Raw genomic sequence first — 72089 nt, forward strand, 5'->3', positions numbered from 1 at the left:
AAGTATATTCCTAGCTTGAAAACCTACCTATATGACAAGAGCAGGCTCATAAACATTTTAACTGATAAATTATAACAAACAGTTAAAGCAGGAAAAAGAAGGAACACTTCTCCCATCATTTTAGGAACTCAACACTGTGCTAATCCTAAAACTGGATAAAGATAATAGAAGAAAAAAGTATGAACATAGATAGAAATTTCTTTAACAAAACAAACTATTGGAAGTCATATGTGAAAGTATGTAGAAAGTGATTTTGTTATAGGGATGGCAGTGTTGGTTCAGCATTGGGAGATCCACTCCCAAAAGTCATCATTTTAACAGAGGAAAGGAAAAAGCCATATGATCCTGTCACTAGTTGGAGAAAAAGTATTGAACAAAATTCTACAGCTGTTCATGGTAAAAGCTATCAGGAGACTAGAAGTAGAACAGAAACTTCTCAACAGATTAAAGACATGTACTCCATACTTCCAGCAAGAACACCTTATATGAATGGAGAAGATACAATGCTTTCTCCTTAAGGTGGGAAACAAGGGCAGATATGCTTACTCTTTAGCTGTCCATTAAACTTTGAAACCTAGTCCCCACCAAAATAGTCTGGGAATAAAATGATACAACTAGGATAGGATTGGCATGGCAGAAACAAAATCTTTATATGTAGATGAAATGATCATCTACAGAGAAAATTCTAAGAAATCTCTAGGAGCCCCTAGAACTTGTACTTGAATTTAGCAGGATTAGAAAACACAAGGTATATATAAAAGTTCAGGTCTATGTATATTTGCTATAAATGAAGAATTAGATATTGAAATTTAAAAGTTATGTAGGAGTACAAAGGACCTAAAAAAGTTTTAAAAAAAGAAAAAACAGTGTTGGAAGATGTTTAGTACCTAATTTTAAGACTTCTTCTAAAGCTACAGTAATCAAGGCAGTGTTGGTGTAAGGAAAGACATATAGATCATTGGAATAAAACAGAGAATCTAGAAATAGAACCACACATATATGGTCCACTGAGTTTTGAAAGATTATTTAACATTAGCATTTTATAGAATAGAAACTCAATTCAAGAGCCAAGGAAGAGATAGTGTTTTCAGCAAACAGCACTAGAACGCCTGGTATCCATATATAAAAAATTAACTTCAACCCTTTTTTTCCATACATGAAAATAACTTGAAGGGATCTATGAACCTAAATAAGAAAGCCTAAAAGTATAAAACTTTAAGAAGAAATTATAAGGGAAAATATTTATGAATTCAGTGTAGGCAAGAACTACCTAGGATACAAAAAACATGATGTATAAAAAAAAAAATTGATAAATGAGATTCTGTCAAAATTTAGAACTTTAAATGACATCATTAACATGAAAAGTAGTCCTTAAACAGACCATATTTATAATGCATATAACCTATGAGCAGAATATATAAAGAATTCTTAGAGCTCATTAATAGACATTAATTGGACATTTATGTCCAATTAAATGTAGACATAAGAAGATGATAAATAGCCAGTATAGCACAAGGAATGGTGTGCAACTTTAGGATCAGAAAAATACTAATCAGTACAAAAATAAGATTGAATTATGCACTCATTAGGAAGATGAAGTTAAAAGTTTTAAAAGCCTTGTCATGACTTTTTCTTTTTGTTGCATTCTCCCCCTTTGCATTTAATTTGTCACGCCCAATGGATTCATTCTGCTGGGTTTCCTGGGGTTGTGATCCTCATTGTCTTTTACTAAGGTATTGTCTAAAGTTTTTTGGAGTGCCGGTTTGGTATTCATGAAATTCCTGAGGTGCTCTTTACCATGAAACTATCTTATTTCTCCATCCATTTTGAAAGATAGTTTTGCAGGGTACATCAATCTGGGTTGGAGGTTGTTTTCCTTTAGGGCTTGAAATACATCACTCCAAGCTCTTCTCGCCTTGAGGGTTTGCATTGAGAAGTCTGCTGTGATTCTGATGGGCTTTCCTTTGTATGTGATTTGTTTCTTTTCTCTCACTGCTTGTAGAATTTTGTTCTTCTGTTGGATTTCTGGAATCCTGACTATTATATGCCTATGTGTAGATATTTTTTTTTATTAAGACTAGCTGGAATCCTATATGCCTCACTTATCTGTATGTTGAGTTCTTTTCCCCTCCTTGGGAAGCTTTCTGCCATCACTTCTGTGAAGAGTTTTTTTTATGTCATCTGCACTGTCCTCTTTCTTCATTGACTCCCATCAGTCTTATGTTATTCTTCTTTGCATCGTCTAGCAGCTGCTGGATTGATTTCTCATGCTCCCTTACAATTTTAAAGTAATTTTTCTTTTCCTCCTCACTAATTGCAATCTTATCTTCTGTATGTGAAATTCTATTCTCACATTGGTTCATTCTGCTGTGCAGACTTTCGATGGAATTTTTAATCTCTTGGAAATCTGTTTTTATCTGTTTTATGGATTCCATTTGTTTCTTATGTTGGGATTCCATCATGTTCCTCAGATCCTCTATTTTTTTAATCTGTGTCCTCTCTAGACTTATTAATTATGTCTTACACCATGAGCAAAATCTTTGCTGTTATCTGAGTAATTATTTCTGATTTCATTTTTCCCAGATCCTCTTTTGTTGCCAGTTCAGAGAGTCCAGGTGGTTGAGTATCAGATTGTTCCATCTCGTTTCCCTTAGGGGTTGCTGTAGGTGATCTGGAAGTCTGTTTTTGAGGCTTGCTTATGTGTTTTCTCATGTCCACGGGGGGGGGGGTGCTTCTGGCACCCACGCAGCTCACATTCCTAGGGAGCTTCCTTCTGGGCGCTGGGATCACCTCACCTTCTCTGCCCTAGGAGCCTGGGATGGAGGCGGGGAGCTTCGTTCTGGGGTCTGGGACCGGCTGAGCTTCTCTGCCCTCTGAGCCTTGAGTGGCAGGACTCAGGATCTTAGTCTGTTGGTCTGCTGTCCTTTGCACCTTTGTAATGTGGAACCAGGTGGCTGTACAGCGCGGGGGGGGCAGTGTCCAGAGGGTTGGCTTGTTGCTGGGGTGCAGGCCTGTGTGGCATAGATTTTGAAACAGGCACATGTAATATCAGGTACAAATGAAGGGAGGTTAAAAAAAAATAAGGGAACTGGCCAGGGATTTAGCTCAGTGGTTTTGCCTCACCCTGCACAAGTGCAAATACCCAAGTTCAATCCCCAGTACCAAAAAAAAAGAACTAGGAATAGAGTTACATGCACAGTGGTGGACACTGTGTGTGTTCTGTTTGGATTACACTGGGAATTTGAACTGTAAAGGAACTGTGAAAAATAAACTGAAATTTTATGTGATAAGTGTGATAAGTGTGATAAGGAGTAAGCAAAATCATTGCCCTTAGGTAAATATTTACATTTGTTTCCTTTATATAGTTCAGTACTTATCTGTATGCTAGGAGCACATTTCTGTAGGCAGGAAACTGCACATTCTTGTCAAAAGATGAAGAAGACTTTTATAGGTTATTTCTGGCATCTCCCTTGACCTACTGCTTCTTCACAACCATGCCATGACCAGCTCCCATTCACCATGTCCTTCTGCTATTTTTTTTTTCTTTGGAGCTCTCTAATCCTGGACTGAAATGTGAGCCAAAATGAATTTCTCCTTCCTTAAGTTGTGGGTATTGGATGTTTTGTTGAAGCAAGGAGAAAATTACTAATACAGTTGTGATGTTCTCCACTTCCTTTATCCTTCCAAGTACCATGGGAAGATGAAATTGACATGGAGTAGATACCTGGGAAAAAATGAGAAAAACATCTGATTTTTGACAAATGGTAGAGCCCTTCCCACAACTACTACAAGACTTATTTTGTAGCAAGCAAAGACTGGGAAGTCTCCTGGCAGAAATACTCACTATGCTGCCCCTTAATAACCTGAGCTTGCTAAAGTAAATACTTAATGAATCATGATGCAAGGTTAAATATTCACATAGACCAACCTTATAAATGACTATCAAGTTTTTCTTAATTTTCCATTGTCTTCTTAGTCCTTTTGCCCTATGGTGTGAAGTGAAGGGCACTGGGCATAGTGAGGAACTGAGTCTATAATAAATCTGATTTCAATGGAATTGCAACTCCATTTAAGGAAATTTCAACTATGGTGATGAGAGAAGGTTGGCAAAATCTCTGGAAAACTATTAAATCATCCTAAGCTGTGATTTCAGGTTTCTAGAAATAGAACAAAAGCAGACAGCAATTTCATAAGCTTTTATTTCAGAAAATTCAAAATACATTCAAGAAAGAACAGCATTGTTCCATAGCCTTCTTAACTAAAGCTGCCCTTAGGCATTCAGAACTGATACAAGGGTGTGTTTAACCCTCAAACACCTTTATCACCAGAACAGGAGGAATGGATCAGGATTAAAGTGCAGCATGTCACAGTTTTGACTGAAAATAGTAAATCACTCAGGCATAATCAAATGGGTAAAAATATTATTCTAGCCTGAAGATGTGATTCTGATTAGGATGAGTTCAAACAAGGCAGCAATTTGATGAGTATATCCTAAACTGAAATAGTCATAGATAGTTGCACAGGCTTTCCACATGCAACAAGTTACTGGGAAATAGCACACATGCCCCAGTTGCGTCTGCTGGGTAGTGAAGGATGTGGAAAGTTTGATAAGCGGTCAAGTCTTTTTTATGTATTCTCAATTGTAGCTCAGTAGAGAGAAAGCCTTGAGGTGCTGGAGAACTTTCTCTGCTGAAATCAGAGCCTGACTATTAGACTATATGCATCCATATGCACATGCATGACTGATTCTTTACAAATAACTGTAAAAATTATTTAAAAAGAAGATAATCACCATGCAGAAAGAATAATGGACATATGTAATGAGAGAAAGAGTATAATGGAATCCTGAGTTTAACTTCAATTAAGTCACTTAAAAATTATTTATGATCTATTCTTAAAGTATAATTTATACCAAATATATATTTTTCTCTAAACTGCTATTAAAACAATACTTATACCTTAATAACTTGAAACTGGTAAATTGGAATTAATTATCAGAATTAAAGTAACTTCAAATATGAATATATTTTAACACACTTGAGTGATCATGGTAAGAAAAATACAGTAAACATCATATCTTGAGTGAATTAATTACATTTTTAAGTTGTTTCCAATGATATCGTAAACTGGTTACTGGAGAAATTTTTATGATTTTTAAACTCTTAAAGTTTTTAATTATATGAAAATTGTCTTTATTAAAATTAGGTCACTGTATTTATAATGACCACATTTTTATTATTTCAGAACTATTATGTTTTATTTAAACAAATTTCTTTTTGTCTAAATATAATTTCACCAAAAATTACATTCAGCCACGTTATTTGATAAGAAACACTATATAGATTAGAATAGGCACATGTCATTAAATGAAAGACTTTAAAAGTGGAACAACCTCAGCGGAATTAAAATTTGAATGAATAATTCACCAGATGTTATTAGTACAGATAAAATATGTGTATTCCAGTGGGAACACTTGGGATTCCTAATTGTTCACAGTAAAATTCCATTTGATTTTCTTTAACTATTTTTCTTCTTTGATCTCCCATCATATGCAGTACAGTATTAGTGATTTTTATTAATGGTAATTTTTTTGTACCTCAGGGATTAAAATCTAAATATCTGAGCTTTGCATGTAGCTACATAAAAGCATTGTGGTTCTTAGTTGAACCTGTTTTCTTTGCATAAGTGCTATTCTTAAAAACAAGGTTAAAGTAGTTAAGGATATACAATTTTTTAAGAGAAAATTTCATATCTTGAAAGAACAAATATGCTTTATATTTCTTTAATCAAATGCATCAGCTGTATATCTTTCTATCTATCTATCTATTTATCTATCATCTATCTATTGGTCACTTTGTCTATCCTGTAATATGTTTGTGATAGAGTTCAATATTTCTAAAATCAGATTTTGATATGGTTTTTTAGGAGTCAATGAACTCACATTCTGTCCAGTCAAGGTTATGACACAGTAAAAATTACTTCACTTTTAAAACAAGTTCTGGTTTTAAAGAATCAGATCTTCAATTTAAGTTATAAGAGAGGGTCTCTCCTAGTTCATTTATAATCCTTGAGTGTAATATCTCAGAGAAGTTTCCTTCATTGCACTAAAGCCTATGCTAGGGTGCTTGTCCTAGATAGATAGTAACTACAGAAAATCTATCTAATAAGAAGAAATATTTCCCCAAGAAGAGTTTTATATACCTGAGTCTACATATGCTGATATTAATTTTCCTGAAGGTACAGATTTTATTTTTTAAAAATTATAATTTTCATAATTTTGTTTATTTAATAATTTTTGTTGTTGTTGTTTATTGGTACATTTTAGGTATACAATACAGTTATAGTAATCATTGGGAAGTTGTACCTTTACATGATGTATCTTGGTTTTTATTCTTCCCAATTCCTCTGGCCTCTCTTCAACCACTTCACCCCTCACATTTTACAAAGACTGTTTCCATTTTTGTCCTTTTTTCTTATTTTTTCCTTTCCCTTTTTTCCTTTCCTCTACCCCTCTGACTTACCCTACCCCTTTAGAACTTTTCTTCCTATTTCACATTATCAGTTATTCATTTTGATCCTTAATTGTGCTTTCAGTTTTTTACAGTAGAGAAACTACTTGGCATTTACACATGTGTGTCCTATTTATTTCACTTAAGAGTATGGCCTCAATGTGCATACATTTAGGTATGAATGTTTCTAGATTCTAGTTCTTTATGGCAGAGTAGTACTCCATTTATAAAAAAACATGTCTTCTTTATCTAGTCTCCAATTGATGGCACTTGGGGTTTTTCCAAGCTAACAATTACAAACTGTGCCACTATAAACATGGGTCAGGATATATCACTGTAGTACGATTCTTTCAATTCTTTTGGGAAGATACCCAACAGAGGAATAGCTGGCTCAAATGGGATGTCTAATCCTAGTTTTTTGAAGTAGCTTCATATTAATTTCCACAGGGGTTGCAGCAATCTGCACTCTCATCAACAATGGAGAAAGGTTCCTTTCTCCCCACAACCCCTCCAGCATTCGTTATTGGTTGATTTCTTGATAGAAGCCATTTTTCTTGGGTGAGATGAAATCTTTGGATTGTTTACTCTAGTTCTGTGAAATATATTGGAATTTCAATCAGCATTGCATTAAATCTATATAGCAGTTTGGAAGTATTTCCATTTTCACTATATTGGTTCTTCCTACCCAGGAAAAAGGGATGTCTTTCTATTTTCTTATATCCTCTTTGATATCTTTTTTCAGAGTGCTGTAGTTTTTTGTGTAGAGGTCTTTTGCCTCCTTTGTTAGATTGATTCCTACATATTTCATTGTTTGGGATGCTATTGTAAAAGGAATTGTTTCCCTTATTTCTCTCTCAGTTAGTCTGTTATTTATGTACAAGAAGGCTATTGATTTTTCATTTTGGACTTTGTATTCGGCTTCTCTACTGAATCTGTCAATTAAGTCTAGAAGTCTTTTGGTGGAGTTTTTTGTGTTTTCTGTGTAGAGTATCACATCTTCACCAAATAATGACACTTTAACTTTTTCCTTACCTATCTTTATTCCTTTTATTTCTTTCTCTTGCCTAATTGCTGTGGCTAATGTTTTCAAAACTATATTGATCAGGAGTGGTGATAGTGGACATCCTTGTCTTGTTCCTGATTTTAGGGTGAAAGTTTTCAGTTTTTGACCACTTAGTATGATGTTGCCTGTTGGTTTTTCATAGATACCCTATGTCAGGTTGATATAAAGACCATCTATTCCAAATTTCTGTAGGGTTTTTATCATGAATGGATGTTGGATTTTGTAGAATGCTTTTTCTGCATATATTTAGATGGTCATGTGGTTTTTGTCCTTGACTCTGTTAATATAGTGTATTACATTTTTTGATTCACATATGTTGAACCACCCTTGCATCCCTGGGGTAAATCTGACTTGGTCAGGGTATATGATCTCATTGATGACCCTCTGTATTCTGTTTGCCAGTATCTTATTGAAGATTTTTGCATCTATGTTCATTAGGGAGATGGGACTATAGTTCTCTTTTTGGGTTGGATCTTTCTCTGTTTTTGGAATCAAAGTAACACTTGCTTCCCAGAATGAATTTGAAAGTATTGCTTCCCTTTCAATTTCACTGGAGAGTTTAAAGAGTAATGACAATAGTTCTTCTCTAAATGTCTTGTAGATTTCAGCAGTGAAGCCATCGGGACCTGGGCTTTTCTTTGTTGATAAGATTTAAATTACATTTTCAATATCACTGATTGCAATTGAGGTGTTTATAATTTTTATATCTTCTTCATTCAAGTTCGGTGATTCATATGTATCTAGAAATTTGTCCATTTCCTCTGTATTTTCCATTTTATTAGAGTACAGGTTCCTGAAGTGTGTATTGATGATCCTCTGAATTTCTGCTGGATGTGTTGTGACTTCACCTTTTTCATTCCCAGTTGCATGCATTTTATCCTTTTTTTTTCTTTGTCTGATAAGGTTGGCTAAGGGTTTATTTATTTTATTTATTCTTCTAAAATACCAACTCTTTGATTCATTGATTTTTTGTATCTTTCTCTTAGTCTCCATTGCATTGATTTCTGCTTTGATGTTTATAATTTCCTGCCCTGTATGAGCTTTGGGTTGGTCTTGCTCTTCTTTTTCTAAGAGCTTGAGGTTCAGCATTATGTTGTTTATTTAAACTTTCTCTGTTTTCCTAGTATGGGCATACACTGCTATGAATTTCCCTCATAGAAATGCTTTCATTGTGTCCCACAGATTCCTGTATGTTGTATTGGCATTATAATTTAATTTTAGAAGCTGTCTAATTTCTTCTTTAATTTCCTCTGTGATCTATTGGTTGTTCAGGAGAGTATTATTCAATTTCCATGTGTTTGTGGAGTTCTTGTGGTTTCTTATGCTATTGATCCCCAATTTATTGTACTATGTTCTGATAATAAACAGGGGATAACTTCAATTCCTTTGCATTTACTTAAAAATGTGCTGTGAGCTAACATGTGGCCTATTTTGGAGAATGATCCATGTACAGATGAAAAGAATGTATATTCTGATTTTGTGGGATGGAATATCCTCTGTAGACATATATTAAGTCCATTTGTTTAAAAGCTTGGTTCAGTTCTAGTATTTCATTAATGATTTTTTTGTATAGATGATCTATTTGTGATAGTGGGGTATTGCGGTCTCCCACTACAACTGTATTAGTGCTTATATGGTTTTTCATGTCCAACAATATTTGTTTTGTATAGTTGGGGGCATTAGCATTTCATGCTATGATTCATGCTTGTCATTGGTTCCTCTTGGATTGTTTCCTTTAGAAGGATGTAGTGACCTTCTTTGTCTCTCTTAATTAGTTTTGGTTTGAAATGTACTTTGTCTGCAAATAAAATACCTACTCCTGCTTTTTTCCAGGTTCCTATTACATGGAGAACTGTTTTCCATCTTTTTACTTTTGGTCTGTGAATCTCTTTCTGAATTAGGTGTGTTTCTTGTATACAGCATATTGTTGGATTTTTGCTCCTTAATCGATTCTGGCAGTCTATTTCTTTTGATTGGTGAATTGAGGCCATTAATATTGATTGTTATACTTGATACATATTGACTCATCCTTGTCATGATATTTCACTGTTGTTGGGTCTTTTATTTTTTTATTTTTCCACTTTTCCCTTCAATTTCCTGCCTTGCCTGATGGCTTGGCTCTGTTGGGCCTCATGGAGTTGTGACCTTCTTTGTCTTTTCTAGGATATTGTTTAGAGTTGTTTGGAGTGCTGGTTTGCTGTTCATGAAGTTTCTCAAGTGTTCCTTTTTGTGGAAGTATCTAATTCCCCCATTGATTTTGAAAGATAATTTTACAGGATACAACATCCTAGGTTGGAGGTTATTTTCTTTTAGGTCTTGAAATACTTCACTCCAGGCTCTCCTTGACTTGAGGGTTTGTATTGAAGAGTCTGCGGTGATTCTGATGGGCTTTCCTTTGTATGTGATTCATTTCTTTTCTCTAACTGCCTGTAGGATTTTATTTTTCTGTAGGGTTTCTGGGATCTTGACTATTATATGTCTAGATGTAGATTCTTTTTTTAATCATGGCTAGTTTCTAAGTCCCATATGCCTCATTTATCTGTATGTCTAATTCTTTTCCTCTGTTTGGGAAGTTTTCTACCATTACAGTGTTTTTTTTTTATGTCATTTGTACTTTCTCCTGTTTTTTTGTGGACTCCTATCAGTCTTATGTTTTTTATCTTTGCAACATCTAGCAAGCTGCTAGATTGATTTCTCATGGTCCCTTACTATTTTTAAGACATCTCTCTTTTCATGGTCCCTAACCACAATCTTGTCTTATATATCTGATATTCTACCTTCAGTTTGGCTCAATCTGCTGTGAATACTTTCAATGGATTTTTAATCTCCTAGATATCTGTTTGAAACTGTTTTATGGATTCCATTTCTTTCCTATGTTGAATGTTCATGATTTCCATTTCTTTCCTATCCTGGGTATTCATGGCTTTCATCATGATCCTGAGGTCATCTTTTCTTGAATCTGTTTCTTTTCTAGAGTCTCTAATCACGTCTTTCATTCTGCTCACCATTTCTGTAGTTATCTGGGAAATTATTTCTCTTTTGAATTTTTGTAGGGCCTTGTTCATCTGTTTTGTTACTTCCTGTGCTATCAGTTCAGGGTTTCCAGGTGGTTGATTATCAGATCTTTCCACTTGGTTGCCCCCAGAATTTGCCTGTGTTGAGCTGGAAGTCTGGGTTGTTTAAGTGTCTTCTCATTTCTATTTTTGATGTTGGTGCTCTGTTTTGGTTTATTTCCTGGGCTAATACTTCAATATTGCTTATTGTGAGTATCTATTTGGTTTTATTTAGAACACTTATGGAATGATTGCTTCTCAGAGGTGTCTTCTAGGTATAGCTGGTCTTTAGGCTTTGAGTCTCTAATGACTCTTAGACAATCTTATTTTCAGTATACCAGGGAGGAATATTGATTAGATCAATCAGGACACCTTAGCCCAATTGACACAATCAGCATCAACAATAGCATCAAACATGGCTTAGAAAATGACAATTTGTGGTAGCAGTTAATTTGTCATCTTTAATCTTGTGAGTTAGATCAAAATTGAGGACCAGCTAAAACTATTTTTTTAGTAAATAAACCCTTCAATATAGCAAATTTACCTTTTGGGATAAGGATTTAGGAGTTAGGGAGGGAGGGATAGAGAGATAGAAGGAGAAGAAAAGTTTAGAAGTGAAGCTAGAAATCACGAAAATTTTGGGAAACTGTTGAAGACAAGAGGAAAAGACAGAGAGAAGGAAAAAAATGAGAACAGAAGAAACTAACAGCAATAGGGAAGCTAGAAACTGTATTCACCTCCCTATAAGAATAATAAGAGTCAAGAGAGGGAAAGAGAGAGAAAAAACAATCCAAAATAGGACAGGAACAAGAACAAAGGGGATTGTAGAACTAGAAGGGAGAGAGTGAGAAAAAGAAAAGAAAAAAAAAAAGACATATATGTATTAAAAAAGGGCCTCTCTCAGGTATGTCTCTGGTCTCCTGGTAGACAATGTCATCAGCAGTGTGAAGATCTAAGTTGATTAGTCTCAGAAAGCCAGCTGTATTGCACTGATATTCAGGCTGATTTCTGGCTGCAAGGCCCAATTTGAGGTCCCTGACATCCTGCAGAATTGAACTCTTCAAGGTTCTACTGCAGGTTCTAGCTGTCCTTCCCCCAAAGCAAGTCTGGGTTTCTATGGGATGTACTGATCCCACCAACTTACCAACCATGGTGGTCCAGTGTGCCTTTATTCCAGAGATTTTCTTCCCAATGGGCTTCAACTTTCATTGAGGAGCCTCAGAGAGGCCCTCTCTCTGTTTTTCACTTCTGCTCTATCTTCTGCAGCCCATCACCATGGCCATTATGCCTTAGTTTCTCATTGACCTAAGATCCTCACCAGCATAACATCCTCAGCATCATAGGATTACCACCACTCTTAAATTTATCTGGTACTTCCTCCAATTATCAGATCCTTGTTAATTTAGGATTATTGCTACACTCTGAGTCATCTGATATTCCTTATGAAACCAATAAATAGTGGAAAGCTCTAGGTGCCTTTGTCTTTGCTTCCCAGAGCACCATCAATTAGGCCAGAACCCAGCTTCTTCTCTAAGTCTCATTTCCTAATTTGCCTTGTGCTGTCATGGCTCACAGGAGACCAAGACCTACTGCAGGGGTTCTGGTAATGGCCCCTTTCCCTGTTTCCTACATAAGTCTATGTCTTCAAAGCTTTTAACCATTTTATCTTTCAGCAAACTGTGTTGGTTTTATATTTCAATGTTTGATCCATTTTTATTTTTGTTTAATACACAGTGAGACATATGGCTCCTAGTTCAAACCTCTGCATTTTTATAGCCAGTTTTCCAAACTCCATTTGGTAAAGAAGCTATCTTGCCTACAGCATATTTATTTTGGCCTCTTTGTCAAAAATCAGTTAGCTGCATGTGCCTAGGCTTGGTCCACATGCCTGTTTTTCTGCCATTACCGTACTATTCTTAGTCACTGTAACTTGGTAATGCAACTTGAAATCTGGGATTGTTATGCCTCCTACTTTACTCTTGTTGCTCAGAATTGCTTTTGCTCTCCTGTATCTCCTCTAGTTCCCTAGGAAATTGAGGACTATTTTTTCTAGTTCTATGAGAAATGCTGTTGGTATTTTGACTGGGTTTATATTAAATCTATATATCAATTTAAAGAATAAAATATTTACCATATGTATACATATATAAATAAAATATGGCAAATAAAATATATATAGTAAATAAAACATGGTAAATAAATTATATATATGGTAAATAAGATATTTGAAATTTTTTTTGCACTTTATTAAATTATTTTATTGGTACATTGTAGGTATACAACACAATTACATTTCTTATGGGAATTGTACCTTTACATAATGCATCTTGGTTCTTATTTTTTCCCCATTCCTAGCCCTCCCTTCACCCCCTCCACCCTTCCCTATTTACAAAGACTTTATTTCTATTTTTTTCCATTTCTCATCATTTTTCCTTTCCCTTCTTTCCTTTCCCCTGCCCCTCCCACTACCCCTACCCCTTTGGACCTTTTCTTCCTATTTTGCACTATTGATTATTCATTCTAATTATTGGTACATTTTAGGTATACAATATAATGACATTTATCATTGGAAATTTGCACCTTTACATGGTCTCTCTTGGTTCTTATTTTTCACCTTTGCCCAGCCCTCCCGTCAACCCCTCCATTGCTCCCTATTTACAAAGATTTAGTTCCTATTTTTTCCATTTTCTCATATTAATCCCATTCCCTTCTATCCTTTCCCCTAGCCCTCCCACTTCCTTCCCCTTAAGACCTCTTCTCTGAAAACTATGGCACTCTGAAAAGAGAGATTGAAGATGACATCAGAAAATGGACAGACATACCCTGCTCCTGGGTAGGAAGGATTAGTATAGTGAAAATGGCCATACTTCAAAAACTGCTATATAGATTTAATGCAATTCCAATTGAGATCCCAGCAGCATACTTCATGGACCTTGAGAAAACAATCCAAAAATTCATTTGGAACAAGAAGAGACCCAGAATAGCAAAAGCAATTCTAGGTATCAGAGACATGACAGGGGGTATCACAATCCCCAACCTAAAACTCTACTGCAAAGCTACTGTTATAAAAACAGCATGGTACTGGCAAAGAAACAGACCTGAGGACCAGTGGAACAGATTAGAAAAGCTGAAACAATGCCAGACACACTCAGCCATCTCATCTTCAATAAAGGAGCCAAACACCTTCACTGGAGGAAAGATAGCCTCTTTAATAAATGGTGCTGGAAAAATTGGGATTCAACTTGCCAAAGATTAAAACTAGACCTGTAATTGAATTATTATAAAAAATAACCTCAAATGTATATGAAATTGCAAAAAGTATTTGTCTCTTCCCTCCTCCTTTATTTGATAAATAGCAAGTACCTTTTTAGAAATACTCAGGACACCATCTTTGAATAGTATAATAATCTTATCATAGGAGAATGATTAGATAGTGTTTTATTTTTCTTATTACTATTTGATAAATAATTTTACCTCTATATTCATAAAAATATTAGCTTGTAGTTTTCTCCTCTTGTAATAACTTTATCTAATTTGGTATTAATATAACACAGATTCCTTAATGTAGTTAAGAAATATTCCCCTTCATTTTATTTTCTGGCAGAGGCTATGGAGAGTTAGCACATTATTTGTCAGAATTCACTAGGGAAAAACTCCTGACTCAATTATTGATTTAGTTTATTTAGTAGATTGGCAAATTCAGACTATTTCTTTAGTGAAAATTTTATGGTTTACTTCTTGAAAGAATATGCCCATTTCATTTCTGTTATCAAATTTATGGGTATAATGTAGTTGACTAGTGTCTGTAATTATGTTTTTAATGCAACAGTGGTAATGATTCTTCTGTTATTTCTCTTATTCTTAATTTGTGTCTTCTCCTTGTCTTTTTTCAGGCAATTTGGCTAGAGCTCAACAGTTTTATTTCCTTCCAAATAAAGAACTTTTATTTTCCTTGATTTTCTTGATGTTTTGTTATTAACAGAATTGTTTTTGTTCTGCTTAATTTTTTTTCTGTGCTGTTGTAGGCTTAAAGTACTCTTCTTTCTCTTGTTTCCCAAATCTGAACATGTTTATTAATTTTATAACATTATGTTTTTAATGTAGGTAGTTAATAGTTTCCATTTCCCTCTGAACACTGATTTTCCTACATTCCATAATATTTATTAATTTATTTTCACATTCACTTAATTCACACTTAGAAATTTCTGCAACTCACATTTTATTCTGTATCCTCCTGATATTTGATATTTTCCATTGAAGATTTCTACTTTAATTGCATTGTCTTAAAATAGACTATGTTTAATATCTACTATAGAAAGCTTGTGACAATGTTTTTCATGGCTCAGAATATATTAAGATTACATGTAATTATATGAGGACTATGTATTCTGTTGTTGGTTAAAGTATTTGTGAAATATTAGTTAGATCAAATTGACAAATAATTATCTTCTATTTACTGTATTCACCTGTATTGCTATTGCCAGTATATTAGAAACATTGAATGTAATGGTTTATCTTGATTTTCAATTTAATTGGGTTGAGAAACACCAGACAATTAACAAAGCACAATTTTGGTTGCATCTGTGAGACTATTCCCAGAGATGATCAACATGTGGCAGAGCAAACTGAGGAGAGAGACCTACCCTTAATGTGGGTAGCACCATCTTATAGGCTGTGAAACAGGGAGACAAAAGAGGAAGAAGGATGAATCCCTGCAAGACAGGTTCTCTCTCTCCCCCCACCTTCTCTCTCCTTCATGGATACCATGAGGTGGGCAACTATGCTTCAACACACCATTCCACCATGATGTTTTTGCCTAACCATAGGCTTAAAAGCAATGGAGCCAGTTGACCATGGATTGAGACTCTGAAACCTTAACACAAATTAAACATTTCTCCTTTATGATGTCTATGTGAGTTATGTTGTCTCAGTAACAGAAAGCTCACTAACACAAAAATATGGAGAAAAAAACCTAGAGTATGGAAAAATTAGAACAAAAGTGAACATCTTTACTGTTCATGCAGTGTATGTGATATTTTATTCTTCTAGATATTAAAACAAAGTTTTTTTTAAAGGTAGAATTATTTTCTAAATACTATATTACTATATAATTATATAAAATATATGGCAGTTTAAGTGGACTAAAATAGCTTTCTCAAATTTTTCACAGAAATATCCTTGAATCAACTGAATACTCAATAAAACTTTCAGTATATGATAAGAAACAATCATTCTATCAAATATTAGTTTTCTATGAGAGGAAATTCTTCAAAAGATCACTTCAAATCTTCGCAAGTTTATTTTTTGAAACACTTGAGTCTGCAGGAATCAAAGCAACACTGTGAATATTTAGGGTGTTTTGAGTTTTTATATTCTCAAAGCAAACATCGTAAAGGAGTAAAATGGCTCTTTGGTTGCACATTATTCCCCTAACCCAATGATGTTGACTCTGTGGATAAATGGGTAGTGGGATGAATGCTGTAAAATGCCCTGAAAACCAAGAGGTCAAAGTGGGCCACTGTCATACACTCGTACATTGCTTGCCACAGAACTAATGTTGAGGTATTTTTCTCATCCCTTTAGAATTCACTCTTGAATCTTGGTAGAGAATATTGAAAAAAGTTGTATTTTCTGCAATGTTTGTTAGATTTTATTTGTATTACAGTTCTTATGTGTTCTTATTTATCTATACTTTATACAATGATAGAGGACAAAGCATTCCAGAGACTACAGTGCTAAAAATAAAATTCAGAAATGACCAATATGTGCCTTTGAGTCAAATAGGAAAATTTAACACAAAAAAACATGTTCATGTTAGTAAGAAAGATAGCTTTTTTACATTCAGACTGTTTTTCCTTAGACCAACAATTTAATGTTGCTATGCAGGATTGTTTTCTTCTAAGTAGTGTTATTTTAAATTTAAGGTTTACCAAATCCTTATCGCCTTTATATAAAATATGTGTTATCAAAATAGTGGGAAACAAAGATATAAATTTTGCAGGCCAAATTACCCTTTGATTTCTGATAAAGGCCATATTGGAAGGCATTTCATATATCTGATCAAACATTCTCCCATTTTTGAAAACAATTAAATGTTACTGGTATCTAGTAAAAGAGAAAAATATGTACTCTAGGAACAACATTGTTCCTAAAAGAAGTAGAAAGGGAAGAATCAGTGTACATATGCCTAATGCAGTCTCAAAACACAAATTTTCAAGTCAGTCATTTTATTTTGAAGACGAGTTCAGTAAGAGGGCAAAAAAATATAGAAATAGATAGATACATAGATAGATACATAGATAGATACATAGATAGATACATAGAATGAGACATGGGTACATAGTGATGGAGTAAATGTAAAATGATATCTCTATGGCACAGTATTTTAGTCTGAGGATGGGTGAGGGAAATATGGATACATGTAAGTAGACATTAACAGTAAGGAGAAAAGGGAAATTTGTGTAAATAAAGGATGAAAAAGAAGAAGTGAGTAAAGGGAGAGAAACTTTTGAGTCAAATATAAAATTTTTTTATTTCATTCTTTTATATTTTCTTTTTGTTCACATGTGGCTTTTTTGGTAGATGGAATGATGCATTCTACTAATTAAATCACTGTTGATTATATAAGAGAATTCACTTTTAATCACTTTGAAATTTTTCCTGAAGGTTTTCCCCTGGTTATTCAGATGACAAGAAGTTACTCCTTAATTACTATTCCATAGATTTGACTCTCAATATCTTACAGGCTGGTTTTCTTGATCCTAGATTTTTCTCCATCAAATATTTATTAGAGTTCACGCTCTGTACAGAGAAATGTACTATGAAGTGAAGAAGTTAAGGAGTCAGTAACAGATGTGTCTCTGTATCCCATCAAGTTAGTGGTTTGAAATAGTCATGGGGTGTATTGGAAAGGGGAAAAGGAAAACACAATATTAATATACAATGGGAAATTTACCTGGTTCCAAAGGCAAGTTTAAGCATCTTTTACTTCTTCCTGAAGCTTTAATATGGTGATTTCTTTCCTTTCTTTTCTCAATTCTTAGTATTTGCAGTAAATCCAGAATTGTAGTGTTTTAATTCTTTTCTAATTCTGTCTGTTTTCAGACCAAATCTCTTTGTCTGTATTTAATGAAATTAGAGTCTTGATAGTGAAATAAATTGGGCTCACACAATGTACGGGTCTTTCTTATTCTTTGGAAACAAACTCATAGAGCCTCATATGCATTTAAACACTATACTTTACTTGAATTAAGGAGAAGCAGAAAATATACTGAAAGAATGGGCTATGAGGTTCTATATAGTCTTTTTGCAAAACTTTTTTTTATATTTGAAGTTATTTGAATATGATATTCTTTTTTTGTAATTATTGTTTAATAAATTTTAAATTCTCAAATTACACCATGGATTGAATGAGAAAAAATGTATACCCAAAAACAATTTGAGGCAAAAGTTTTAAAATCACTATGCTTAAAACGAGCTTTTGTGTGGATATTTTCCTCATTAAAATGAATATTAGCAAAGTATTTTAACAATGTATCTTAGTACAGGAAATATGAAAGACAAAAAATAACTGGATTCAATGAAGGCAAATAAGGAAAGAAAAGTAATCTGTGATATCCTTCACATCAACATTAAAACATATTGTACTGTCTTATATGGATGTCTTATAAGTGGAAGAGACCTTTTCTCATCCCTCTAATCTGTTTCTTTGGTAGTTATGTGTTTGATCAAAGGCTTACTTATGAAATAAAATATAGTGAGAAGCAATACAGAGCAAATAGTGTCCTATCTAATAGGAGGGTATGAATTGACCTGATAAAATATTTATCAAATGCTTACAAAGCACTCAGGACAGTAAGATGAGAGTAGGGACTTTGAGAATGGTCAAAATATGAAATTCAAAATTAAAACTTTATCCTTTACATATTATGGATGAACTGACTTCACTCGCTCTTCAATAACACTGGAAAAATCGATTCTCGGCCTTTTGGCTAAGATCAAGTGCAGTAACACTAGGAAAGAAGGGAGAGGGAGTCCTGTAATGAGAGGGACACTAGGAGGATAAAAGCTCAAAGAAAAATTTTATAGTGAAAAGAATAACAAAGTAGCTCATGCCTTCATTACTCATTCTCATTTTGGATGCATTTAACAAAAAATGTAAATATGGATCTGATGGTTAGAAAATTAAGCAGTAGACAAAAATCAAGAAATTCTGTCACTTACATTCTTAAAAACTCAACAGTTTGAAACAGGAAACTTTATAAATCTCTATATTTATAAACTTTGATATCAAATATGAGGTCATTATATAAGGTGCAATAGATTGAATACTATTAAATCTCTCCTTTGGAAATACTAAAAATGATTAAAGATAATGGTTATTTTAAAGATTTTATTGTAAAATCTAGTATGTATTGTCACTTATTGTTCTGTCCTAACTTTGTTTTTTCCTTCTTGTTTGATTGATTATATTTTATGAAAAACTATACAGTATATGAAGTAAAGGACCACTGAATTACTGTGTGGACTTACTGTGTGAAATAAGAATTTGAATAAAGTTTATTGGAGAAGTCCAAAAAATGCCAGTTCTATAATGAGGAAATTAAAGAAGCAAACACCAAGAAGCAAATAAAACAATATATTCTCAAAGGAAGTTTTTGGAATATGTTATAGTCTCTACTCTAGAGCTATCTCACAGGAGAGCAAAGGAGCTGAAATCTTTGTCCCTAGGTCAGTTCTGCTTAAGGGATTTGGAAACTGATTGACTTCCCACCATTGCTGGCCTGCAGTGGTAATGATGGACCAGTGGACTCTAGACTGAGCAAGCCCTCAGGCAAAGAGATGTAGGTTTTGGCTTTTTGAAATGGGATTAGTGTAAAGAAAGGGGAATAAGTGGAGACAGAGCATTTGCCATTGTTTTGTTATTTCCTTCCTGAGAAGTCCACATTAAACTTGGTGAGATTTAGGAATGGAGTAAATTACTCTAATTCTGGCACCAATCAGCCTGAGGCTTGTTTGTACTCCTTGCAAACCTAAATCTGTTTTGCAAACACAGCCACGTAACCCTGAAGCTATCCCAAATGAGTCCAGGAGTCATTATTTCCTAGGTCCTTCATTTTTTCTTCCTGAAATCCAACTTCAGGATCCTTGGTACTATGAGATTTTTGAAACCTGCTCTATTTTTCACTTACTTTCAACTTGGCACTTCACTTCTAGGTCTGTAGAAAATAATGTACAATCGTCTCCAGGGGAAAACTGGTGCAGAGTTTCAAGTGCACTTTTCTGTTCTTTCCTTTAATTAGAGATGTTGAATCCTCTTTCTCAACATCCTCAAACTTCACCCCTTCCCTTCCCTTATTTTCCCTTCCCTTCCCCTCCTTTCTTTTTCCTTCCCTTTCCTTCCCCCCTTCTTTCTTCCAGAGATCTCCAAAAGGATGTTGAAAGGTCTTACAGTTTTTTTTATTCTGCTCAAATAGGATTCTGAGCACCATCCTACTGTCTGTTTTTTTAAGCAAATGTTTTAAGAAGAAAAGCAGAACAGATAATTGCAAAAAAGAGTATTAATTCACAATTATAAGATCCTTCTTTCTCTACAGCCTTGCTATTTATAATGGCTGATGGTTAACAGATTTTTTTCCCTCATTTTTATAGACTAAAACTTTTAGGAGCAACTGTATCATATCTGTAGTAAAAGTCAAAAACAGTAGGGGTAAATTGAAGAAGAATTTTAAATCTTGAAATTTGTAGACTAAATATAGAAAGAATAATAACAGGGGATTCACTCTTCTGCCTAACACTTTGATCATATACTAAGATATCAAAATGTACATTCGAATCTATATACACTTGCCATGTTCTTATATGCAGATTTGAAATGAATTTATCAAAATACAACATAAAACTATTGCTTTGAAATTATATGCACATAAATATAGTCTTTTAACTAAGTAGCATTTCTCAAAATATGTTGCAGTATGTGTTATCTTTTTCAAAATTTGAAAATCAATAGAAAAAGCATATGTTGTTTTGGGATGTTTTGCTGACATATTAGCTTACATGCCTTTTCTGTCAAGCGACTCCGATCATTATCATATAGCTTTCATGGCAAATAGACAATACATCACTAAAAATTTTTGAAGGTAAATAATTAGAATTTTCACATTGAAAGTTGAAGTGTAAGACAAACAAACAAGAGTTAATTCTGATAAAATTAAAGCTGCATATATAGTTCCGATGTGACATTGAATTGTTAAGCTTGCTTCAGTACCTGTGTTTGTTTAATTTCCATTATCATGACTCCCAAGGGTACATAGCTATTTACAGACCTCATACACACACAATAACTAAAATCAGCCTTTGTGAATAAGGTTAAGGGAAGGGCAATTGGATTTCTGCAATACTGATTCAAGGACATATGGTAGGGCAATGTCTGTACAATTCAGTCTAAAAAGGATCAATATTGAGTGTCCACATATTTTACTATTCTGAATTGATAGAATGCAAAATATATGCGAACTTAGACAATATTCTTCATAAAAATACTAGCATGCTAAAAAGTTCCAAGTTTTCTGTTTGATTAGTGATATTTTGAAAACTGTCTCCTTGTTATAGGAAGAAGAATAGTTTCAGAGTAGGAATTTTCTTGTGTTGGTATACAGGCTTAGAAAGGATGTTTGTGGTTCTATTATTTGTAGCCAGTTCTATGACCTCTAGCTAGTCACTTAGCACTTCCCTTGGCTTAATTTCCTTTCTGTTTATAAAAAAAGGAACAACAACACTTGTAGATACTGCTATATCCATGGATGAAAACTGCCCATAAGGGCAAAGAAATATAATTAAACCTTGGCATTGTTCCTTTACAAATTAAAATCCCATTAAAAATTAAGAAAGTCTTAAACAATCTCATTATTGCTGGGCTGGAAAGCCATTAAGTATATTGTTTTGCCCCTAATATCATTCCCAGAAGGTTAGCTGTGTCCCACATTGCCAATGATATTTACTCATGTAATTGATTGTGGATGCTTGCTGTTCATTCTGTTTCAGTATGTATTCTTCATTTTAAATATCATTCCTGAAATGGCCCTGGATTATTTTGGTTAAGTAAGAGGTTTAAACATGGAACTTAGTTCAAAATCCCAGCATCTATACTAAAATAATTAAGTAGCATATAGACTAAAACAGAAGACATATCCCCATTCATTTAAAGCTAACAATTATGCTAAAATTTATTATTTTTTATCTTTTCTGTTATATTATCTGTAAGATATATACTTTGTCATTTTTGAAACACTAAATTTCTTTGAAAGGAATGCACAAAATTTGTATCCTTCATTCTTGAAATTTGACTTAAAGAAATATATTTTTTGAATGCAAAACATTTACAATATTAGTTTTCATATATGACACTAAATCTTCAATCATTGTTAGAATTGAAATAGATTTCCTCAGTCCTTACTTTTTAGACTTTCTAGTAAGTGCAATATCCATTTATTTCTATAAAATCTAGTAACTTAGGTTTCCTTAAATTTAAGTGAATCAAAATTAAAAATTACATTTTAAGATTATATAAATATTAAATGAAATGAAGGGTTTTTTTTTGACAAATTGACTAAAAAAATCTTCACTGTGCATAATCCAAGGGGGGAAAATCAAGGATATGCCCAGATTAAGTACATCTATCTAATGATTATCACTTCAATCTAATGGATATCTCTTAAACATTTACCATACTTCATTGAATCTAAACCATCATTGAATTTAAAATAAAATATTGTATATTCTATCATTTTTATCATATATGATTGCTCCAGCATTTCTTTGATGCATATATAAAATAATAAGAAAAATAAAAGTCATTCACTGTTAGATTTCCTTGTTCTGCATCACTTTTTAACTTAGTTAATTTCTGTGATTTGGTATACAATATGCTTCATACTCAAGACAATTAAGAAATATTACTTGGGATTTTTCTTTTGAGGCGGGAATATTTCATTTGATATCTCCTATGTTCATTGTAATAGAAAACAACATCTATATTAAAGGAAATACTTTATAAAATTTTCAGCCTCTTTATTGTTATGGTATACACATGCACACATACACACACACACATTTTCCCCAACAGTCTAACAAACTGGATAGAGATACTCAAAAAATAAGCAAATGAATCTTATTAATTCAATTTAGAAGATAAAATATTATCTAAGTTTACACAAAGAAGTTTTCTTTCAAGAAAATATTAAAGGACAAACAATAGCCTATATGTTGACCTCACTGTCTTTTAGTAGGCATAGTTTTTGAAATCCAGTTGTGTTTAATAAATGATAATCTATATTGGCACTTCTCTTCAAAATTTCTAAAAGATTTTAATCAGTTAGAGATAGCATATCTCTCTAAATCTAAAAGGTGATTAACTTGCATTAAATCACTTTTGACATCTGATATTTCCCAATACACGTTTGTTATTCTCATCAGAAGCTATTTCTTGCCCATTTCGAATTCATCAAAACATATAGTTTATAAGTAATGATAACTTTTATTGTCTGAGTTTCATACTGTAATTGTCCTTTTTTATTTAGCCATAGCTTTTCACTTGTAGCTACATTCTACTTGACTTAGAAACATAATATTCTATATGAAGCACATGTTTTTCTCACTTTTAATACTTTCCTCCCTATACCATGAACACTCAGTTTTGTGTGTCTGAAGCCCTTCTTTCTTGAAAAGAAATTTATTTTGTTTACCATGTCTTCATATTTTGTGTCAACTCTACATTCTTAGCATTTGATAACTCTATCTGCTGTTTAATCTTCACTTTAATGTAAGTTCACTTAAGAAGCTCCATCTTAAATATTTCCTAGACCACTTGACCTTGGTTAAGAAGAATATGTTGATTAAGGAGAGAGGGAATGTTGTTGTTCAAAAGCAAAATTATCTCAGGCAATTAGTTTCTTTAACAGTCATTTGGTTTCAATTTCTATGTCAGACCTAAAATCCTCTTGCCACGTAGGTAAAAAATCTTGGAATATACATATTGCTAAGCTTGGGCTCCTTCAAATCTATGGCAGAGCATGCTCTAAGATAACATCTGAAACCTATAGAAAGCATTACTGTCTAGCTGTAGCCCACCTACCTAATTCCCCTCCAATGTATTTGCTAAGTCCACTCATTTACGACCTTGGTACATGAAGCCTCTTCCATAGATGAATATATTATTCAGTATATATTGAGTTTCTCTGTCTGTTTCTGTGCCATGATCACTCATATGTGGCTCAGAATAAATTATTTACTTATTTCTTTATAGGAGAGTCATTAGTTGATGTTGACAATAGCCTACCCCAACAACAGGTGAAACCTTAGTTTTCACAAATTGTTAGAACATGATGAATTACATCTACTTAAATGAGAGTTGCTAAATCCATATTTCCCAAGCATAGTAGCAGCCTATCAATTCTGTTGGATGCTAGCAGCCAGAAATATAGGAATAAATAAATAAATCTGTTGAAAGGTTTTGTTAAATAAATTTGAAGAAATATCTATTCTAAAGGACTTAGTTGAATTTATAACTGCAGTGTATATTTTTAAGAGACTACAGCCAGTATTTTTCCTTCATCATGTTTTAAAGAGAATACACTTATTTCTTTTAATCAAGTATCAGTACTTAGCACTGCAGTGAACTCATAGCATAGTCAAGGAGAGAGGTTTCTCTAAAATACTCTTCAAAATAACTTTACCTATATTATAGAAATTCCAAGCACCAATTGAGACATGAACTGCAATTCTCTCAAGCAGCAAAGAATTAAAAATTGAAGGAATAAGAATAATTGAAAAAATCACTGATTTGGAACAGAGTGTTGTCAAAAGTAAAGAGCTAGTTTGTAGCACTAACATATTCAAGGAAATGGTGTTCAATTGTTTTCAGTGACAATCAGCAGGAGAGCATCAAGCACCTCATTGCAATTACTGAATTTCTTCCAGAATCTGTTATAACATTGCCTTAGGGGAGGTGAGATAAGGAAGATTCTCACTAAGAAGCCACACCAGTGAAAGCAGAGAAATGAGAGTTTTGCTGCTTTAATTCATGAAGCTTACCTGATAATTAAAGGTGTTGTACTTTCAGAGGGAGGAAGGATTTATTTAATACTTACTACTTGTTAAATAGAACAATGATTTTTCTCAAGGAAACTACCATAAAATGTAAATTTTAACTTTAAGATAAGGGTTTATATTGTTTGATATCATTTTATAATATAGAGGTAAATTTAAAAATAAACATTTTACATAACATGATGAGAATTTGCATACAAATGATTTTAAAAAGGAAAATTTAAAAATATTCCCGTTATGAAGAATATTATTAAAGTATTTAAGGGAGGAAGTGAGATTCAATATGTTAAAAATCAACTTAATTTTGTAGTAAACTATAATAAATATGAGGAGCAGCCAACTTTTTCAGATACACAATTAGATTAGAAAAATATTTTAGATTTTAAATTTGAGAATCTATAATTAAAATATACAAGGAAAATATTTCTCTGTAAAAATTTAGAATATGTAGGTAGATTACACTTAATTTAAAACAATTTGACTCAGAATTCATTCTAATTTTAAAGTGATTATTAATCATAATTTGGAAATAAATATTCTGAAAATGAATAGTGTCAGTCAAGAGAAATATGTTTAACTATTCATCTACTAAAGAATATTGAATGTATTACTTTTTGCTAAGAAAGATGATTTGGAGGAGATATTGCACATACATTTAAAAAAAGAAGCTTAATAAAGCATAACTACAATATATAGTATATATGGAAGTGAGAGAAGGAAATGGAGCATTATAACATTAACAGAAATAACCACACTGAGAATGAACTAAAGATCTTGATGGGGAAATTAAGCTTGACAGATTTTGTCATTCAAATAATTATATACAATTGTGAACAAAGTATCTTTCTTATTTTCCTATCAAACAGAACTCATTGTAGTCTCTTGAAAATATGTGCATCTTAAACATTGTATAAGTGTGAATAAAATGTTTCTTAAAATTGCCTCTCAATTTTCTAAATGTACTGATTGTTTCCTTGCACACTACATTAGAAAATCTTGCCAATTATTGTTCCTGGAATACTATACCCACCTACCCTTTTCCATCCAAGCATTGAATATCCATATAAGATTAGTGGATTGTAGAATGGTATGAGTGGATAGAGCATAGGGATGCTTTGGCACAATATACAGTCTGAATTCTGAAAAATGAAGTCTAGAAAAATAAAATTATTTAGTTAAATCATATTACTTTTTTTGTCTACATTGCATGTATTACACAGATCTACCTACTTTTTAACTTCTTTGAAACCTTATAGTGGAAACAAAGTCTCCTCTTTCAACCCACATCTCTTTGGAAATGTTTCTCAAACATGTATGTTTTTATTACAGCTAATTTAAGGTATTGAACCTTCTTCATAGTCTGTGCTTTACTTAAATTGCATATATTTTTATTTTCTCCATTCCTTCTATAATAGTGAAAACCTGCACTACATTTTCCTTTTTTAAGCATTTATAGATTTCCTCAATTTTCATGGAAGCCCAAATAATTTATGTCCAATTTAAATTTTTGAATAATGTAGATATGCATATTGTATGGTACTGACATACATTTATTGTAAATTCAGTTGCGATTTTTTCTCTGGTAGATAATATACCTTATATCACTCACCACATATACATTTCCATTCCTTACTGATAACATATAGAATATCTCCATTTAGAAACATTATAAACACTATTTCTATGAAAAATTTTATAAAGTCTTTACATTTTACATGTGGAAGACTTTCCCAAGGATGTATGTTTTGGCATGGAAACATTCCATCATTAGCACAGACGTCTAAAATATTAAATGTGTAACTGCAATATATTTTGCAGAAAGATTTTATCAATTTGTATTCTCACCAAAACATTGTAAGTATTACCTTAGCAATGTTGCGTGTGGGTAAGGGTAATGATTTGAATGTGATATTTTTATCTGTAAACTTGACTGGGGAAAGAGATACCTGAATACCTGGTAAAATGTTTTTCTAGGTGAATCCATGAGAGTGTTTCTGGAAAAGATAAACATTTAAAAGTAGTGCACAGGAAAAGAAATTCCAAAATAATTGTTTTTTGGGGGGTACAAGTTGGAAGTTGACCTGGTACTTCCCACTGAGCTACATCCCACGTCCTTTTTAAATTATTACTTATTTATTTTGAGGCAGGGTCTTGCTGTTGTTGAGTATCCCAGGATAGAATTGAACTTTGAATCCTCCTCCCTCAGCCTCCCACAGTGCTGAGATTATAGGTGCACACCAACATATCTGGCAACAAGGTGATTTTTATCTAAAGTATGCACAACTCGCCCCAGTTATTTTAATTGAGATAAAACACAATCCTCACAAGATTTACCATTTTAATCATTTTAAAATTTACAGTTCATTAGTGTTAAATATATTTATATACTCTTCTAAAACATTATTTAGGATTCAAATATATCAGTTTGTAGCTGGAGTTGCAAATTTTCTAGATTTGCTCTAGCTATTCCCCTTCTTGGTATCATTCCAAAAGAATTAAAAGCATCATACCACAGCCATATATACACACCTATGTTTATAGCGGCCCAGTTTGTAATAGCTGAATCTTGGAAACAATCCAAATATGCATCCACTGATCCATGGATAAAGCAGATTTTTTTATACAATGCCGTACTATTTTGCTATAAAGAAAGACAAGCTTGAGACATTTCTAGCTAAATGGATGCACATTGATACCATAATCTTAAGTGAGATAAGTCAGACACGCATGTTAAATACTACATTGTATCTCTGGTGTGAGAAACCAAAAGTATAAAAAAGGACCAAAATGTATTACTAGGTGTTGGAAAATGGAAAGAACATGTTCTAATGAGAAAGGGAACAAGAGAGAGGAGAAGGAAACCAAAGAAAGGACAAGAAAAAAAGAATAGAAGAAAAAATGGAAATGAAGCTTTTGTAAATGAGAAGAAGAAGAGGGGTTGAAGGGAGTGGAGGGGAATGGGAAAAAAAGAAGCCAGATATATCATGTACAGGCAAATTCCCTATGATGAATGTTATCATTATATATATCTAAAATATACCAATAAATGTTTTGTCTTAAAAAAAGATAAAAATAATTAAATAAATAAATATCTGTCCAACCAACAACCAAAAAAATCGGTATTTTTTCTCTGTGTTAGTGAGTACAAAATCTCTCTATTTCAAAGTAGTAAGGTGGTTTTTGTTTTTGTTTTTGTTTTTTTGGTACCAGGGATCCAACTCTGGTCATTGTGCTTGCACAGCAGGGGATGAAACCACTGAGCTAAATCCCAGCCCTCAAAGTAGTAAGGTTTATTAGAACTGTTTTGAAGTTTTTTCATACCATTGATGAACTTGTACAGTCAAACTTTGTAAAAATATTTATTTTATTGCTATTTAAATATTGTTCTTTTCATAAATATTTTTTAATCAGTCTAAAAGTTAATTTTGTATTTAGTGAATTAGGTCATCTTTTTTTTTTTTCCTTAAATTCTTTTATTGGTACATTTTAGATATACAACACATTTACATTTATCCCTGGGAACTTGTACCTTTTACACGATGCATCTTGGTTCTTATTTTTCCCCATTCCTAGCCCTCCCTTCATCCCCTCCACCCTTCCCTATTTACAAAGACTTTATTTCCATTTTTTCCATATCTCATAATTTTTTCTTTCCCTTCTTCCTTTCCCCTGCCCCTCCCACCTCCCCTACCCCTTTGGACCTTTTCTTCTACTTTGCATTATCAATTATTCATTTTAATCATTGATAAATTTTGGGTATACAATATAATGACATTCATCATTGGAAATTTGCACCTTTCCATAATCTCTCTTGGTTCTTATTTTCCCCCTTCCCCTACCCTCCCTTCAACCCCCCCATCCCTCCCTATTTACAAAGAATTGTTTTCCATTTTTCCCTTTTCTCATATTAATTCCATTCCCTTCTTTCCTTTCCCCTACCCCTCCCACTTCCCCTTCTCCTTTGCCCCTTTTCTTCCTATTTCACATTATCTATTATATCTTTTAGTCCTTGTTTACATTTTCAGTTTCTCACACTAGAGAAACTATTCGGTATCTACACATGTGTGTCCTATTTATTTTACTTAAGAGTATTGCCTCAATGTGCTTAGGTCATCTTTTTTTCCCAAATGAATGATCCATTATATGAGTACCACGTTATTTGATTGTCTCTGTCTTTCCTTTATCGTCTATATGCAAACTCATTCATTCATTTAAAATTTCTTTATGTGGTGGTCTGTTTCTAACCCTTACTTTGTGTTCCACTGATCTATTTTTCTACCAGTGTTCAACTCCAAAAATCGTGATAGCTGAATGCTTGAGAAGCATTATAGTTACTATAACTAAAGTTTCTTATATTAATTTCTGAAAAAATATTATTCACTATGTACTTTCTATGATTTTTCACATTTTATTATATGCATTTAATTCAAATTAGACTATACATAACTGCATTACTATTAACTGCATTTGTCATGTCTATCATCATGTTATTTAATGTTTGTTGTTGCTATATTCTCTTGGTTGACTAATATTTTTTCATTTTACTAATTTAACCCTCTTCTAGGCCTAATTTATTATATTTAATTAGTCCATTCATTTGAGTATATAATTTCAGTTATGGTATTTCTGTTTATTTTCTATATTTCATAATCTCGATACTAATAATCATTTTTGTCACAGACAGTTCTGGGGATAGACTTTCTTGGGGGAGGATATTAATTCTTCTTTTTCTCTTTTCTTTAAAGCAGTTTTGGGGATTGAATTCAGGACCTTCATACTGAATTACATTCCCAACCCTTTTTATTTATTTATGTTTTAAATTTTCAGATAGGATTTTTTCCTAAACCATTCACATATGACTCAAATTTGTGATCCTCCTACCTCAGTCTCCCAAATGCTGGGATTATGGGTGTATTCCTTGATAGATATTATTTCCTTAAAGTTAATTTAATTTGGTTAAAATTCAGGGTTTCTGTTTAACAAAGTCCAATCAACCTTTAATTTTAGGGTTTGAACTCTGCATTTTGCTACTTCAAACACAAATCCATATGACTGAAAATGTATATTAACAATTTTTCTTAATAAAAAGTGTATTAATATTTTCCACTTAATGTGATGATAGGCAACACATTTTCTAGTTTCAGAATGGTTTTTTGGAGATTTTGTTTAAGCAGAGCTCTTGGGTTAATTTTTATTGGTCCCAGAATAGAAATCGGTAAAATCAACTTTCACAGCATGAGGCTGTTGTGCAGCATGAAATTCCTGATATCAGTTCTTCTGTTCTTTTTCTATTATGGATTCAGCATCATTTAATTACTTTTATTCCTTCTTCTATTCATATATGAATATAGCATATTTAAATATATGTTTATAAGTTTTTAAAATTCCAAGTCTTGTGCTGAGATATTATACGAGCCAAAGTTGACTACAATAATCTGAGATAACAGAATATTCCAGTGTGATCTTTATAAAAAAAGTTAATTTTTGCATATAATCAACTATGGTGTGATAATGCAATGGAAGAAAGTGACTGAGGGTCTTCCTCAGCAATTAAATGCTACAAATTACACTACTTCTACAAATAACTCGTATATAGTAAGATATAGTCACTTGGATTTTTCATTTGTCTGACAACTTTAATCTTTTCAACTACCTAAAAAAGAATTTGAACCAGATACAGATGAGCATTAAAAAACTCTCCTACAACCAAACATGTCCAGGTTTACTTTCTTCCCATGCAAAACTATACTCTCCTTTTTGCCAAAGGAGATAGTATAAGACCCAAGGCAACCCAACTGATTTCCTTCACTTGTGGCTGGAGGAAGGACCACATGCACCATATCACAGAGCTCTACAACAGGCATATTGTATCAAATTAGCTTCCATGTTTGTGGGATCTGACATTGGTAATGCAGGCTGGCAAACTTGAAACTAATGCAGGTGATGTTGTAATCTTATGCAAACTCTATCATGGAAACCTGCTTTTGCTTTTATGGCCTTCAAAGGTTTGGATAGGATCAAATTTAATGAGGACAGTATCCTTTACTTCATTCCCATTACTCATGATATTAATAGCATCTAAATAGTTCCCCACAGCAACACCTAGAGTGCTGTTTAGTTGAATGTGTACATAATGGGACTTTGCATTATTGACAAACTCAACAATCACAACATCTTTGTGATGTTTTCTGTGTCTCTTTATTGTTACAATATACTCTGGCTTATTTAATATTTGAAAATTACAATTCAAATAATGTGTGGTGATAATGCAACATATAATTCAGTTATTTAAATGATGCATTAAATGCATTATTTAATTAAATAAGCCAATAAAACTTAATCGATATTTTTTCTGTTCAAGAAACTGAAGGGGGTCTTCAAAATTCAGACACTAATAAATTTAATTAGATACTAGGGTGAAGAGAAAGCATCATATTTATTTTTTGTCTGACAGATGTCAGTGGGTTGAACTAGATTTTGTTTTTACTACCGCTTCAAGCAATTTATTAATGCCATGTTTTTATCTTCTCTGATTTTAATGTGATAAATTCTGAAATTAATTGCAGGTGAATCTATTGTGTTTGTCTTATTATTGTTTTAATAAAGTCATAGAGGCATGTTTTTGATTGTCTAATGACTTTAGGATACAGTAAATAATGATTTGGTCTAAAAAACAATTCAGATCATTAAATGAACTATTTAGCACTTTTGACACTTCTAAATTAGAAAATCTGTTAATTTGATTTTGTTGTCTATATATAAATAGAAAGCATGAATCATTTCTAAGAAAATTATCTTCATTATAATTATTTTGTCTTCAGAAAAACGATGATGCAAAGTTTTTTCTGACTCTTCTGAAAACTACAGAACTTCATATGAAAAAACAAGTAAGGCTGTGTTTCTCTTATATGCATTTAAAATTTTGAAGATATTCAAGGACTAGAGAATATTGACTTGAAGTTTTACAAGCAACTTTGGAAAAGTTCTGCTAGTATCATGCCAAAACTTTCTTCCATTTTATCGATAGTCATAGGGTTACAGCCTGTCCTGATTCGCAGCCTATCTTGCAGTTAGTTGGGGAATAGTTTATAAGGTTTCAAACTACAATAAAATCTGGGCAGAAGAGATATGTGATCATATTCTCAAAGTATATTTGATTGTTTAACACTCTCCTTTTCTTTTCTCCACAAACAATGTATGATATATCAAGGCCCAAGAACAAAGGAGATAAAAGACAGATGACCCTGAGTCTGTGTGAAGACTTCCTCCCCGTGCTTATTCCTCTTCTCTGGACTGTGGTTAATGATAAATGAAAGTTAGCTCCGCCTGGGCCATACATGGAATATATTTTAGAAAAGCTTTATCTAGCATAACGAATTTCCTATGAAACTACCTGTACCAGACTGCTAAGGCTGGAGCAACAAACTGTCACAGACTGTGTGTCTTAACAGAAATTTATTATTGTCTCAACAACTCTCCAGACTATATCCAAACATCCCACTGATATAGATTACATTTATCTTCCCCCCAAATTTCTATTTTTAAACTTATTTGCTAGTGTAATAGTATTAAGAAGTGCAACCTTTAAGTGATACCATTATAAGACCAGAGGCCCTATGACTGGGATTAGTGAATTTATAAAAAAGCTGCAAGAGGAGCTGTTCACCTCTGGAACCTCATGAAGACACAACAACAAAGCCCCATCTATATAGCAGAAAACAAGCCAGACTTGGAACAGAATTGCTGGTAATTTTATCTTAGACATTCTAGTATTCAGAACTGTGAAAAATACATACTAGTATTTATAAATGCACCAGTCTAAAAAGTTTTGTTACAGCAGCACAAATAATCTAAGACACAGATGTTACCATGGCAAGAGTCACTCTGCAGGCTCAAGGAGAGAATGCTTTCTTGGCTCTTCCAGTTTCTTGAGGTTGCTAACATGCCTCACTGGCTGCATCTCTCTAGTTCTGCCTCTATTCTTAACATGAAACTTTTCTTTTCACCTCATCTCTCGCCTCTGCATCTCTTATAAGAAACTTGCCTTAACATTGAGTTTAGGACCTGCTAATACAGTTCATGATGATCTTATCTTAAAATCACTACTATAATTATATTTGCTAAGACCATATTTTAAAGTAAGATCATATTCAGAAGTAGTATGACTAGGAAAATGGATATATCTTTTGGGGACCAATATTCAACTTATTATAGTCCATTTAGAAATTTTAGAAGATTTTCTACTTTGTTTATTCTGAAGCTGCATTATCTCTCATGTACCACCTTGGACATATAGACATTAAATAGAAAATACTTACATCTTACTTAAGTATAACATTTATTGCTTTTGCAAATCATTTATAAAGGAAATTTCACATTTATATGGATTATATATGGGATTTCATAGACATTACAAACAAAATTCATCTGTAAAATTTGAAGTGAAGAATATATCAAATGATCAAGTGACAGCAAATGCTTTTATTTTTGAGAGTGTAGAGTTCAACGAAAAAGAAATCTTGGTGTCAAACATTTAAGCTGCAGAAGCAGGACATTGAAACCTGATGTTGAAGTAGAACTCTGCTTCAGTATCATTTCAAGAATGAACATAATGAAAACCAAAAGCTATTGAGACAAAAGTGGGACAAAAGGAGGGAGGGGTATTTCTAAGGAAGATTTCATTTGAAGAGAGTCAATGACTGTTCCTAGACCGAAAGTAAGGAGATAGTGATAAGAGTATGATGAGAAGCATTTAAGCAGAACCATTCAAATGTGTTCTATATAAACTGATAATTGCAGGGCACCAGGGACTCTTTTGACCCATGATTAGGAAAGATATAACAACCTATAAAGCAACAGAGAAAGGACTGTATCTGCAGAAAAAAAATATGCTTTCTTCTGAGAGCAGTTAGTAAATGCCTGATTCCCAGTGATCACATATAGATTCTGTAATGGTGTCAACCTAGCCTCATTTTAGAGATCAGTTTACCCAAGAGGAAAGTTTAATACAGGAAAGAACCTCAGCAGTCAGAGGATTCCAGAGATAAAGTGGAGCAGAAATAGAGGCACACATAACTCTAAAGGGGTTCATTCTTCAGAGAATGAACCTACAACAGTAAAGTCTTTTTAAAATCTGCCATGCATAGAGAATGCATAATGGCTTCTAAAATGGAAAGTAATATAAAAATTGCTTCACTTTCAATGTTATTCATCCTCCTTCTCCTGTGGAAAAGGAGATGTGCAAAGGAGAAACAATGAAGATGTTGCATGGAACTTTACCAGAAATCAGATGGCAACGCTGTTACAACCCTGCTTGGGAAACAAGTGGATTTACAAGTGAACACATTATTCTGTTACAATATTTTTACATAAAATAACTAATATGTGAAATCATGTTAGATCTTACCCAATTAGTTTTTCTGAGCCAAGCAACAGAGATGCAGGAGAAATATGCTTTTCAATTGATTACACATGATTTTCACCTTATTGCCTTTCCTCCGTTTTTCCATGTGCCGCTTTGACCCAGAGGCCGTCTCCTTCTTCTTCTGTACTTTTGCCTATAGAGCAAGTAACATAACATCTTCACATCAGAAGAGGCCAAAAAGTGAAAAACAACAAGAAAAAAGAAAAAGATAGAAAGTTGTAAAAAATATAGTTGAAGCTTGAAATAACATGTTTTTCTTTAATAGTTGAAAATATGTGAGATCCAGAAAATGAGTTATAAAATAGGAAACAATATTTTATTGTACCTTTCAACTACTTTTCTAGTTTTTATGTAAATAATTTTCTTTTAAGATTTTTCCAGTCTTTGCCAGCTATTCATCTGAAAGAATATTAATACTGAGCATATGCCAAGAACTAAAAACAAAAACAACAGACTAAATTACCCAATCACTAAAAAGGTAAATAATCTGAATAGACACTTCACAAAAGAGAAATTTCAAGTAACCTAAATATATTTTTTTAAATGCTCAATATCTTTACCCATCATCAGGGTAATGAAAATCATAACTCACTGAGCTTTCATTTCACCTCAGTCAGAATGGCTATTATTAAAACAATAAAATAAAAATGCTGGTACAAATGTGTAAAAAGGGAATGCTTATGCACTGTTAATGGGAACACAAGTCAGTACAGCCACTGTGAAGAACAATGTAGAGGTTCCTCAAAAAATAACAATAGATTTTCATAGGAAAGCTATACCTCTTTTGGAAATATATTCAAAGAAAATATATATACCCAAAGAAATTGAAGTCATACAAAAGGGCCTCCTGCACACCCACGTTTATTAAGGGTTATGCTGTTTATTCATAACAGCCAAAGTGACTCAGCCTAGGTGTCGTGTCCATCAACAGATGAATAGATAAAGAAAATAAGGCATATATACAATAAAGTATAGTTCAGCCATAGAAAAGAATGAAATCATGTCCTTTGAAGGAAAATAAATTAGACTCTAAAAATATTTAGGAGAAATAAGTCAGACAAGACGGTCAGACAAGTATCACATGCTTTTTCTCACATGAGCAAAGAAAGAAAAACAAAACAAAGGACAAGAAGAAAAAAGAGAGGACTTGAAAGTAGTAGAGTGACTCTTATTGACTAAGGAAGAGGGTAGGGGAGAAAAAAGAGAGAGGGAAAGCTTTTTTTTTTTTTGGTACCGGGGATCAAACTCGGGTCCTTGCGCCCGTGCGCTTGTGCAGCAGGTGGCGAAACCACTGAGCTAAATCCCTGGCCCGAAAGAGGGAAAACTGAGAGGCAATAGAAAGGAATATAGCCATAGTCAACGCAGGATATATGCAAGTATGAAAATATCACAAAAAAACCCATTAATTTGTATAACAATACATAATAATATATAAATGGTATTCTCAAATGTTGTAACTCTTCAATCCTAATTTGAAACAACTATCATAAAGAAACAACTATGCTCTTGCAAATTATCTATATCTACAAAATATTGCTGGTATGTACTTTAAAATATATTATATTTGATAATTATTCATATGACATTTTGGCTACAGAAAAGAGTAAAGAGTTTATAGATCTATGAATATAATCAGCTAAATATAAATGTTCATTATTCATTGAGGTTATTAATAAATTGGAATTGGGTTGATAGAAACAGAACATGGATAAGATAATAATTTTATATTGTTAACAGCTTTATACTGTTAATAATTTTTTAAATCATCAGTAAAATATAATATAATCCACTTAAAGTATTATGGAGTACAAACAATATCCTCAGAATATATAAAAATAAATCTGTATTTGTCTAATATGTATTTTCTAGGCTTGGAGTAAATTATTTTGTGCAAAATATTTTAGTAATTTTATTTAACTACTTTATACTCATTATTGAATAGCAAAACAAAACAAAAAGGACAGATTCCTGCAATCTATGGCAGGAACCAAGAGCATCATAAATTTAGTACAATGTCATTGTTACTATCAAATATTTTCCTTTACTTGATTTCATACACTGTACTATAAACCAATCAAGGACTTCAGAATTAGATGTACTTCACTTATTCACCATGACATCAGGAAAGTTATTTTTTTCTGAAAAACTCCCTTCTCTCACCTTTAATTTTATCCCCTCTGGGCCACATATTTTAGTTATATCATCTTTTGCTTCTACAATAGAAAATAAAAAGTACCCTAGCTTACAAATATTTATACAAGATAAACTAAACAGCATGTTCTGTTTTTTACAGAGAGATACATAAAATTACAGTATTCCCCCCAAAACAAGACAAATTGATATATGATTAAAATTTATTTATAATAATTCTTGAACAAGAATAAATATGAACTTGCTTAATTTACATCTGTGATTTGTAAATAAACATTTTTTTTCTTTTGAGACACATTTAATGAATGTTTTTCTGTAAAATCGATGCAGCCATCAGTATGGATAGGAATTTTTCATGCATGTCACTCAACACTGGAATGATGTACTCCATGATTTCTCTCTCATGCATTCTAAGTTCAATAAACAACTGCCTTGAATTCTCACACCTAAGAGGAATCATAGTGTTAAAACTTCCTTGTTTTTTTTAAATGTAATAGTTTAAATGTTTATCTTTCTAAAATTCTCATTTTTGAAAATTAAATTTGTACCTTTTTAAAAGAACTAATTCTTTTAATTTGTTAGATATATATTATTGCCAAAGTAAATGCTTAAATTGCACTCAGATACTTATTCAAAAAGCTTTTTCTAGTATATTAGTTAACTCTATGTTTCATTAAGTATTCACTCTGAGGAGTTGAATCCATTAATATATTAATAGCTTTACTTCATTAGTAAATTTGTATTCATACTACAAAATTTCATAAAATTGCAGTTTTAATACAAAGAACAAGGACAACTGCTAACAAGCGCATTAAGCTGTCTAGTGAGCCAGAATCTTGGGGTTAAATTAATAGAACAACATGTTTATATCAGGACAAGTGGAAATCAGGTTTAAATAAGTGTAAGCATTGCAACTGGAACAACAAGCTATCAGGATATTTATGTTTAGATGTTGTATTATGGAAAACTTGTACTTAGTGATACATTTAAATATTGCACAACATATGGATAAGTATACAGTATGTATATTCTGTCTTTAGAGCTGCAAGCATTTTGTAGTACTTTTGTACAGAATAAAAAATTATGTGCATTTTAGAAAGTGAAATACCTAACCAAAAATGAAATATCCCCCGCCCCCACAGGGAGATTATTTAGCTAGCAACTTTCCCTAAAACAATGAAGACTCTGTATTAAAACACAATTTCTTTTTCAAAGGAGATTATAACTTAGTTATTCTAGTCAATGTAAGTAGAGTATTTGTCTGGCATTTATAATTTGCAGTTAAGATCCAAAAGTTGATAAATTATATAATTGGGATTAGTGGCTGGAAATATACATTCTTAATGAAATCCAAACATCCTTTTAGAGGAGAAAAGACTGCCATTTATATTTAATCTTGGGAAGTTTGGAAATTAGCCAAGAATTTGCATCCTGGAATGAACAATTTATCACTATATAAAAGATAAATTTGCAAGATCAATATATTATTTCAACACCAAAACAAGAAAAATATGTATTGGAAAGGACCTGAAATTCCCATTAGATGAAATGAATTTTGACAGAAGTTTTATTATTGTTATGGTGTAGAGTATAATTCACTGACAAGGAAATAGCAATCTAGGTAAATATTTTTCAATTTTACCAAACAGTACAATTATCTGGACATTTTGAAAAGTCATGTGAAATAATTCAGAATTTAGTGAGACACCACAATATTTGTGTTTGAGAGGAAAGAATACTGTGTAGTTTTATCTCATCTTCCTCTTTTGCCAACTTAATAACACTTTTCTGATATTAGGAATTTTATTGAAAATTTGAATAAATTAATTGAATTCTCTGTGATTGAGCAGACCTAGAAATCAGAAAGTAAAGACTGTTTAGAACATATTATGATTTCGGATAACAATACTATTGTTTTCATTGAAGTGAGAAGCTTACTTTGTTAACATTGGGAAATGTATAATAATACATAAGCCAAAATTTTTGCTATATCAGCTCACAATTTAAACAATTGTGAAAATATTTTTCAAGATAAACTGGTGCTTAGGTATGCAGCTTTTGTGCTCTTCTTATTTTTTGACACAGATATTGAAAATATGTTAACTGAAGGGTAGAGTTTTAATATATTTTTAAACCATATTACTATATCATAGAGATTCATAAGTGAAAGTGGACCTTTTCCTCTGTCAGATTGTATTGTGCTAACATCAAAGCAATGAAGAAGAAACATAATATCTTTGTATAAATTTAATTTTATCAATCCCTGAACTTATCCCAGGACTGTCTAAAGATGTGAGTTACAGTTTCATAATTACTGATGTAAAGAAAATAAATGATCTTTTCAGGAAAATTAAATTGTATTCTGCCATCTAATGTGGCTTACTATTTCTGGTTTTAGCTCTTCCACACTCTCCACTTCAACTAAGGTGCTATATTTCTGGTTCCCATTGACAACTTTTCAATGACCCTTGTTCTTCAGATAAAGTCCATATCTTTTCACAGGGCACATGTGTCCTTCCTTTCCAGGGTTATATGTATCACTTCCTAGTTGCTTCTTGTAGGCTAATGGTATTGCACTCCCTTCAAGAATAAAGTTTCTTTTTATTTATACATGGTTTTTCAGAGTTGTGTCTTTTACTTGAGCAAACTTAGTGCTCCATTTCTTTTTGAGTCAAGAAAGTTTCCAGCATTTCAAGGTATGAGTCGATTTTTTGTATTAAGTACTTTCAAAGTCTTTTGTACTTTTCCCAAGAAAAGAACCAATCTCATTGTATTTAATTTTATTCATGGTGGTGTCACTTCTCTGCAAGCTTCAACAGATTAGAATTTCCTAGAAGAACATCTGAGGAAATAAGTTTATCCTGCTAATATTAATCATTTTCATAGTTTAATTGGACTATATTTTCATGTATAAAAATACCTTTTTAAAAAAATGAGTTATATTGTAACATATACAAGTTGCAGAGTATATTATGCTAAATGTTTATAAAGTTTATAATTTGTTCAGAATTCCAAGGCCTGAGTTTCTCAGATATGTCACACTAACAAAACTATAATATTGAGTGAAACCAAGTGATTGTTTCACTTTCAATTCAGCTTGTTATCTAATAGTAAAAGTTTCAAATTTAAACATAAAGACTCGGGAAAACAAGAGTTTACCATTTAAAATGGTAATTATCTCTTTAAAAACTGCTTAATTAGTAATGATTTAACAATATGTTTTGTTTTTTGAATACTTGTAGTGGAGAACATTATAGCATTAGTCAATAAGATTAGTTCTAAATTACATAATATTATTTAAGTTTGCATTTCTCTGGTTACTATCAAATGTGATCTTTGTAAGAATGTGACTTAGGTTCAATGTAATATTTCTTCTCTTATTTGGAAATAGAACAAAAACAAGGATTCAATTTCATGTTCATGAGAATGAATTAACTCTATTTTGGCTGTCATATTTTGAGAATCGAACTGTCATAGGATGGAACACAGGCATTTCATCTATTTTAAAATAATACACTGTCTCTTTGCAGACATTTGTTTTCATTTTTCTCAGGTGTCTGTCTTTAGATTGAAATATTTATTAAGGGGAAAAATTCAACTCCCTGAGACATATGACCAAAGGATAGGATTTTTTAATTCACATTTTATCTAAAACATATTCTTGTACACTTTTCAATATAGTAGGTGATATTATGAAACACAGCTTAGCTTGTTGATCAAATTATTGGCCTAAAAGAGAAATATGTTCTTGCTTAAGTTAAAAATTTATTATTCATTGTTCTTCTTCCCATATATTATGTATTTCTATTCATTGTTCATACTCAATGTGCTTCTTTAAAAAATAAGTCACAACAAAGAATACCAGGCTAAGAGTGTGCAATTTGTTTCTGCCTCTTTGGGTCAGAGCTGATCCTGTATTCCCATTGGCAACTAACTTTGAAGTTATTAAAAATATATCATCTAATTTATGCTTTAATTTTCATATTTCTGACCTCCAGTAGATAATTAGACTTAATACCCATTGGAACACTTTCCCTTACTTTAAATTTCCTGTTTTAGTTTTATTTTCTGAAAGTTATCATCATAATTTCTATGTCTTTTTCATAATAAAATGCTTTATAGATTGGTTAAAATGAATTTATAAACATATTGTTCTTCCTAAGTCTGATGTTTTTCATTGTTTTTATTTTTTCTCTCTTCATTTGTTTTTTCTTTCTTTTTAACCAGGGTCTTTGTACTGAGATAGATACCTCCCCTTTCTTTGACATAGACTCAAACTACATTGTTCAATTACCCAGCTTGCACTCAATCTTACTATCCTTGTGCCTCAGCCATCCAGAGTGATGGGATTACAGGCATGTAATGCCACGGCAGGCAAATTTATCTAATGTCAACTGTAAAAATTCACATTAATTATACTCTCCATTTTTTATTATAATACATTATAAAATATGATGCTGAAATAATTAATAAACTAAATGAGTAATCATCTCTTTTTGAGAATTATTGATGAGTGATTATAACAGCATTTACTATTCAGAAGAAAAGTATTAATTGGAGCCATGAAATATATATAATATATATAAAATATCTATATGTATCATTATGACTTGTGTCAAGATGTCCCTCCAAAGGCTTATGTGCTCATAAGTGTGTTTTTATTCAGAGGTGGCTGAATCTAGAGTGTGTGATTAATTCATGGTGCAATGTTAGGATCAAGGGTGGTAGAGTTAAGGGTGAGTGATTACTAAATCAGTCCACTAATTTGTTTAGCACTGGACTAATCCTGTAGCCTGTCTTCTCCTTTGCTTGCTTGACTTGCTACCTTCTGCCAATCATGAACTGATTCTCCTCTGTGATGTCTATCTGCCATGTCACCCTATCTTGAAGCCAGCCAATGATGGATGGAAACCTTTAGAAACTGTGAGCTAAATAAACCTTTTCCCCTTTAACTTTGGGTGACAGGTGTTTTATTTGCAGCAATGAAAAAAGTAATTAAGACAGAATTTGGTACCAGGAGTTGTGCCATTGCTGTGACTGTACCAGAGCACATGGTTTAATAGCCTTGGAACTGGCTTGTGGGAAGGGGAAGAGTTAGGAAAGGTAGGGAGATGTCAGCTGAAAAAGTAGAGCTGGAATGCCTTCAGCTGTATTTGATGGGAGATTTTGGTCAGAATTCAGAAGGCTGATAAATATGCTGTTGTTAAAGACCGGCCTTGGGAGGATTCTGGTGGGAAGGACTGCATTAATTGTTGGACTCCAGATAATGTGTATTATGGCTTGGAAGAAAATTTGTATTCATTTTGCTTGTTTCCAAACATTTTTCCTGAGGCTAAGATTTAGGGTGGAGGACTAATGAATCTGGCAGAAGAAATTTCAAGGCATTCTAATGTTGAGGTGGTGGCATGGCTACTGTTGGGGGCTTTTAGCTAGTTATATGTTGAGGCTTAAGAAAAAAAAACTCAGGAGAATGATTTAAAACATTTTGAGTTTGACTAGAAAGGAAGCTCCAGTAAAGTTGTGGCCTGAAAAGTCAGAATAGAGGAGAAATTCACTGGTAAAAAGACTAGCGAGATAAAACAAAGTAATTCAGAAGAAAACAGAAAAGATGGCTTGAGGACATCACAAGAACCAACAAGACTGGAGCCTCTGCAGCCTCTGAGTTGAAAAAGTAAAAGACTTTACTATGAAAAGAAAGGCTCAGAGCATCATGTTCCAGAATGATGTCAGCCTAGGGAAGTTGTTCCTCTGGATTTGGTTCATGGGCACTCAACTCCTGCAGCTAAAAGTGAGGGAAGCCTGACTACTGCTCCAGCTGACAGCAGACCCTGGCATCATCCATATGATGTTGCTTTTAGATGCATGCAGAATGCAAGTGTTGTGGGGTCAGGAAGGCTTCTACTCGGATTTCAAAAGAAGGCCTAGGAAGCCAGGCAGTGTGCCTCTGAGAGGGCAATAAGTGAAGCTGTGAGTGTGAAGCCAAAGGTGCAGTGGAGACACTGGCAGTTTGGAGAAGCCAAGAACATGGATCAACTAAGGAAAACTATAAGGAGGGAGCAGAGCCAGACCAAGAGAGAAACCATGGGAGCTATAACCACTGGCAGTCCCATATAGGCAGAGCCCCAGGCCCTTTACAGGTTCACATCTTACTACAGATTTCTTGGGATGTTGGACATGTAAATGCAGGACTTAATGTTTGCCCTGCTGGAATTTGATCTTGCTTTGATCCCATTCCTTTGTATCCCCCTCTTTGTACCTTTTGGAATGTAAATATCTATATTCTACCATTGTACGTTGAAAGTGTTTAACTTTCTTTTCATTTGTACAGCAACTTGCAGCTAAAAATTTGTCTTAAATCTCAAAGGAGTCTTTGGACTTGGGTTTTTCAACAGTGCTTAAACTGTTAGGACTTTGGCAGATGGACTAAATGTCTTTTGCATAAAGGGTTGTGCATGATACTTTGGGGGGCAGGGGGTGGACTGTTATGGGTTATGTCTATATATTTCCCCCAAAGCCTCATGTGATCATACATGGGAAATCATATGGGAAGATTGAGCCCTAATTAGCTTCTTCAGTGAGCACTAAGAAGAAAGAGGGCATACAAGTGTGCTGACATGCTTGGAGAAAAAAGTAAATAGACCTGATATTCTATGTTTACCTGGACAAATACCATGAAGGGAGGGAAACAGATGAATCTTGTGTAACTCTAATTGTTTGTGCCCTCTTTATGTCTTTGTGAATAAAGCCAAGGTGTGCAATTTACTTGGGGCTCTATGTCAAGGGAGATATGAGCCCCCTGGGGCTCCAAGATTCTTTGTCTCTATTTTTTATCCTCATCACACCTTGGTCAGTTTCAAGCTCTTAGGCTGGTTCCTACAGTCATCAATGTGGCTTTTTGAGAGATAACTGGATCTAGAGTGGGTTGATTCATGTTGCAATGCTAAGATCAAGGGCACTGGAATTAAAGGTTTGAGTGCTACCCACCCTAAGTCCAGGTAGCTTGGATAAGATATGAGTCAAAAAGAGCTGTGGTCATTTCTTGTTGCTTTCCTACCTTCTGCTCTCCATAAAGTATTTCTCCTCTGCAATGCCACCCTGCCTTGGTGTTAGCTGATTTTGGACTAAAAACTTTACAAGCTGTGAGCTACATAAAGCTTTCTTCCCTTAACTTTGAGCATTGGGTATTTTATCTCAGCAATGAGAAAAGTCATATATATATATATATATATATATATATATATATGTGAATTGTAGATATATGTATGCATATATATTTTATATATCATATATGTGTATTGTACATATATGTATGCATATATATAGTATTATTAATGTCAACTTTTTACACTTATTTTAAAATTTAAATGAATATTTTTATTCATTCTAATAATTTTCTTGGTGTGTTACTCAGCTTTTCCTTTGCTGGGATGAAATATGTGACATCTATAAAGAAGGACATTGAAATTATGGTTTGAGAAGTTTCAGTCCACAATTGGCAAGAATATCATGGTGAAAGGGACTGGTGGAGCAAATCTTCTCACTTCATGGCAGCCAGGAAGCAGAGCACATTATTATATAATTTAAACTATCTTGCACTGTTATAAGCATTGGTACAATAATAAAATAATAAAAAATAGATTCACTAGAAATATAATCCATTCAGAAAATTAAGTCTGAGCAGAAAAACCAGTCTACTATTTTTATTGGTGACACTTTTAATCAATTAATATTGATTTCTATCCAGTACATATGACTTAAGACTACAATCAATAGGATTAAGAGATAATCACAACAATGAAACAGTAATAATAACATATATTCACTAGTTTTTCTAAGCAATGATTATTTAAAGGACAAGTGTAAATAGGCATGACAGTCAAGGAGTTAGAGCGAAATTTTCAAAAATTTTAGTGCATCAAGACTGTAGGAATTGTCTTAAAAACCTGGGTATGATCTTCAGAAATGGATATCAAAAAGAAAAATATACTTTTTTGTTTAATGAAACATCTGCAAATATATATAAAATGTTTTTTAGAAGCACAAAGACTAAAGTGGAAAGAGACACTGCAAAAATCATAGTAACATTGTAAAATATTAAATAAATCTTAAAACACTGTGTTTCACAGTGAGGCTAACACATGGGAATAAGCTCCAGAATTTGGGCATAATTTATGTTCATAACTTCAATAAAATCAGCTTTAATGTATATTATTTGTTATCCACAAAGTATAGTGAGTCACAATTACAAATGTATGGGTAATGTTATTTTACTAATAAATCCAATATATGTGGGGAAATCAAGAAAAAACCCACAGAATTATATCCTAAGAAATCCATTTTCATTAAGTCCATTTATTTAAGGTATAATTATACATTCATTGTTAAATCCCTCTGGTTTATGCATAACTACTCCACTTGTCTGTAATCAGGGATATTATATCAAATTTCCACTGTTACTTTCCCAGTGTATTTTTGCTTAACTAATTACTAACTGGAACACATTTTTTGAGAAAATATAAAGTTTTTCACTTTCAAAATTCCATTAACAAAATACTGAAGTATTAACAATACCTACTTAGTGATGTTCTTCCAAAGACCAATAACATAATACATGAATCATGTTTACCATAACTTATAGATGATAGTATACAGTAAATACATGTTAACTCTATTGAATACTTATGTCTGATTTACTCAACAGTGAGTGATTTTGTATTATGAAAAACTTTATTTCCTTCTTGAAATACCTCATATTCTATATTGCCATACATTGAGAGAGACCTACAAATAAACAATATTGAAATATGCAGTTTGGTTAATGCTATTATTAAAATTAATGTCCACTTTATTAAATAAAGAAAAATAAGTCCCTCTTCAGAACAGGGAGTTGTAATTGAATAATTCATTATTAATCACATGAAATATTTGAATTAAGTATGAAATTATGACTATTAATTTTATGGAAGAAAAATTTTCTTGGTTTTGTTTCTAGAAACAAGCTTGAAAGAAGCAATACTAAATACAGTTGTAAGTTGAGAAGCACCAGATTTAACAGAAATAGATATGGGATGAGTGGTGGTACAAGGTTGAAAAGATAGGAAATAATAAGTTCTACTAACCAATTGCTTCTAATCAGCAATCTGTTTATCTGCTCTCTATTCACTTTGTAAACAATAACTTATGTGAATACATAATGAGAGTGTTCCATCAGTAGGCTGTTCTGTTAATGTTTTCAAAGTTTTCTGTCCACCTATTAAGTTGTGCTCTTATAAAACAGCATTATTCTCATTCCTCAAAAATATAAAAGTGTTTTACACAATTTTGGATCATTTTCTTCTGGATTATTTAATTTTTGATTAGTAAAAAGATGAACTATGATGATTGAGAGATATGCTTTATAGAAATTAAGAAAAAGAGTCACTTGGCTATACAAGTTTGGAGAAAAATGTTGTGATATAAAAGAAATTTTAAAATTCTGACTGGTTTGTAAGTATTTATGAGCTGTAATTTCCATCTAAAAATATAAAATTATAAAAGTAGGCAATATTTGTGTATTTTATATTTTTTTCATTACTTCCTTCTGAAGGCAATTGCAAAAGCGTGATGATCAAGTGTTTATTAAGCTCCTGCTTGCGCCATATATATTAACATTCCATTGACTAAACCAAATGGCGCAACCAAATTCAGAATCAAGGGAAAAGGAACTATATTTTGTCTTCTCATAGTAGGAACTAAAAAGTTACAAATAGAGGGCATCAATACAAATAGGAGCAAAGATATGTGAGCATTAATACCATCTACCAGATTCTGTGTTTTGCACATGGGTTAGTTTAGATCTTTTACATCACTTCTAACAGTCAGTGTTTTGAAGACTGGGGGGAAGTGGGTACTCCTGTACACTGTTGCTGGTGGGAGTGTAAATAGATAATAAGCTATATGGAGGACGAGTTGCAAAGTATGTTTCAAAACCCTCTTAAAAGCATATATTTCTTACTCATTATTTCAATTTTTAGGATTAGAAAATAACTAGTCAAAAGTTGTAAAATCACAAACCAGGTTAACATAGAGTCAGTTGCACATTTAAGGTTATAGGACTATATCTTTTTTGTTTTTCTTTTATTTTCTAGTTGGTGTAAATTCTGATTGATTGATTGATGCTTGAACCTGTTATATATTTTGATATCACCACTGAGTCCAAGGGTATGAATCACTGAATTGTTTATACAGGTTTAATGTCCCTTATCTGAAATACCTGGGACTAGAAGTGTTTTGTATTTTTAACATTTTAAAATATTTGCATATATGTAATGGGACATCATCTTGGGGACATGAAGTTCATTTTTGTTTTGCATACACTAATATATACACCTAAAAGTAAAGTTTTTGCAATATTTAAAATAATTTTGTGCATGAAACTGTTTTATTGGTGTTGAATTTTCTGCTTGTGGCATCATGTTGATGATTATAAATTTCAGATTTTGGAGTACTTCAGATGTAATATTTTTAGATTAAGGATGCTCAAACTTTAATAGTAAGAACTGTACTGGCAAATGCTCTAAGTTCCATTAACATAAAATTAAAAATAAATATTGAACATCCACACAATGAGTTAGTAATGAACTATTAAGATAATGATCTCCACCCTTCTCATAAAAGAAATCCATGCAATATTGACTAAGACAAAAGTCTTTTCAATACTATACATGGTTATATGTAAATTAAATATAAGAGAAATATTAAGGTATTTCTAAGTAAAAGATAAGTGATTTTATTTTTTACTAAGATTTTTATTTGTAGTTTCATTTATAACCATAAAAAGATTGAAAATCTATTTTTATTTTAAAAAAATGATCTTGAGGACTTCCTTGTAGTTAACTTGGGACAAATTTGTGAGTAGTGATACTCCATGTGATGAAGTTAAAATATTCCCTGGAAAATACTCAATCAAAAATGATAGTGTGGTTTTTTTTCCCCATTAACTTTATTGGTACATTATAGGTATAAAATATAGTTACATTCATCATTGGGATCTTGTACCATTACATGAGTCTCTTGGTTCTTATTTTTTTCCCCTTCCCTTGCCCTCCCTTCACCCCCTCCACCCTTCCCTATTTGAAAAGATCTTGTTTCCATTTGTTTCCTCTTCTCATGTTTTTTCCTTTCCCTTTTTTCCCTTCCCCTACCACTCCCAATTCCCCTGATCTTTTAGACCTTTCCTTCCTGTTACACAATATCAGTTATATATTTTAAAATTACAATATTAAGATCTAGGAGACATTACCACAGATTTTACAGAATTAAAAAGGATTTTGAAAGCATATCACAAAAAATCTTTTTTGAAATAAATTTGACAACTTCTAAGAAGTACCTTGGAAGATAAATTAATGAAACTAACTCTGGAGGAAATAGAAAATTTGAACAGCACCTATTAAAGTATATTCCTAGCTTGAAAACCTACCTATATGACAAGAGCAGGCTCATATACATTTTAACTGATAAATTATATCAAACAATGAAAACAGAAAAAAGGAGGAACACTTCTCCCCTCATTTTAGGAAATCAACATTGTTCTAATCCTAAAACTGGATAAAGATAATAGAAGAAAAAAAGTATGAACATAGACAGAAATTTGTTTAACAAAACAAACTATTAGAAGTCAGATCAGGCAGGATGTAGAAAGTGTTTTTTTTTTTTATAGGGATGGCAGTGTTGGTTCAGCATTGGAAGGTCCATCCCCAAAAGTCATCATTTTAACAGAGGAAAGGAAAAAGCCATATGATCCTGTCACTAGTTGGAGAAAAAGTATTGGACTAAATTCTACAGCTGTTCATGGTAAAAGCAATCAGGAGACTAGAGGTAGAACAGAAACTTCTCAACAGATTAAAGACATGTACTCCATACTTCGAGCAAGAACACCTTATATGAATGGAGAAGATGCAATGCTTTCTCCTTAAGGTGGGAAACAAGGGCAGATATGCTTACTCTTTAGCTGTCCATTAAACTTTGAAACCTAGTCCCCACCAAAATAGTCTGGCAATAAAATGACACAACTAGGATAGGATTGGCACAGCAGAAGCAAAATCTTTATATGTAGATGAAATGATCATCTATAGAGAAAGTTCTAAGAAATCTCTAGGCTCCCCTAGAACTTGTACTTGAATTTAGCAGAATTAGAAAACACAAAGTATATATAAAAATTCAGATATGTGTATACTTGCTATAAATGAAGAATTGGATATTGAAATTTAAAAGTTATGTAGGAGTACAAAGGACCTAGAAAAGTTAAAAACAAAAACAAAAACAGTGTTGGAAGACATTTAGTACCTAATTTTAAGAATTCTTCTAAAGCTACAGTAATCAAGGCAGTGTTGGTGTAAGGAAAGACATATAGATCATTTGAATAAAACAGAGAATATAGAAATAGAACCACACAGAGATGGTCCACTGAGTTTTGAAAGATTATTTAACATTAGCATTTTATACAATATAAACTTGATTCAAGAGCCAAGGAAGAGATAGTGTCTTCAGCAAACGGCACTAGAACACCTGGTATCTGTATATAAAAAATTAACCTCAACCCTTTTTTTCCATACATGAAAATAACTTGAAGGGATCTATGAACCTAAATAAGAAGCCTAAAAGTATAAAACTTTAAGAAGAAATTATAAGGGAAAATATTTATGAATTCAGGGTAGGCAAGAACTACCTAGGATACAAAAAACATGATGTATAAAAGAAAAAAAATTGATAAATGAGATTCCATCAAAATTGAGAACTTTAAATGACATCATTAAAATGAAAAATAGTCCTTAAACAGACCATATTTCCAATGCATATAACCTATGACCAGAATATATAAAGAATTCTTAGAACTCATTAATAGACAACCCAATTAAAAAGTAGACATAAGAAAATGATAAATAGCCACTACAGCACAAGGAAAGGTGTGCAACTCTAGAATCAGAAAAACATTAATTAGTACAATAATAAGATTGAATTATACACTTATTAGAGAGATGAAGTTAATTGTTTTAAAAGCCCTGTTATGACTTTTCTCTTTTTTGGATTCTCCCCCTTTGCGTTTAATTTGTCACACCCAATGGATTCATTCTGCTGGGTTTCCTGGGGTTGTGATCCTCATTGTCTTTTCCTAGGGTATTGTCTAAAATTTTTTGGAATACTGGTTTGGTATTCATGAAGTTCCTGAGGTGCTCTTTATCATGAAAGTATGTTATTTCTCCATCCATTTTGAAAGATAGTTTTGCAGGGTACATTAATCTGGGTTGGAGGCTGTTTTCCTTTAGGGCTTGAAATACATCACTCCAAGCTCTTCTCACCTTGAGGCCCTGCACTGAGAAGTCTACTGTGATTCTGATGGGCTTTCCTTTGTATGTGATTTCTTTCTTTTTTCTCACTGCTTGTAGAATTTTGTTCTTCTGTTGGATTTCTGGAATCCTAACTATTATATGCCTATGTGTAGATTTTTTTTTGATTAAGGCTAGCTGGAGTCCTATATGCCTCACTTATCTGTATGTTAAGTTCTTTTCCCCTCCTTGGGAAGTTTTCTTCCATCACTTCTGTGAAGAGTTTTTTTATGTCATCTGCACTGTCCTCTTTCTTCATTGACTCCCATCAGTCTTATGTTATTCTTCTTTGCATCGTCTAGCAGCTGCTGGATTGATTTCTCATGCTCCCTTACAATTTTAAAGTAATTTTTCTTTTCCTCCTCACTAATTGCAATCTTATCTTCTGTATGTGAAATTCTATTCTCACATTGGTTCATTCTGCTGTGCAGACTTTCGATGGAATTTTTAATCTCTTGGGAATCTGTTTTTATCTGTTTTATGGATTCCATTTGTTTCTTATGTTGGGATTCCATCATGTTCCTCAGATCCTCTATTTTTTTTATCTGTGTCCTCTCTAGACTTATTAATTATGTCTTGCACCATGAGCAAAATCTTTGCTGTTATCTGAGTAATTATTTCTGATTTCATTTTTCCCAGATCTTCTTTTGTTGCCAGGTCAGAGAGTCCAGGTGGTTGAATATCAGATTGTTCCATCTTGTTTCCCTTTGGGGTTTCTATAGGTGTTCTGGAAGTCTGTTTTTGAGGCTTGTTTATGTGTCCTCCCCTTTCCATGGGGGTGGGGTGCTTCCGGGGTCCATGCAGCTCAGCTTCTCTGCCCTAGGAGCTTGTGATGATGGTGGGGGAGCTTCCTTCCAGGTGCTGGGACCAGCTCACCTTCTCTGCTCTAGGAGCCTGGGATTGAGGTGGGGAGCCTCCGTGCGGGTGCTGGGACTGGCTCACCCTCTCTGCCCCAGGAGCCTGGGAGGGAGGTGGGGAGCTTTCTTCCATGTGCTGGGACTGGCTGAGCTTCTCTGCCCTAGGAGCCTGGGATGGAGGTGGGGAGCCTCCCTCCAGGTGCCAGGACTGGCTTGTGTATTTTATATTTTTCTGTTTTATTTTCTCACATTTAGGAATTTAAGTCAGTGAACAATATACAAAAAATGCCCCCAGACATGCATCAAGGAAGTAGAGAATTAAGTCATACATTGTGTTCAGGTACACTATTCAAATCAATGATACTAAAATTTCAGTAAATTATCTCAATAAATATGTATCCTAAATTGAACATACTATAGTAGAGGTTAACATGTCATTCCACACAATTATTGTAATCTTCAATCTTCCATTAATTCTACTAAACTCTTGGACCTTTACTTCTCTGTTATATCTTCTATCTGACCTGCATTAGAGAAATGACAATAAAATGAAGGCTCAATGATGAAGAGAATTGTCATATCTCATTTCCATTCATATCCTCCACACAAGCCCTACTTTAAATCAAATAAAATCTTAGTTTAGTGGTAAGCACAGAATGATGATGAAGAATGCTTAAATATTAGCTGACACAGCTGTTTCTTCCACAGTACATTAAATTTGCCTTTTTAAACAATTCATCTAGATATTGTATATGAGACAAATGTATTGCCAATCACAGTCTTTCCTCAGGAATCTGAAATTCAGCTGAGATAGAGAAATCCATTTGTATCAAAAGATACTAAAAAACTGAATTTTTAATATTCTGAAGTAGGCTGGTTGAGAGAAAAAGGATACCAACTGAAAAACTGAAGCATAAGGAGAGGATTTAGTAATGGGAAGATTGTACAGTCTAGGTTCCTTTCTTTCTCCCATTTTTCCAGGTATTTTACAATCATCTGTATTATCAAAATGTAACAAGAACCAACCGATTCTCTTGTACTCTTCTCTCAGTGCTGGGCTTAAAGCTGTGAACAAAATAGTATTGCTCTTCTAATCTGGCTTGCATTATTAGGTACACGTATTCTTATGTATTATGTGGAAATATAGAAAACAAATGACAAGAATATAGAGTAATCTATACAGTGCATCTTAAAGAAAGTAAGCAAAGAGAAGTAAGAGAATGTAAATAGGAAGTAGGGGTAATTTGTATTAAACAGTTAGAAAATAGATGTTTAAATCATGGACTGAACAAAAACTAAGTATCAAACAACCAAGGGACGATCAAGGAACAAACCTTTTCAGACAGAGAAAACAACTAAGCCAAGATCAAGAGTTGATAGTCTCTCATTGTATTCAAGAATATAAAGATAATTTATGTGTTGGAATTTATAAAGATAAAGTAATAAAATACCACACAAGCTCAGGAGGGCAGTATATTTGAAATCAATTTAGAATTTACATGTAATCTTTTTAGAATTTACCCATTCAAGATTTTACAAAAAGAGAACAGAATGACCTGATTTTGTACATGAAAATCTCCTTAGTCACTCAATGGAGTGAAAGAAGAGAAACTTATTAGAAAGCCACATTTATATTCCAGGCAAGAAATTACAAGTTGTTTATAGTAAGGATATGAAGAAAGATTAGAAAATAAATTTAAGAGTGAATAAATTTCTCCTTTGTCTTAATCGATGTGAATTGGATTTATGTCAACTGGAATCAAAGAATACTATTTAATCAAATCATATGCTGCAGCATATTCATGTAAGATAATGCATGAAAAAAAAATCACTGAACTTGGCCTTCAATATGACAGATTTGGTGCCAGTTCCGATTTTAATTTTAGTAAATTACTAAATGTTTTCTTGATAGCTTTGTGAATATGTGAGCTTTATTGTTAGACCAGTATCATTATTAGAATATATTCCAAAATTAACAAGAGTAAATTTATGTAGTATCTCCAGCATTTTAATTTTATCCTCACACCATTTTAAATAAATTAAAATAGGATATAATGTTTTCAGAACTCTGAGAAAGGGAAAATTGAAAATATTGCTAATCATTTAGACAAAATTATAAGATTTTAAATGGCTTTACACAGTTCTATAACCTGAATTTAGAAGATTTTTAATGAGAAAAAAACATTAATTTACAAGTTATAGGATACCATTAACTTTGATCAACACCAATATATTTGAATAATAGTAGATAATTTAGAATTCATGTACTGAATATGAGCTCTAACTGTACCTCCAAATTAGCTAATATATATGATACATGAAGATATATATATATATATATATATACTTTTTAGAATATTAGACATTAATGTTTACACCATTTAAATGGACTTCAAAATAGTCATACACATGTTGTTGAGTATGAAAGCATGACTTATGAGAATTCTTGGTATTATGGAGCTTGCAAAGAGATAGTATGAGGACAAAATATCTGAATTCAAATGACTTGAGGACAGTTTATGTTAATTTTTTAAATATATTGTTCCAGAGAAAAGACCTATATTTTGGGGGAAAGAAATAAAATTGTGAAATATATCAGGGAACCAATCTCTTGAACATAGAAAAGAATTTTAACACTCTAATGTTTGTCACATTTTACATAAAATCATTATGACGCTCATATTTGAACACATATATCTCATTATCAGTGTTCAAAGCCAGGCTAGTTCTTCAGTTTAGAAGAGTGAATATAGCTTATAAATCTGAAGATACATCATTGATAAAAACTTTTTTAAATATTAATTTTTCATGCTTCAATAATAACCACAATAGTTAGGTAGATAGATACAGATACATAGATTGATATAGATAATAGTTACAGAAACTCACCAAGGAAGTTTGAGAAACTATTAAGTCACCTAGGAAAATTATAACAAAGATCAAAAAAAGCTATTAAAGAAGATAGAGTAAAAATTTATATAAACCACATTGTATTATTTTTGTAACACATTTTTTAGCTTATTGAGTAAAGTAATATTTCCTTGTCTCAAGATTTTAAAAAAATAGAGCCGGGGATTTAGCTCAGTGATTCTATTGCCTGCCTCACAAGTGAAAGGTCCTGAGTTCGATCCCTGGTACCAAAAAAAAAGATTTTCAAAAAATCAAGTCTTACCTAAGGTTTCTGGCAGTTTTTGGTTTGTTGCCTAATCTTATGTGGCAGATAGATGTTGGTAACGTTTTATGTATACAATTGATTCAAAAATGAGAACTCATGAAGAAGATATTAAGCAAAATTATGAATTGATTAATTCATAAATATATGACTCCCACAACTCAGGGACCTTGGGCTGGGACCCTGCAGTGGAAAGAGTAGGACTGACTTACAAATTCTTAGTATTGCTCCTCCCCCTTTTCCTCCTCCACCTCCTCCTCCACCACCTCCTCCTCCCCTTTCTCCTCCTCTTTGTCCTTCACCTTCTCCTCCAACTAGTCCTTCTCCCCTCCCCCTCCCCATCTTTCTCCACAACCTTCCCATTCTCCTTGTGTTTATTTTCTTCCTCCTGCTCCTCTACCTCCATCTCTTCATTTATATTTCTCTTTTTCTTCCTAGGCTACTGCTCCATTGATTACTATGGAAGGAAATGAAATAGGGTATGGCAATTTGCACTTTCCTTAGTATTGGCCCAGGTTTTCTTCATTCTCTAAGGGCCACACCACAGTTTAAAATGACTCTTTTTCTCATTGAACACATTTTTGAGGATATTATACTTAAATATATTTTTCTTCACTGTTTCTGAATCTTCTGTATTCTAAAGAGTTACATTATACTCTATCCTCGTGCCCATTTATTTACTTTTATTTTCTTGTTCCTGGGTTATTTATACCAAAATATATGACCCTGTAGGCTCAATTGTTTCTTTTTCTCATAGAAGTCACATCTCCACTACTGTAAAATTCTAGAAAATATTCAGGTCCACTTGATAAACAAGAAGGTAGGCAAATCTTGTAGTAGTGCTGCCTCCCAAGTTTGAACAAACAGTCAGTAAACTCTTGTTCTCAGTACTTCTCAGAATGATTCTCCAACACCATACATCCCATCAGTTTTTGTCACTTGCAAAAGACTTTTAGGTCCCTTTTAAAATCCTGATTTCACTATAGGAGAGCTGATGACTGAGTGTGAACTACTGGGTTTCTTATGGTAGAAAAATGGATGAGATTACATCAAAGACACTTCCACAATATTGTGCTCACAAAGTCGTCACATTTGTTAATTTAACATTCTGTATTCTCAATGTATTTGAGGGCATTATAGATAAAAGAAAAATATTATGGTGAATATTATTTGCAAATAAATGCATGGTTATTTCACAAATGTTTTTGCAAATTTTATATCTATTTTATCATGGCATCCAGTATAAGTAAGCTTCTGATCTAAATATCTGCTTAAGATACAATTATGGAGAAAAAATCAAGATGGGTAGGTCTAGGATCTTAAAATGAAGATGGAACACATTGATGAAAAGGAAGCCAAAATAATATGAAAAGAAAACAAAAATAATGTTCACTGAAACTTCTTTTATCTGATCCAGATGGAAAATTTAGTCTATAGATTAGAAGCATGGATTGAAACAAAGTCAATAGAGAATCTTTTCAGATATACATTGATACAACACCTATCATCCAAAACTGAATAGAAAATTAGTCCAGATGTGTACAAAGTATTACTGAAAATGACCAGGAAAAGAAAGATTTCTTAAAATAGCAAGGGACTACAGGAAATCAATCCAGCATCTGCTAGACAATAAAAGAAGAAAAACATAAGTTCAATCAGAGTCAGTGAAAAAATAGAAGATAGTGCAAATGACATAAAAAAAGTTCATAGAAATAATGTCAGAAAAATTCCCAAGCAGAGAAAAATAATTTGACATACAGATAAGTTAGGTATATAGGACTCCAGGTAGCCATAATAAAAAAAGCTACATCTAAGCATAAAATAGTCAAAATTCCAGAAAACATCACAAGAACAAAATATTATAGGCTTTTAGAGAAAATAAATCACATACAAAGGAAAGTCCATTGGAATCAGAGCAGACTTGTCAACACAAACCCTCAAGGAAAGAAGACCTTAGAGAAACATATTTCAAGACCTAAAGAAAAACAACCTCCAACCCAGATTGATGTACTCTGAAAAACTATCTTTTAAAATCCATGGAGAAATAAGAAACTTTCATGAAAAAGATCATCTAAGGTTCTTCATGAATAAAAAATGAAACAGGACTCCAATAAACTTTAAACAATATCTTAGGAAAAGACAATGAGGGTCACAACCCCACAAAGCCCAACAGAATGAATCCATCAGGCAAGACAAGTAATTAAACTCAACAATAGGAAAAGATTATAGCAAGGATATGTCAATACATATCAGTTAAAACCATCAATATTAATTGTCTCAATTCACCAATCAAAAGAAATAGACTGGCAGAATGGATCAAGAAGCCAGATCCAACAATATGTTCCATACAAGAAACACACTTAATTCGAATAGAAACTCGTAGACTGAAAGTTATAGGGTGGAAAACAATACTCTATACAACTGGAACCACCTACCCCTAGAAGCAGGAGTAGCTATCATCTTTGAAGATCAAATGGATTTCAAACCAAGACAAATAAAGAGAGACAAAGAAGACCACTATAGACTTGTAAAGGGAACAACTCCAGAGGAAGAGATGACAATCATAAATATATATGCACAGAATACTAGTGCACCCATCCATATAAAATAAATATTAATGGACATGAAAAAGTCAAGTAAGAACTAATACAATAGTAGTGCTGGAGATCAATAACTCACTATCCCAAATAGATAGATCAACTAGACAAAAAATAAACAATGAAATACTAGAACTCAAACAAACTCTTGAACAAATGGACTTAACCGTTGTTTACAGAGTGTTCCACCCTACAAACTCAGAATACACATTCTTTTCAGCTGTGTATGGGCTGTTCTACAAAATAGAACATGGAACCTGTTAAGTGCAAAGGAATTGAAGTTATCCCTGGTATATTATCAGATCATAGTGTGGTGAAATTGGAGATCAAAAGCAAAACAAACCACAAGAGCTTCATAAAAACATGGAAATTGAACAACATGCTCCTGAACAAGCAATGGGTCACAGAGGAAATTTAAGAAATTAAACAGTTTCCACAATTAAATGAAAATGCCAGTACAACATATCTGAATCTATGGGACACACTGAAAGTAGTCTTACAAGGGAAATTTATAGCAGTGAAAACCCATTTTAGGAAAAGAGAGTGAACTCAAATAGCCTAATGCTGAACCTCAAGCTTCTAGAAACAGGAGAGCAAGACAAACCAAAAGCTGAAACAAGGGGGGAAATTATACAGAGAATAGCTGAAATCAATTCAATGGAGACTAAGAGAATGAAAGAAAAAAAATCAATGCAGCAAAGAGTTGGTTCTTTGAAAAAATAAACAAAACTTACAAACCCTTAGAAAACCTTATCCAAAAAAGTTAAGAAAAGACCCAAGGGTGAAATTACACCAGACCAAGCAGAAATCCAGAGGATCATCAATACCTATTTTTGAGAACCTATAAACCAAAAACATGGAAAACACAGAAGAAATAGATTGCTAGATAAATATGAATTAACAAAGTTGAATGAAGAACACCTAAAAATTCCAAACAACCCAATATTAATCAATGGAACTAAAAATGTAAGTACGAACTTACCAACTAAGAAAAACCTGGGTCCTGATTTCTACACTGCTGAATTCTAACAGACATTTAGAGAAGAACTATTGCCACTACTAATTAAACTCTTCAGTGAAATTGAAAGGGAAGCAATAGTCCCAAATTCATTCCTGGAAGCAAGCATCACCTTGATGCCAAAAGCAGAGAAAGACCCAACCATAAAAGAGAACTATAGATCAATCACTCTAAAGAAACATAGATGGAAAAATCCTCAGTAAGATACTGGCAAATGGAATGCAGAAGATATCAAGATTGTACACCTTGACCAAGTGGGATTCATCCCAAGGATGCAGGGGTGGTTCAACATAGGCAAAGCAATAAATGTAATACACCATATTAACAGAGCAAAGGACAAAATCATATGATCATCTCAATAGATGTAGACAAAGCATTCGAAAAAATCCAACACCCATTCATGATTAAAAAATAAACCTACAGAAAATTGGAATAGTCTTTACCTCAACCTCATAAAACACATCTATGAAAAATCAACAGGCAACATCATACTAAATGGTCAAAAACTGAAATCCTTCACAGTAAAATCAGCAGCAAGACAAGGATGTCCACTATCACCACTCCTGTTGAATATAGTTCTGGAAATATTAGCCAGAGAAATTAGACAAGAGAAAGAAATAAAAGGAATTAAGATAGAAAATGAAGAAGTTAAATTGCCATTATTTGAAGATGACATGACACTCTATATAAAAGACCTGAAGAACTCCACCAAAAGTCTTCCAGACTTAATAACTGAATTTAGTAACGTAGCTGGATACAAGATCACACAAAAATCAGTAGCCTTCCTGTACATGATCAACAGGCACAGTGAGAGAGAAAGTAGAGAAACAACTCCTTTCACAATGGCATCTGAAAAAAGAAATACCTAGGAATCAATCTAATGAAAGAAATTAAAGACCTCTACTCTGAAAAGCTACAGCATTCTGGAAAAGGAGATTGAAAAGGATATCAGAAAGTGAAAAGACATCCCTTGCTCCTGGGTAGGAAGAACCAATATAGTGAAAATGACCAAAGTTCCAAATGCCTATATAGATTCAAAGCAATCCCAATTGAAATTCCAACAGGCTATTTCACAGACCTTGAGAGAACAATCCAAAAACTCATTTGGAACAAGAAAAGACCTAGAATATCAAAAGAAACTCTAGGGAACCAAGACAAGATAGGAGGTATCATAATCCCTAACTTGAAACTATATTACAAAGCTACTATGATAAAAACCACATGATACTAGCAAAGAAACAGACCCAAGGATCATTGGAACAGATTAGAAGATGCAGAAACAACTCTAAACACACTCAGCCACCTCATCTTTGACAAAGGACCCAAACATCCTCACTGGAGGAAAGATAACCTCTTTAATAAATGGTCCTGGAAAAACTGGGTTTCAATTTACCAAAGATAAAAAAATAGGCCCATATCTCTCACCATGCATTAAACTAAAATCAAAATGGATTAAAGATCTAAATATTAAAACAGAAACACTAAACCTGCTGGAAGAGAGGATAGGTAGAAGACACTGGTATAGGAAAAGACTTAACAAAACCTCAGTTGCATGGAACCCAGCACATAGTATCAACAACTGTGATCACATCTTATTTAACAGATTCTACACAACAAGAGAAACCACTAACAGAGCTAAGAGAAACTTACAATGTGTGAAAAATTTTACCAGCTGTTCCTCAGATGAAGGTCTACTATCTAGAATATATAAAAAAAAACTTTAAGAATTCTGACCACTGAAATTGAAAGACCTAATCCAAAAATGACCATCTGAAATGCAGGCATTTCTCAGATGAAGTAGAATTAGAAAATAAGCATATGAAAAAAATGTTCAGCATCACTGGTCATTCAATGTATGCAAATGAAAACAATGCTGAGATTCCACCTCACTCCAGTCAGAATGGCCACTATCAAGAAATTGACCAATAACAAATGCTGGCGGGGTTGTGGGGGAATAGGTACCTTCTCCACTGTTAGTGGGAGTGTATATTTGCACCCATGTTCATAATAGCACAGTTTGTAATAGCTAAATCCTAGAAACAGCCCAAATGCTCATCAACTGGTGACCAGACAAAGAAGATGTGGGTTTCTTTTATATAAAATGGAGTAGTACTCAGCCATAAAGAATGAAAAACTAGAGACATGTATAGCTAAATGGATGAACATTGAGGCCACACCCTTAAGTAAAACAAATAGGTGTGAGAAACTGAAAGTGTAAATGAGGTCTAAAATGTATGATAATGTGAAATAGGCATAAAAGGTGGAAACCAGATGGGGAATGGGAAATGGTGGGCATAGGGGAAAGGTAAGAACAGAAAGAAAAATATATGAGAAAAGGAAAAAACAGAAACAAAGTCTTTCTAAATGGGGAGGGGTGGAGGAGGTGAAGGGAGCACAGGAGAATTGGGAAAAAATGAGACCAAGATACATCATGTAAAGATACAAATTCCTAATGATGAATATCATCATATTGTATACATAAAATGTATGAATACACTTAATTTTAAAAGGCACAGACAGCCATATAATGTGAGATTAAACTATACGAGTAATAAATAGTATAGAGCCTCTCCAATTTGCAAAAAACAAGTCAGATCGAAAGTTTCTCAGACTTCCAAAAGGTATGTTTTCAAAAATTTTAAAAAATACTTAACCATTTTTTCAGAATAGGCTTAGAAAAATTATGTAAAAAGAAGATATTTCCTGAAGGTATAGCCATAAACTCTGAAAATAGAACATTGGCCTAATGAAGAATTAATCCTTGTACACAAATGGACACGTAGTAACATTTATTTAGAATTGTTATGGGTCTATGCCTTCTATATGTGCAGGAAGGCCACTAGTTCTCTGTTACATACCTGCATATTGCATGTGAGAGAAGGCAATCATTTCAAAGTTTGCTTTAGGTAATTCCAGAGAAAGAGAATTCTTACCAAGATTTCTTTAGTATTTCAAGAATTTGGACCTCATATCTGACTCCATGATTTTAAATAAAACCATTTGAGACTTGCATGTTAGAGAGGCTTGCATAAGCCCACATACCATAATAGTTTGAATTTAATTATAACTATTCATCTCTTCTACTTCACTTTGATTGGATGAATATATTTCCGTCATTTTGTCTTTGTGTTCATCCATGTAATTTGCTTTGATGAATAAATCTAATAGGTGCTAAACACTTAAGGACTTAAAGTTTGTTTCTATGGCATACTCTTCTATATTTTTGTGAATATCAGGAATTACAGGGTGGTCCATCGCCTTAAATGGATATATAAGCCTTGACTCAGAATTGAATAAAATCTACTAAAATTTACCATTTATCATGACAACCCAAAATAATCTGGCTTATTAGACCTATATTTTATGTGAATGGAAGTCCAATGTATTACCTGTATTGTGATATGCCCTCAAAATATCTGTATGTGTTCATCTGGAACATTCTAAAATTAAAAGAAACAAGGACAATGTAAAAAAGCTAGTCCTCCTTCAGTTGTTGAATGATATAAAATTTATATTGTGAAAGGATTAGTGTGAGTTTATATGTATTTTCTTTTTACCCCAAAATAGTGGAATTTAAAATACTTTTAATGTTCATATATTATTGTCATGGAACTTTAATTTCTATTTGTAATAACACCTCTACACCACTGCTGCCCAATTTATTTAACAAAGGAACAAGTTGCAATGAGATGTATTGTGCTGAGGATTTGTTGAGGTATTAAAATACTCCCATTTTTATCTCAGAAGGTCTTGTGATATATTTTCAAATAAGAAATGGACCACTCTACCAATTAATCTTCAAAAGCAATGGATAACATGACAGTAAATGTATTTGTAGAGATCAGGATGCTTGAAGTAATCTGTAGCAAGCAAATCTAAGATAATAAAAAGAGGGTTATTAGTTTTGATAGTAATGGATCTACAGAAAATATTCTACTTTTGTCAAACACCCCATAGTGTATGGGTAAGCACTGGATCTAAATAAAGCCTACATAACTAACTAAAACACATGAAATAAGAATGTGTCTTATGACCTCTGTAGCTGTTTTATTCATTTTTCCATATTATTGAACCAAGCTTTATAAAGCAAAAAATTACATTCTGAATAATTTACAAAGGAATAAATAAATTTAAATAGAACTAAGGATCTAATGAGGAAACACAGCATTTCTAATCTTGGTAACTTTCATAAATAAGCACAGAGGTTAAAGGATTCCTATTCTCTAGGAATGAAGTTTTGATCTCAGGAGATAGAAAACCTATTAATATTGGCTTTAAGTAAATGAATGAATAGTGATTATCAGAATGCCCCACATTAGAAGCTATTCCAACTATATATTACCCACCCTAAAAAAATGGAGAATTTTTTTTTTTTTTTGATGTTTGGGACATTTTAGGTACACAATATAATGGCATTCACCAGTGGGAATTTGCACCTTTACATAATCTCTCTTGGTACTTATTTTTTTCCTATTCTCCTGTCCTCCGCTCAACCCCTCCAACCCTCCCTATTTTCCTGGGCTTTGTTTCCATTTTTTTCATTTTCTCATGTAAATTCCATTCCCTTTTTTCCTCTCCCCGACCCCTCCCAATTTCCCTTCCCCTTAGCCACATTTCTTCCTAATTCACATTATCTATAATAGCTTTTAGTTCTTATTTACACTTTCAGTTTCTCACACCAGAGAAACTATTTGGTATTTACACATGTGTGTCTTATTTATTTCACTTAAGAGTATCACTTCAATGTGCATCCACTTAGCTATAAATGTCTTTAATTTCTCATTCTTTATGGCTGAGTAGTACTTCATTTTATTAAACAAACCACATCTTCTTTATCCAGTCTCCAGTTGATGGGCATTTGGGCTATTTCCAAGTTTTAGCTATTACAAACTGCTGCTGTGAATATGGGTGTGCATATATCACTGTGGTATGATTTTTAAAATTCTTTTGGGAAGATACCCAGCAGGGGAATATCTGGGTCAAATGGGACTTCCAGTTCTAGTTCTTTCAGGTATCTCCATACTGATTTCCACAGTGGTGGCACTAGTCTACACTCCTACCAGCAGGAGAGCATGGTTCCTCTCTCTCCTGAGGCCAGTCAGCATTTGTTATTGGTTGATTTCATGATAGCAGCCATTCTTTCTGGTGAGATAAAATCTCAGCATTGTTTTTATTTGCATCTCTTGAATGACCAGTGATGTTGAACATTTTTTCTTATGTTTATTTGCTATTTCTACTTCTTTGTCTGAGAAATGTCTATTGACTTCAGATGCCCATTTTTAAATTGGGTTTTTAAATTTGGGAGGGCTGATTTGTTTAAGTTCTTTATACATTTTAGATGTAGATCATTGTCTGAGGAACAGATGGTAAAAGTTTTTTCCCAAACTGTGGGTTCTTTCTCCACTCTGTTGGTGATTTCTCTTGCTGTGTAGAAACTTTTTACTAAGAAGAGATCCTACTTGCTAATTTTATGCTAGTTCATGAGCAACTGAAGTTTTGTTCATAAAATCTTTTCATATGCCAGTGTCTTCAAGAGTTCTACCTAACCTCTGTTCCAGCCTGTTTAGTGTTTCTGTTTTAATATTTAGATCTTTAATCCATTTTGATTTTAGTTTAGTGCATGGTGAGAGATTTAGGTCTAGTTTTAGTTTTTGTCAAGTTGAAGCCCAATTTTTCCAGCACCATTTATTAAAGAGGCTATCTTTCCTCCAATGAGGGTATTTGCCTCCTTTGTCAAAGATGAGGAGGCTGAGTGTCTCTAGAGTTGTTTCTGCATCTTCTCATCTGTTCCACTGGTCCTCAGGTCTGTTTCTTTGCCAGTACCATGCTGTTTTTATCAAGTAGCTTTGCAGTATAGTTTCAAGTTTGGAATTATTTTACCCCCTACCTTGTCTTTGTTGCCTAGAATTTCTTTTCCTATTCTAGGTCTTTTCTGGTTCCAAATGAATTTATGGATTGTTTTCTCAAGGTCCATGAAGTATGCTGCTGGAATTTCATTTGGGATTGCATTGAATCTATATAGCAGTTTTGGAAGTTTCACCATTTTCACTATGTTGGTTTTCCTACCCAGGTACTCGGGGTGTATTTTCATTTTCTAATATCATCTTGAATCTCTTCTTTCAGAGTGCTATAGTTTTCAGAGTAGAGGTCTTCAATTTCTTTCATTAGTTTGATTCCTAGATATTTCAATTTTTTGGATGATATTCTGAAAGGAATTGTTTGCCCTATTTCTGTCTCAGTGAGTCCATTCTTTGTATACAGGAAGGCTATTGATTTTTTTGTGTGTTGACCTTGTATCCAGCTACTTTACTGAATTTGGTTAAGTCTAGAAGACTTTTGGTGGAGTTCTTGAGGTATTCTAAATAGAGTATCATGTTATCTGCAAATAATGACAATCTGAATTCTTCATTTCCTATCTTTATTCCTTTCATTTCTTTCACTTGTCTAATTGCTGTGGCTAATGTTTCCAAAATTATATTGAACAGGAGTGGTGAGGGTGGACATCCTTATCTTGATCCTGATTTTAGTGTGAAAGATTTCAGTTTTTGACCATTTAGTATGATATTGGCTGTTGGTTTTTCATAGATGGCTTTTATTAGACTGAGGTAGAGACCATCTATTCCAATTTTTTCTAGGGTTTTATCGTGAATGCATGTTGTAATTTGTGGAACGCATTTTCTGCATCTATTGAGATGATCACAGGTTTTTTGTCCTTGGGTCTATTAATATAGTGTATTACATTTATTTATTTGCCTATGTTGAACCACCCCTGGATCCTTGGGATAAATCCCACCTGGTCAGGGTATATAATCTTCTTGATGATCTTCTGCATTCTATTTGCCAGTGTCACATTAAGGATTTTTGCATCTATGTTCATTAATGAGAGTGGCCTATAGTTCTCTTTTTCATTTGGGTCTTTCTCTGCTTTGGGGATCAAGGTGATGCTTGCTTCCAAAAATGATTTTGGGAGTATTGCTTCAGTTTCAATTTCATAGAAGAGTTTAAAACAGTAGTGGCAGTAGTTCTTCTCTAAATACCTTGTAGAATTCAGCAGTGAAGCTATTGGGCCCCATGCTTTTCTTAATTGGTAAGTTTTTATTTACATTTTCAATTTTTTGGATTGACATTGTGTTGTTTAGAATTTTTATGTCTTCTTCATTCAACTTGGGTAATTCCTACCTATCTAGGAATCTGTCCACTTCTTCTGTGTTTTCCATCTTATTGGCATATAGGTTCTCAAAGTAAGTATCAATGATCCTATGGATTTCTGGTGGGTCCATTGTAATTTCATCCTTTTCATTCCTAAGTGCATTGGTTTGGGCCTTTTCTTTCTTTTCTTTTTTCTTTTATAAGGTTAGCTAAAAGGTTTGTCAATTTTTAAAAATTCTTTTAAAGAACCAACTCTTGGCTTCATTGATTTTTTTTGTGTGTTGTTCCCTTAGTCTCTATTGCATTGATTTCTCCTCTGATCTTTATAATTTCCTCCCTTGTATGAGCCTTGGGTTTATCCTGCTCTTCTTTTTCTAGAAGCCTGAGGTTCAGCATCAGATTGTTTAATTGAGCTCACTCTATTTTCCTAATGTGAATATTCACTGCTATATTTCCTTCATAAGACTGGTTTCATTGTGTGCCATAGATTCTGATATGTTGTGTTGACATTCTTGTTTAATTGTAGAAGCTGTCCAATTTCTTCTTCAATTTCATGTGTGACTCATTGGTTATTCATAAGTGTGTTGTTCAATTTCTATGTGTTCACGAAATTATTGTGGTTTCTTTTCAAATGGTCTCCAATTTCATTGAATCATGGTCTGATAATATACAGGGGATAGCTTTAATTCCTTTACACTACTTAGTAAACAGGTTCTATGAACAAGTATGTGGTATACTTTGAGGAGTGACCTCTTTTTAGCTGAAAAGAATGTGTATTCTGATATTTTTGGGTGGAACACTCTGTAAACATCTGTCAAGAGTTTGGTCAGCAGCTTGATTGAGTTCTAGTATTTTGTTGTTTATTTTTTATATAGTTGGTCTATCCATTTGTGACAATGAGACATTGTGTTCCCCCACTACTATTGTATTAGTGCCTATTTGATTTTCCATGTCCGTTAGAATTTGTTTTATATAGTTGTGTGCACTAGTGCTTGGTGTATATATATATATATATATATATATATTTATGATCGTCATCTCTTCCTCTTGTATTGTTCCCTTTACAAGGAGGTAGCGTCCTTCTTTGTCTCTCTTAATCAGTGTTGGTTTGAAATCCACTTGATCTGCAAAGAGGATAGATACTCCCTCTTTTTTCAAGTTCCTGTCTCATGGAGTATTGTTTTTGGCCCTTTATGTTTTAGTTTATGAGTTTCTTTTTTAATTAAGTGTGTTTCTTGTATACAGCATATTGTTGGATCTTGCTTCTTTATCCATTCTGTCAGTCTTTCTTTTGATTGATGAATTTAGACCATTAACATTGATGGTTATAACTGACAGGCATTGACACATCCTTGCTGTAATCCTTTCTTATTGTTGGATCCTCATACCTCTTTGAGTTTCATTACTTGTCTTGCCTGATGGATTCATTCTGGGCTTTGTGGGGTTGTGACCCTCATTGTCTTTTCCTAGGATATTGTTTAAAATTTTTTGGAGTGCTGGTTTGGTATTCATGAAATTCCTAAGGTGCTCTTTGTCACAAAAGTATCTTACTTCTCAATCAATTTTGAAAGATAGTTTTGCAGGGTACATCAATCTGGGTTGGAGGTTGTTTTCCTTTAGGGCTTGAAATGTTTCTCCAAGGTCTTCTTTCCTTGAGGGTTTGTGTTGATAAGTCTGCTGTATTCTGATGGGCTTTCCTTTGTAAGTGACTTGTTTCTTTTTTCTAACTGCTTGTAGAATTTTGTTCTTCTGTTGGGTTTCTGGAATTTTAACTATTATATTCCTATGTGTAGATTTTTTTTTTCTTTGTCATGGCTAGTTGGAGTCCTATATGCCTCATTATCTGTATGTCAAGATCTTTTCCCCTACTTGGGAAATTTTCTGCCATCACTTCTGTGAACAGTTTTGTTATGTTTTTTAATGTCATCTGTCTACACTCCTATTTCTTCATTGACTGTGATCAGTCTTATGTTTTTCTTCTTTGTATTGTCTAGCAGCTGCTGGATTGATTTTTCCTGATCCTTTACTATGTTGAAGAAGTTTTTCTTTTCCTGGTCACTAATTGCAATCCTATGTTCTATATCTGAAATTCTATCCTCACATTGGCTTATTCTGCTGTATAAACATTCAGTGGAGTTTGTAATCTCCTGGAAATCTGTTTGCATGTGTTTTATGGATTCCATTTGTTTCCTATTTGAGATTCCTTCATGTTCCTCAGGTCCTCTATTTTTTTATTTTTGTCTGCTGTAGATTTATTAATCATGTCTTGTACTGTGGACACTATCTCTGTTGTTATCTGAGAAATTATTTCTGATTTCATGTTTTCCAGATCCTCTTTCATTTCCAGTGCAGTGAGTCCAGGTTGTCGACTATCAAATTGTTCCATCTCATTTCCCTTTGGGGTCGTCTTGGGTAATCTGGATGTCTGGTTTTGAGACTTGTTTACATGTATTTTCACTTCAACAGATGCAGCCTGCTTTGCTTTTGTTGAGGCAACTTTTTGCTCATCCAGTGATCTTCAATTCTCAAACACCCCCTGAATAGTCTTTTCTCTGCTGCTCAACAGTATAGCAATTTCTGTGTTCAGAAGAGTTGCCTTCTGGATCCCTGAGCTGACTTCTTGTTTGGGTTTGCTTCTGGCTGGGGTCTGTGCACATTTGGGATGGTATCTTGTCTTGCCTGTGGCTAGGGCCTGCCCCACTATGTAGCTGGTGTCTGGGAGGGCCTTTGGCTGGGTGTTGTGTACCCCATACCCTGGTGTCTGACCAGGCTTCTGGCTAGGGTCTCCACGCACTTACTGATGGTATCAGAGAGAGCCTCTGGCTGTTCCTTATGGGCCTGTGTAGCTCTATTCTAGGTGGACCTGTTTCTCCAAGCAGTGGTGGTTGGGCAGGGCCCAGGCTGGACCTGCCTGAAGCTGGGCTGCTCTGATCCAAACAAGTGCTTGATGGTATCTGCAGGCATTACCAATGGTATGATACTTATGCAACTGTGCAGCTCTTTTCTGGGTAGCCCTTTGGCTTGGGCCTGTCTGCCCAAGGTGCTGGGGTCTTGGCTGGACCCTGGCTGGGATCTGCCTGCAACCACGCCACTCTGGTCCACACTGCTGCTTGCTGGGATCTGCCAAGAAATTTTTGATACTTAAATGTAAAATATACCATTCTTCAAAAAATCCCTTAGTAAATTCACCATATACCTAGAAGAAACTTAAACTAAACTTTCTACCTTTGTCCAATATCTTCCTAGCTTCTCTAAAACTTGTCTTTATAATAACACTTATCTCCCATTCCAAGATACTGGAGTCAATTACAAGAGAGAAAACACAACTCCTTTGCCTAATTCTTAGCTAAATTACCTAAATTTACCCAATCAGCTCTGTAAATTATATTATGCTAATAAATACCAAACAAACATATACTTGTTTTTATCAAATGAAAGTTTTTGAATAGATTATTTTAAGGCTTCTAATGAATAGATATTTTTAAAAACTATAATGCAGGAGGTATAAAGAAAGACTATAAACACTGGAAGATATAAACAAGGGTAAATTGTCTTTCATTAGTTCATCAAGGGCCAGGATGAACAATATTCAATTAGGTCATAGGTTTTTATGTGTGGCATAATACATATATTCCAAGTATTTGTACAATATGTGACTATCAATGCATATTCTTATTTTTCCTGGAGGGCAGTTAAGTGTAAGTTTAGTATTAAGTGATCACAACTAAATGCTTATGTAAAGAGATTTTAGCAAAGTGTAATATTCTGATAAAAGTTTTTGCAAGGTAAGAATATCTGAAAATGCTCAAATTTTATTGGCTTTTGGCATCTTTTCCTGCATTTCTGTTGCTGAACTTCACCTTAAGTTCCTGACTCTATTCAAGAACTCAGTCACACATTTTCTGCCTACACTGGTTGTTTTAATATATAGCAACTCTAACTTTCATTAGCTACTAACTTTACTCTGTGTATAAAACCTTATTTTTGTTTTTTTGTTTGGGTCTCTTAATCACATTTTAATTCTTTATTTTACTTGTTTGTTTTGTTGTTATTGAACTGTTTACTTAAGATTTGGATTTCAATTAAACCTTCTGATTAGCTCATCAAGCTGATTGGGGATAATCTCTTTCCAATACTCTCTTATGTAAATATAAAGTAACAGTTCTCTTTTTCAATTTGTTTCTTATTTACTGAAGTCTTATTATTAAGGTGAGGTCTATTTTCCTCTTTATTATTATGAGATTGAATTAGTGCACTCTTCAAACAAGAATTAAATTTTAACTCATTTTACTTTTGGTTGGGTTGTCTAACAAGTTTACTTTCCCATAGCAACTACTTCAAAATTAGTAAATTCTTTGTAATTTTTGTTTAGCGTATCTCTTTTGTAGTTTTCTCATAAAAAGTATGACCATAAAAACTAAGAAAAGGTAAATCAAAATCATGACTTTTTCATGACAATAGCTTCAATTTCCATATTTCTGTATATAAAATAAAATATAGAAATCCAGTTTTAAAAGGGAAACAAATCATAATCTTAATCATAACCAGCTTCTTTTTGATAAGCATGTCACATAATCTCTCACTGATTAAGTTGTTCAATAGAATTCCTTTGTCTTACTAACCCTGGACATACCTGTAATCATTGAAAGTGACCTAATCTTTTTTAATGGGATGTGGTTGGAATATATTGCCCACTTTTACCTCCTTCAATTTTAGCTGGAGAACCAGCTGTATGATTTTCCAAAGCTCAGTGCAAAAATGAAAGCATGGGGACCTTTATTCATAAATTGTTTTTGAAAAATTTAAAATGGCAAGTGCAGAGAAATTTAAAAATCTGGATCCCTTTTCTGCATGAAATGATATGCAGTTGCATAGGCCATATAAACTTAAAACAAGCCCTTAAGTATGACTGGGTGGGACTACATTCTTGATGAAGAAATACAAGTCGAACAATGTGTACATTGTTGGGTTCTACACATAAATCCTGAGCACTTTTCCTACATGTTTTTCTATGATCTCAAAAACAATCAGGTAATCTATTTGGAACAAAGATCATTCTCTTTCTTTGTACTATATTTTAAAGTAATTGCCTCTATATAAATTATCACCTCCCTTTTTGTTTATGAACTACTGTTATTATTTCAAGTCCTATTATATATGTCCTACTCTTTGAAAAACCTTCTTCAATTTATTAAGTAGTCTGTCTGCTCTTTCTCCATAGCAGGTAGATATGCTTCCAATATGGTACTATTCATTTGAAATTAGGATTATGTTTACCTTCTGGACAATGATCTATCAGTAGGCTTAGAAGTATTTTCAATAGGCTTTGTATCCTTAAGAACTAGCATGCATATATAAAATATTTAAGCACCATATGTTACAATATTAAACATTTGTATTAATAACTAACAATTATTGATTGATGTTATCAATCAATTTTACAAATGTTTCAAATGTTAGAATCTAGAGATGAGTCTTCTCTCATCTGTGCTACAATGCTAATTTGTTGTTCACCAGGAGAATTTGCAGAATTTCAGTCTTCTAAATGACTCTAATTTATAGTTTCTTTAACTAGAATTCTGAGAATACAATCATAGTTTTTAAGTTAAGGTTAAGGAGAAAAATAGTAACATGTTAAATATCATTCAAGTTCAATAAATTTGGTACAAAATAAATATAATACATAATTGTAATAGAAGAGTTCACTTAATGTGCTGACATCTCATTCATACAAAACAATGAGCATGAATGATTATAAAATGTTGAATATGCAAGTTCAACAGGTGAAAATGTCCAATTATGCTTCATGTAATAGATCATATTTGGTGTATTCCATTTCTCACAGTAATATTTTTAATGAATGATTAAAGTAGCTGATAAAATATATTTATGTTAGAAAATAACTTGCACTTAACACTGATTGAGTTTTTATATTTTTTCAGCTACAGTGAAAATGTACAATTTGTTTTATGTTTTTGGCATTAATTATAGCTAAAAAAGAGATAGCATCATGGTTTAAGACAAGGCAAAAGAGAGGAAAAAAGAATGAAGGAGTATGAACATTGTGTTTGTTTTTATAGGTGGCCTATCAGTAAAATTTCAGCCTTCTAATAACATGAGTTAGCTGTATCATGAAATTTCTAAATCTGGAATTTTGCAACTATATGTCAAAATAGAAATACATTTCTGGGTATATGAATACATATTCTTTTTTCATTACAAAATCATTGCATAAATTTCAATAGATCCAAAATAAAAACTTACTCATACAGAACAAATAGGTCATAACCTCACTTCCATTAGAGATTTTAAATGTTGCTAAGATTTTATTTACTAGATCATTATCAAAAGTGATTTTTGTATTGTTTCTTGGCCTTTTGGCTAAGATCAAGTGTAAAAGTCATTTTTTTTCTAGTATGTGATTCAAAATATATTTTCTTATTTTTAATTTAAATCTAAATACAAATCAAAGTCTTAAAACCATAGTATCAACAACCATTAAACCTTTCTGGAACCCAATATGGTAGAGACCAAGTACTTATTGACACAACCCACATAAATTTCCCTCTTGAGTTCAGAACTGGGGTTCTATTCTAAGTCTCTCTGGCATTTAAAGGTGGTGACATGACAGAATCAGGCCTAGTGATGTGATAAAATTTACTCTCCAATTACAGAATGATCAATAAAAACCTTTTCTTTCATTTGCCAGGGAGATGTTAATGAGAAATGAATGTGACACACACTGTCTTGAAGAAGTCAGGTTGAATCCATCACTCCCACCTCACCACCAAGCATATTTTATGTGAGGAATAAATGTTTATTGATTGAGATATTGATATTCTTTTGTTAAAAAAATCTTTAGTTAATACACTAATATTAGGTTTAAAGAAGTTTTTGAAAGGACAGATATTTATCATTCTTAATGTTGTGCCCTGTTTTATATTTCCCAGGAACAGAAAAAGTGATTTTCCTCACGTGTTTTGTAGTTGCAGTTTATTTATTTATTTATTTATTTATTTGGTACTGGGGATAGAACTTGAGACTTTGTATTTGTGAGGCAGGCAGTGAAGCCACTGAGCTAAATCCCAGGCCCTGTAGTTGCAATTTATTTTATCACTTTTAAAGTAGATTACATAATGTTTTTATTTTTGACCAGAAAAATATTATAATGAGCATGTTGCTTGTCTATATACATACTATATTTTATATTAATTGATATAGGTTTGTTCACAAAATTTTAGTTTTTATTTATTGTGTTTTAGAAATCATGCTTTTAATTTTTACTACATTTTATATTTTGTTATCTCAAACATCTTGCTCTGTCAAATTTTTAAATTTTCATTTTTATTTATATTATTATCAAATTGTTTCAAAAATTTAATTTGAGAGGATATTTGTGTTACTTACTATACAATTAGGTTTAGACAGCATTTCTAGGCATATGATAATCTACTCTGTAGTATTGCCCTTGAACCTTGTGGCACACAGGACTGAAAAGATGGGTTACAGATCCCAAAATTCTGTCCCATTTCAATGAGAGAGAATTACATAGTCCAGTAAATGTAGTGAGTCAAAATGTTAAATAAATGTAGTTGTAAGTATAGTAATTAGCCTGAAGTATGTATA

Source organism: Heterocephalus glaber, unplaced genomic scaffold, assembly GCF_053883595.1.
Source record: "Heterocephalus glaber isolate CG9 unplaced genomic scaffold, H.glaber_assembly_v1.0 deba00001577, whole genome shotgun sequence".
Taxonomy (NCBI): Eukaryota; Metazoa; Chordata; class Mammalia; order Rodentia; family Bathyergidae; genus Heterocephalus; species Heterocephalus glaber.